At 37.1% G+C, this 72089-nt stretch overlaps 3 protein-coding genes across 4 annotated transcripts; all 3 read left to right on the plus strand.

Moving 5' to 3' along the window:
• Positions 1-5574: 5574 nt before the first annotated feature.
• On the plus strand, positions 5575-6285 carry LOC142343660 (uncharacterized). Its single transcript, XM_075395193.1, has one exon. The coding sequence runs from the start codon at positions 5575-5577 to the stop codon at positions 6283-6285; it is 711 nt and encodes a 236-aa protein (XP_075251308.1).
• A 10679-nt stretch (positions 6286-16964) lies between these two features.
• On the plus strand, positions 16965-35054 carry LOC142340452 (uncharacterized). 2 transcript variants are annotated; one of them, XM_075391037.1, is made up of 2 exons: positions 16965-17568; positions 33064-35054. In XM_075391037.1, the coding sequence occupies exons 1-2, from the start codon at positions 17401-17403 to the stop codon at positions 34366-34368; spliced, it is 1473 nt and encodes a 490-aa protein (XP_075247152.1). In that variant the 5' UTR covers positions 16965-17400; the 3' UTR covers positions 34369-35054. The 2 variants fall into 2 exon arrangements, with proteins under 2 accessions (XP_075247152.1, XP_075247144.1); XM_075391029.1 differs by having other exon boundaries at positions 16971-17568; positions 33061-35054.
• A 5839-nt stretch (positions 35055-40893) lies between these two features.
• On the plus strand, positions 40894-58192 carry LOC142340469 (uncharacterized). Its single transcript, XM_075391047.1, has 2 exons — positions 40894-43128; positions 56557-58192. Exons 1-2 carry the CDS (start codon positions 40936-40938, stop codon positions 57961-57963), a joined length of 3600 nt encoding a protein of 1199 aa, XP_075247162.1. The 5' UTR covers positions 40894-40935; the 3' UTR covers positions 57964-58192.
• Positions 58193-72089: the final 13897 nt, after the last annotated feature.

The raw sequence follows: 72089 nt of genomic DNA on the forward strand, positions 1-72089 counted from the left end.
TCTCATAAAATTGACAGTCCGAATCTAACCCAAAAAGTCTAGAGGTCTATTAAAGGACTGGTGGTCAATCTTATTTCTTTAGTTGTTTCAGTTCCATAGAATGCCACAAGCGTCCATCGCGGCTGTTTTCGTGCAATCTGCCGGCTATGTTTTTGGAGGTTGGTATTCTCTACAACTTCTCGAAAAATTTTATTCATAATGAACTAAAATTTTGAAAAAGGCTTTTATTTTTAACGAATAGTCTTGCTGTTGAGCATAATATGCACTGGGTGATTCTAAACGACTTCAAAAATCAACCAATTGTCGACCGCTCAGCATGGTAGAGGTGGTAGTCTCTAACTATACTTAGTGATCTCTAAGTATGCAATTCACCGAATCCGTTTTGAGGAGACATATGTTCATGGTCTCACCACTCCATCGTCCACCGCAATTTAGACACCATTTCTTTATCTTGGGGCAATGAAGAACTGGAACGTAGAGATCCTGGTTTTTGAAATGAACTAATAAGACATTACTCCTAGCATCGGGTTATGAAAGAGAAACCTGGTGATGTAATACAAGATTTTACGCCAGGTACACTCCATGTGTTTTTATACTCTATCTTTTTATAACGTTTAATTGCTCTCGGTCGAAGTTTGAGGCAATTATGGTAAACGTGTTGGTCTTTTTTAATGCAAAATTTTTGCTTGATCATTTTTGCGCTTTTGTTCTAGAACATTCCATAGACTTTTTGAGTGATTTCATGCTTCACTTTTTATTTTTTGAGTGATCTCAATTGCTCTCATTGAATGATGCTCAAGTGCACATTAATGAAAAATTTTGTCATTTGCTCATCGATGTTTCTGCAATATAAGACTCAATTGAGTGCATTGGGAAAAAGTTATGATGGTTATGATATTGAATGCTGTGCTATTTCACTAGAATGATCTTCGAGGTTACTCTCAATCGGCTGCAAATTGTATGACCCCAACCCAGATTTTTCATAATGTAGTGACTGGAGGCCATTTCTCACAAACCTAGCAAACAGCATTTTAAATCCAATTCTGATTTTTGGACTTTGCCATTAGTACAATTCTTTCATGCAGTTTTTACCGCTGCTCTTGTGATCTTTCGGGATTGTTGTACTCAATCACTCATTTATTAAGTAGGGGTTTATATTTCTAGATGGCATAATAAAATGTTTCTGCTGAATGAAATAGTTGTTACTGCTGCTTTTCCAGTCATGCGTAAAATTACCGGAAAGCAGTCTTGGTTGAATTGGAACTATCCAGGTTCAAACTGAATTGCCAAAATGACGTCTCGTTGGAATACAGACTAATTTTCTTGCTAGCACACAGCACAGATGTACATGATTCTTGTTAATTGCTCTCAAACGAAGCAATTATATTAGTCCTGTTGGTCTTTTTTAATGCATTTTTTGCTTGACCGAGTTTTCGTCTGACCCATTTGACTTTTCGGCCTCAAAAACGGGATAAAAAAGTAGCGCCAAGTGGGCATTAAGTTCTCTTAGAGCCTTTCAGCTCACTGGTCTCCAAGTAAGTGATTCACAGAAACTTTTGGAGACTTATACTTCTGGTGTGAAGGGCGGTTCTTAGAAATTGATCGCCTCACCCCACCCAAGCCCCCCCCCCCCATAATCAGTCCCCCGCCCCCAATCCGCAACCCTGCACATCGTTCAGTACTTAAGGCCTCCGTGTAGCCAAAGATCCCCTCCCACCGTTGCCCCCACTGTTGCCCCCGCCCCGCTGCGCTCACCTCACTCCCCCTTCAATTAAGCTAAATCGTATCTAGCTACTGCCGAAGCCAAGTGCTCGCCGGTAGTTTGAGAGCAATTCCTCCGACGGCAGTCAGTTATATTTTTTAATTGCTCTCGAACGAAGCAGTTATTTTAGTCCTGTGGTCTAATGGATTTTAGTTTTCAATTAATTTTCAAAACACGAATTGAATAAACAACGAGAAAAAATGCCAATTGCCCTCAAGTTTTGAATCTCCATCTATCTCGATTAGATTTATGCGATCTTCCATCAAGCTGTTGCTTCTCTTCTTCAAGAACTTGAAAAATGAAGATAGTTGGGTTTTCTATCACATTTATGATTACTTTATTCGTTACTCCGGAAGGGTAATACCCTAAACAGGGTATTATCCTTTGGAAAAGTCTTTATATGGTATATATATATATATATATATATATATATATATATATATATATATATATATATATATATAAATATATATATATATATATATATATATATACATATATATATTTGTTCTATATACGGCTTATATTTGTTGTAAACTTTAATGAGCATGAACTACATTTCCTGTCATAATTACTAGAGTGTATTTACTATACAATTGTATACCCGGAGTTTGTTGAAAAGAAGTATTGTAAAGCTAATATACATATGCTTTTTTATTTGAATATAAAACTTCAGCTAGAAAATATAGCATGCCTCACAGCGACAAAAGAGGGACTAATAAGCTGTGAAATCCATCATCTTTTCTCTTGAGTTGATCAAAACTAAAAGATCTTCTTATTTCCCTTGCACTTTGAAACTGTCGGCCCTTGCATCCCAAATTCCTTGACCGTTTCGTCTCATAGGCCCGACTTGTCCTGAAAGTAGGATAATATTCCTTTTACTATGAAACAGACTATTAGATGGTGACAGGAGCGGCAACAGTTATTTTTCGAAAATTATTGAAAGAATTTGATCAATGTTTGAAAAATTTCTTGAAAAGTTTCACCTTAAAACAGAACTGCAAGAAATAGAATTCTCGATAGATCTTATTGCTTTTGGCAATCCACATGAATTAGAGACGTCAGCAGAAGTTCATTATGTTTTCGTAGACGAACAACTACTTGTTGTCATTTTCCTCGGCCTAACTATTGCAGAAAGAGAAGTGATTGCAACTAGTTCGTTTGATAACCTAAAAGACCTTGTGTCAGCAAGTAATTGGATAAAGAGGGAAGCTCATTTTGATATGACAAAAACAATATTCGATTTTGCTATTCAATTGTCTCCTTTACAACTCCTTTCAAGTGTTGACTTCAATTCTAACAGCACAAATCACAAAGGCAGAAAGTGAACAAGTGATCTTCAGATGAGAGTGGAGTTCAACGGAAAGAGACAAAAGTAGATAAAAGAAGTGAGAAATCAAATTCAAAGACTAAAAAGTACTGAGGTGAACTAAATCTGATAACACCAGTAAGTTAAACCACCGGTGCTATTTACTTCAATTTTCGTCTAGTGCTATTATTGTGCTGCATAGTATTAGTTAGGGACGCCCTGTAATCGTTAGCAATGGCGCACGCGCAAATTACAGTAATGCCATACTCTGGAACAGAAGAGGAGGACTTTGACGGTCTTGAAAACCTTTTCCGAAGATTTGTAGCAGTTTCAGGGATAAACAACACACAACAGCCAAATTTTCTACAACTGCACTTTCGTGATGCAGCTCTAGATTCTTTCAAACCCTAGCACCCGCCACGCGAGCCAATTTAGATGGCTGTTTCACCGCATTAAGAGACCAATTTGCTAATAGAGATTTGCAAGAAATTAGAGTTTTAATGCTCGAAAGTCAACGCTTTGACCCAGAGACGCACGCCTGAAAACTTTCTCGTAAATCTACAAACGAAAGCCTAGAGAGCATACCGTGAGCCAAATCTACCGGCGGTAGCTCCACTGAATTTAGCAGGACTTGGTGCAGCACCTGCTGCTGCTGAACAAACAAGATTTGACAGAGAAACTGCAACAAGAGATTCACGGCTACAAGCTGCTGAAGATTTCAAGAACGAGCAAATCGAAAAGAATATTCATGAAAGCAATTCCTGGCTACGATCAAAAAATCGTGGGACAATCAGACAACACACCAGTTCATGATTTATGCACGACAATTGGCTATAAGAGAAATATGTCGTAAGGAAGACTACCCGGATGATGGCTTCAACGAAGTAAATGAAACAGTTCGTGAAAACTTGGTTAACACTCTTAGCAAAATAACGCGAACGCAACAGCCAATTGAGAAAAGACTACAAGTCTTAACTAGCAAATTGGATAGCCGCCAAACCAATGCTCCAGCCAACCATTTAACAAATTCCAGTCAACTTCTACAAAACCAATCACCTTCTGATCCGCAAAGATTCTCAAAATCCAGACCACAGTACCGGGGCTACCGAGGGTTCAATCGATCGCCATGGCAAAATAGAGGACGATTTAATAACCCGTCAACAAATTTCCGCCCTAGATTTCAACGAAAAATAAGTCGCCCATACGGACAAAACTACTGACGAAACTTAATAACAAGTTTTAGTGCTCGTACACCCAACGAGCCGTACATTCCAGTAACTCAAACTAGCAGCATATTTTGCTATAAATTTGGATACCCAAACCACAGAGCAAGACATTGCACCCGGGGTCCACCACCTCAGAGAGGTACCTCTTTTCCTTTCAATCAACAAAAAAACTACAGCCACTATTTCGCCAAAAACCCAAAGAAAATCAAAATATAATCTCATCATATGATCAACAAAATGTACTTGAACTAATTAATATAAATCCAAAACAAGCCCAAATATTACCTTATGTAAAACTAAAACTTATACCATTAATATCTCGTAGAGCCCTTATAGATACTGGAGCGTGTGCAAACGTCATTTCTGAAAATCAGTGCGCTGAGCTTAAAAAGGAGACCAACGTAAAAATACAGCAATGTGACACAACACCGAAATGGTCCGAAGCCAAACTAGCAAGAGGTCAACTAATGCAAGTAAAACATGAAATTGAGATGAATTTAAAGTGGCACATAAAACATTTAAAGAAAAATTTCTGGTACTTGAAACATCAATTTCAATACTACTTGGAAATTTTTTTTCTCGTAAAGCATGACATTAGCATTCGACCAGCAAAAACATACTGCAAGTCGATGATTTATCAATAACAATTGACGAAATAAAGCACCAAAATGAACCAAGACGAGTCGTCAGGATCAAAAGAATTCCAATCTATGCCTAAAAAAAATTGCAGCAGGTGAACAAATTACGATCGAATGTACCCTTCCAAACAATGCCAACGACCTGGAATTATTCAGTGGAGTAGTTACACCGAATGAAACGTTGGAACAAGAATTGGATATTGCCTTCACTTCTTCACTGAGTGCAGTCGGGAAAGGAAATATCATAATGATCTCAGCACTGAACATTGCCAATCATGATATAGCTATACAACAAAGAACAGAAGTCGGTAATATTTCCTAACATCAGAGCAAGCAGTCCTCACATCATAAATTAATACAAACTGATCCGCAACTAATTGTATTGGCGCGACTCAGGAACCCAGAGGCAACAATTGCAGAAATTAACCAATTAATTGAAGATGAGACAAGAAGAGGAAAAATACTATCAACTAGACCACCCCAGAATACCACAAACTATGGTTTTAAAATTTCCAAAACTTGTGAAGATCTGGTAACACTTCCACCACTGCAGACACGAATTTACGACGAAATACTAAAATTTCAACAAATGGACAGAATTGACCCTCTCAATAACCAAACCGATAAAGAAAAGTTTCCATGGTAAGACTCAGTTCTACAAGCGGAAAAACGGGAATTAGTAGCGGAGCTGTTATTGGAATTACACATTTTTACAATGTTGGCTACAATACAGAACTGAAAATAAAGTTAAATCTCGAGTATGACCTGCCTCTATACGCACGAAGCCCTGCAACTCCTATTCACTTAAGGGATGAGCTTTATGTGGAACTTGCCCTAATGGACTATTACGGAATAAATACAACATTATCTCAGTCACGTTACAGTAGTCCTTTATTCGCTCATCGAAAGGAATCTGGCAAACTTAGAAAGTTATTAGACCTTAGACGAATCAACAATCTTCCAAAAAACGACTACAGAGACTCTAATATTCCTATCTCAAATATGACAGATGCCACGAATCATTTCGCAGGAAGAACTTTGTTTACTAAAATTGGCTGCTCGCAAGCATATCACTGTGTTCAGATGGCCGATGACGTGCAGTTGCTTGCATTCAGCTTTGCGTCACGAACCTACGCTTATAATTGTCTAGTTCAAGGACTTAGCAAGTCCGTGACAGAGTTCAGCTCTTTTATTCGCCACTACCTGGACTCATGTCTAGCAGCCAACCTCTGTACGCAATTTATGGACGACATAGGCTGTGCAGTAAAAACATTTGACAAACTGATACCGACACTGCTACAGATATTCACATGCATTCGGAAATCAGGCCTCCGACGTTCACCAGCTTAATGCCCAATCACCAGACAACGCATGCTGTTTCTTGGAAGAGTAATAACACCAAAAGGAATTTCACCCGAGAAAGAGAAACTACACTAATTCCTCAAAACAAGTTAGAATGCCTCAAACATTAAAAGAAATAAGACGACTACTCGGATTTGCGCTTTTTTTCAGAAATTTCATTCTAATTCTTGGCATGACTTTACTTCCTTTTTACAAGTTATTAAAGAAGGACACCAAAATCGAACCAACAAAACAACGCTATGATAGTTTGGAAAAATTGAAGGCAGATCTGTTGTCAGCAACTGAAACAACTTTACGACTACCAAAACGCGGATTGAAGTATCTCTTACTATGTGATGCAAGTACATACGGTGCAGGATTCGTCCTTATGGTCGAAGACTCTTGATAATAGCGATAAAAGTGAAAATGTCTACGCTCCAGTTTCTTTTGATCATACTTATTCAACAAAAGCCAACTTAAATTTTCCACCTATTACAAAGGATTCTTGGGACTTAACTACGCACTAGAAAACTTTGCTCATTTTTATGGTGTTCGCATCACCCAGTGCTAATTTTAACCGATCATAAAAGTTGGAGCAGTTTTTCCAATCTAAAGTAACTCCGCCAACACTGTGGAATTATCTGGACAGAGTATTATCTTTCAACCTTGTGATTGCCCACATCCCTGGGAAGGCAAACTATGCTGCCGATTTCCTCTCCCAAATTCAAACTGACAAAAACGCTTGCCTCACACTTGAAATAATTGACAGTATACCTATTAAAGAGATATAACAACAACTAATGCTGAATTGACCCCCGGACTTGTCGAACAGCTACAAAAGATAGGCATGAACGACGAGTATTTACAATAAAAACCAATTAGAAAACCGAATAAATGAACTTTACAGCCTAACGATCCCAAAGATAAACGCAATTTCTTTTCCAAATCCGGACGACATGAAAATATTCCCACTAAACAACACCTAATTTGTCTCAAAGAGGAGCAGAACAAAGATGACGACATCCGACATTCCATACAGTGGAAAAAAGGACTAGCGCCAGCGAACATGAGATATGCTTCAAAAAACCTGAAAATGTTTTTGAAACATTTGAACCGCTTAGTTATTGAAGATGAAATTCTATATCGACTGTTCTGCAATGACGCCGGTAAAATAGAATTTAAACAATATTGCCTGAATTTCAAGACGCTTTTATTTCCCAGGTTTTATAGAACATTTAATTGATTTCATCAAAAATTGTTTGACTTGTCTCCAGCTAAGGAAACTGCCATCTAATTAAATAAAACCATCCCTACACCAGATGTCCTCACTTAAGTTTTTCCCAGGAGATATATGTTACAAATTGACCTAGTTGGAACATTAAACTCGCCTGTATATAAGTTTGTTCTTAGCGGTATTGACGTCTTCACAAAATACCTCTTTGCAAAACCCCTGACTAACGGCAGCGGAGACACCGTTGCAAAAGTTAGTGAGAATCTTCTTCAATCATAGTTATCTTCCAACAACAATTGTCACAGGTCAACCTTTGTTTCGGATTTGATGAACGATTCAGCCAAAATTTTAGAAGTGAAGCTTAAATATGCTACCTTGAAGCATCCTAGGGACAATCGAGAGATCACACGGACCTTTCAAGCGTATAATACGGCTGAATACAAACGAGCAATTGACAAATTGGCATAAATATGTGCCACTAGCCACATTTATCCACAACAAATCCTATTATACTTCTATCGGATGTTGTCCATCAACATTTTTCCATGGCCGCGACCCGACTAAAACTATCGACTTGAGATTGAAACGAGCTAATAGGGACGTAATTGGTATTAGTTCAGACTATGTAACAGAGCTACAAGACGCGATGCAATCAAAATTTGGAGAAAATAAAATCAGCTTTCTGGATTCATATAATCGCTATCCAAATTATTATGACGAAAAGGCATTAGCACAACCATTAGACGAACACTCCTACTGCTTGCTACCGAATCCGAAGCCAACTACACAAGCGAATCAATTGGGAAGGCTCTACAGACATGGTTACCACTTTACCGCGTAGAAAAGGCACTGACAAATTCTAATTTTATTGTCCGCAAAATTGAAACAAACTACACACAATGTGTCCACAGGATTTGACTACGACCAGTGAAGAAACCAGAAGCTGTTGAAGGTCTTGAGATAGTCGATCCATTGAAATTTGTTCCCGATCCATCAAGAAAACATGGCAAAAGTGAGCCCGAGTTATTTGATGACTGTGCCATATCTAATGGAAAGCGAGATAACTGAACAAGAACCGCAAGTTACGCCACCGTCACCTGCCGAAGTTGGTCCATCACTCATCTTCCGACCTCCAGCAAGCGTGCCACTGGTACCACCAGCACCAGTACCACAAGCTTCAATCGCAAGAGTTTTGCCAAACCCACCTCCAGTAATCCCTAGAATCAACCACAAGATTGGAGACTAAGGGCACCACAAATGGAAAACGTTTGCGAGGAACAGCCACAGGACACCTCACGCACCTTTGAAGACCAAAATGAGACCCCCATACCAGAAATATACGACAACGAACCACTAGAAACAAACTTTCCAGTTGGACCAGTAATAAGATCAAAAACCAGAAAAACGTATCGGTGAAAGAAAACAAATACGACAACATACCCATTGCAACGATCATGCCGTACAGTTTACGCCGTCACCTGGTAAATGTATAGCACCTTCCTTAACCAAAAATTTGCCTACTATACTTTCTACATCTGAAAAACGAAAAAAAGTCTAAAGTTTAAAGTCTTATAGAGAAAAACAAGAAAGACAAGGCCACTCAGTGGAAACAAAGAAAGACCAAGTTCGAGAAAGTATTCAAAAGTATCAGACAGGATTCACAGCAACCAAGTACATCTAACAGCACAAAAAGAAACCAGAACACAAAAATCAATTCATTCATGCCACCATCACTAGCACAATATTTCAAGTTTTCTGGCAACCCTTTCCATGCACCTTACTCATATGCATATGCTCATCTAACGACCTCATTAAAACCACATGCAGGCTAAAGGTGATGCCTATTGGTACTCTGAAGCCAGTAAAACGGCCCAATTGTGGTAAACTTTCCCGATTGCGTCAATCCTTTCCCATTTTGACCATAATAACAATCACTAGAAATTGAATCACCGATCATCCCAGTTATTACGCACTTTCCTAGGCGCTGCATGATTTGAAAAATATGCTTTGTGAGTATCAAATAACAGACATAATCATTCCAACGCTAGACAATAACGAAAATGAGTTAAACCCTAGCTCTGTTTCACGCTTAATTGCAAGTGTCTTTTCGGACCTACCCATCAACGTATCTTATCAAGACAACCACTAAATGTAGCCCAACAGTCCTGGTACTGACAAGAATCAATTTAAAATCCAAAAGAACCTCAATTTTCACAGTTTATTACGAAATTCTGAGGAAAAAGTTGTAAAACACCCAAAAAAATTCGATGTAAAAAAAATTCTTACCAAAAAAATTCGATGTAAAAACATTGATGATGGCCCTCAAACGCGGATAATGGCTTTCATTGTGCCCACCACTGCTCGGTAGGGGGTTTATTTAGCCTCCTGATACCATAATATCCGTTTAGTTTAGAGAAAACCTCAAAAAACTGTCAAATTTAGGGCCAAAATCGGTCCACCAGTACTACCCCAAAAATGACAACTTTTCGCCCCCCCCAGACAACCTTCGACCGAAGCATTTTCATGGAGCATTGCCATAAACTATTCTAGTGATCTACCAAATGATTTTTGCTAATTCGCTATAGTTTTTGAAAAATCACCATCCAAAGTTTCGGAAATTGGACTAAAAAGAAATTTTTGACGAATTTGCTCCCCCCAACAAAATCTTCAATAATAAAAGTCCACAAAGTTACTACCCTACAATCAAGTTAAATGTATAGGCAAAAATAAAGGAGCGTCTTGGGAGGTTCAGAATGCACCAGTTTGTAGAAAACAAAAAGTATTGGCCAAAAATTTAAACGCCAAAAAATCAAATTTGATAGTCAAAAATCTCGAATTCAAGGAAAAAATAGAAAATGTCTCCAAAGTAGGGCCCTGCTAATTGATCATATCTTTTGATTGGTACCACTCATTGGACCTGAAGTGCCCTAAACGAAAAGGTGGAACGCAAAGAAAATTGTGATCAAAAATTTGAAAATTGTCAAAATTGAGTTTTTACTCTTACGAGTAGTTCTACCCCTCCATATAAGTACTTATTTTATTGACTTGAATCGCCCTTAATATTACTTGAGTAGATATAGGTACTACTATAAATGATCCAAACATTACATAACGCACACAATTATCAAAAATGCATGCATATTTTTACACGTGCCAATTATGAAAAATGGACTAAATCACTTACTTTTATATTAATGAAATGGGCCCTGGCTCTTCTTCGCCCTCCTCTGCCAACGTCTTGGCTAGACTACGCTCTGTTTTCTCTAAAAGTCAACCACATTTATGCCTAACATGCATAATTGCAGGAAAACATCAGCTAATCTATAACAAAAATTGATTGATTTTGACTAATCTTATTTTCTTCTCGCCAATTTCCGCTCTTTGCTCAGCCTCACGTTGGGGAGGTTGTCAAACTTCCTTTGTTTTCTCCCCCTGCCAGCAGAATTCACAACCGCACTCACAACCTCCTTCATCGCTTCCCTTCTCAGCATATCGCCCGCATCCCCACCCACCTTTTCTACAGCCTTCGATTGTCTTCGTGGAGACAAGTCCCCTACTAGAGCCACCACCTCCCAAAATCAAAGTACGTTTTGACCACCCGCAATGTCCCCTCGTCTCCTCCCTGCGCACCCTCCCGACCTGCTACCACTGATGGCCCTTTTAGTGTCAAAACCGAGTGCGCCCACAAACTCGGCTGAATTATTAAGTCCCCCAGTCAAAATACAGCCAAAGAAACTCTCCTCCAACCCCTTCGGCGGGCCCCCTCGCACCATGTCCCTAAGTTTCTTTGCTGACTTCACCGACCGAATTAAACACCGCCCGCCCTACACGATTTTGCAAAAATAAATACCTTCTTCCCAAAACCTAATGCCGCCACAGATTCGTCCCCCGCTGTTTTAACATCCCTGTTTTAACACCCCTGTTTTAACACCCCTCCGTAAACCAACGTCCCAACCCGTAAATCCCTGCAACCGCCGATACCTCCAAATCCCCCGGCCCACTAATATCTACCAAAAGCCGACACCCAAAGTTCCAAGCAACCTGCCCCTAAAAATTCACCGTCCGAATACTCCAACCGATTTAGATGACCCATCTCCAACCCATTCCTTGTATACCTCAATTACGCCTCCATCCCCTCCAAATACCTACATTGCTTTAACCTCGCTATAAACCCTTCATTAAACCTAAACACATCCTGCCCCTCCACCAAAACCGGCACCCTGAAATAATCCCCATCTAAAAATTCCCCCTGACCTCCTTCCCTTAGCCCCTCCAACAAACTCGCCCACGTACTTTTCCCAATCCCTGACACCTGCACCATCCTCTTGCCCTCCAAGCCTCTTCCGCATCGAACTCCTTCACAAACTCGTTCATAATTCATTCTGAAATTGAAGGCACAACTCACTACTCATATCAGAAAACATTAATATCAATCTCCCATGCAAATTTTTATGCTAACATCCCGAAAATTAGATTAAAACAAACATGTTAGTAAAGTATTAACTCAAACAAGTTCTGCGCTAAACAAACAGGTCATCAATAAAACAAACCACATGTAACTAAAACTAAACTAAAACAACTAAAACTAACAACAACAACATCTACAAGTAACAAAAACAAAGCTCAAAATTCATTCATCTCAATCAGTACAACGCTTCCATCTTCTTATTCTCTATCTTCTTCTCTCATTTCCTTCCTTGACCAACGACAAAACAAGTAGTAACTCACAAAGGCACGCAGTACACAAATACAAATCAAAACAATGCTCCTATAAACAAAGTTGTCAATCAGAAAACCATCATCTCCGTCATCTCTTCCCACATCAGCATTACAATCTACTTCTCTCCACATAACTCACATTCTCACCATACCAGGTCACAATCTTCAGGAAAACTCGTGCAACACAGTTCATTTCTGAAAACAAATAAACACATTGAAAACACGTTTAGACTTAGATGACACCAATGCAGCTCTTTCATTCTGCAAATATCATCGGGAACAACTACTGAACAAGGTTCAATAAAACTATAAAGGCTTGCCAAAAACGGTATTAAAGTTAAATTTGCAAAACCAATAAGAAAAGTACAAAACGCAATTTGAATATTAAACGTCCGGCCAACAAGCGAGCACAAATAACAACAAACACCAGACAATCACTTGCACCATTAACTGAATTACTAGAGAGTCCACCAAACATTCTTTTATGTTCAATTTCAAAATGCTAACAGTAAACGTTCTTATACTTTTCATATTAATTTCGGATACATCTTGTTAGTTCGAACAAAATTTTAAAGAATATTTATCAAAGAGATCACTCTTCCACGAAAATGCAAAAATACTGTTAGCAGAAAAATTCGTGAATGTCGAGTTTTTGATTCCATTCCCTCCTACAACTTCACTGCGAAAGAAGCAATCGAAAAAATTTGCAACTTTCGAACATGTGGAAAACACCATCAGTTTTCTGTCCACTTGATTTCTCCTCACATTTCAATAAATCAACGGAACAATTCAATGTAAACTGGCTAATTGACCTAATTGACAAAATTCAAAGTGAAACACATGAAGCAGAACACAATGTCAAAAAATTTTGAGCGACATCGCAGCTTTTGTCAGAAAATTAAGATAATTCAAACCGGGACCGTCGGGGAGCACCGGTTGTAGCAGCAGCTGCACTTGCCGGAATAGGCTTCTTCGGCAGCGGAATAGCAATGGGTGGATCAGAATGCGTTCTATCTGGTATATTTGGCCTCTGCCAGGAAAACGGTCGAAAAAACGCCGAGAATATTGACCGCCAAGGCGAAAACGCTTCACTCCTAACAGACTGCATTCCAGACGTCGAGAACGATTCGAACGAAAAGTTCTTCATGATTTCAACGAACTCGTTGAATTCTCAAAAATCCAGAAGACAATGCAAGAAACACTAAAGAAGAATTGGGAAACCATTGAAGAACAGTTTGAAGTCTTCCAGCATAATTTCCATGTTCTTCGTGACTGTAATCAAGTGCTTTTCTCCAACCAGCAATTAAATTTTAACTTTGACACGATCGCTTCCTTTTTATCTGTGCTCTATGCAGATATAAAAAGTTATCGATCCGCACTTTATGCTTACAAAATAAATATCTTAAATTCAATTTTAATTCTGTTTGACCAAAGACTTCTCATGTCCTTAGTGCCTCGAGAAGCGGTTGTTGCTATTCTAAACTCTGTATACGTTAGACAGAAGATGGCATCAAACCGCCTGACTTTGGCAATACCGATGCAAGATCGCCTTTCCTATTATGACTCCAAACTGATTCGAGAAGTGTCAACAATTGATCAAGGAGTCTTACTAACTTTAGCAATCCCGTTAGCGTCAAGTCAGGCAGCCTTCAACGTCACATTTAATACCAATGCAACAAAAAGTTCAAGAAGAAGCACTCCAATGGCTCCAGGAGGCAAATACCGTGTATCGGAAGACTCGATGGAGACAACAGTCATGACAACAGCAATTCGAAAACTCTTTGGTATCCTCCCGGTATCGTATTTGCCACCAGACAATGGAATAGAATTTTGCACAGTCTTCTTGTGCGGCACTCTATTTTTCATTCTGCTATAACGGCTTTAACAGTCTGTGAAACACAGAAAGTACTTCTACCATCACCAGAGAAAGCAACAAATCTTGGTTACGGTATATGGCTCCCCACCTCAGCGTCACCGGTATTTACACTACGCGAACAGTGTTGACAATGCTAATGTGCCGCATATTAAGGAGTGCCCTGGATGCACAGTATGCCTGATCACTCTAGAATGTGGAGCCCAATTGATATCAAAGTTTATCAAAATTCGACTTGATCTCCAAAGTTGTAATAAAATTCCAGCAAAACGAATTGGAGGTGGGTTATCTGACTCTCTTGAGCATTGGTGCTGTGTACGAACTAAACGACCTCCCATACTTTGAAACAAAACCGGAGGCCAACATTCAAATGATCAGAGAAGTCAAGCAGAAACCACAACACGGAGTAACCGTTATTGACAACAGTAAACTACAAGCCATAGCAAAGCCGATAGCACACAAAATGACATTGCTAAAACCCAACCTAGTCTCCAAACTTGAGACCTATGTACCTATTAAACTGTCATTAATTCTAACAGTAATAGTTTTCATTGGAAACCTACTTCTACATGCATCGGCTACTTTCCTCTACCATCGATTTGCGATACTCCGCAAATTCACCTGAATTTTACAACTTCAACGCGCCATTGATGAAAAACTCAGCCAACCAGTCCAAGGTCACGATCGGCGTCCAAAATGAACCTCAGCAACCTGGTAACAGCTTTAGTAGCACTCGGAGCACAAATGCTTGGATCAAGCAGCTCAGTATCCCTGAAAAGTGTGCCAGGACCAACTGAAAACTTTGAAATGCCAACGAAATGCACCTCTTACACGACGTTACCGCTAAAGCAGACGAATCGCCGGGTTAACTAACTATTGTACTGTAAATAATATATTTAAACATATTGGTCTATTTTATCATCCATTGTTTTATCTCAAAAAAACTTTTGGCGAACATTCTGTGGCTAACTTTGTTTTCATATTTGTTGCTCATTCTGTGTAGAATTTCTTAAACAGAATTTTCAAAAAAGTAGCGTAGTGTAATATCCTAAACAGGGTATTGTCCTGTGGAAAAGGGTTTATGGTGTTTATATATATGTTCTTCTATATATTGCTTATATTTGTTGTAAACTTTACTAATTATAAGCTACATTTCCTGTCCTAACTACTAGTGTATTTACTATACAAATGTATACCCGGAGTTTGTTGAAAAGAAGTATTGTATAGCTAATATACATATGCTTTGTTTATTTGAATATAAAACATCAGCTAGAAAATATAATATGCCTCAGAGGGACAAAAGACGGACTAATAACAAGCTGTGAAAACCATCATCTTTTCTCTTGAGTTGAGTAAAACTAAAAGATCTTCTTTTTTGCCTTGCACTTTGAATCTGTCGGCCCTAGCATCCCGAATTACTTGACCGCTCCCGTCTCATAAGCCTCACTTGTCCTGAAAGTAGGATAATATTCCTTTTACTATGAAACAGGCTATTAGCGGAAGTTCGCACGCTTCGAATAAATTAATTTCTACCGGCTACGTTTTTTTTCTTCGTCTGACTGACTACTTGTATGCTAGAGCACGCAAGTCTCGCTGCTGTTTCGGCAATCTGCCGTCTAAATTTGTTCATCTGGCTCATGTTTTCGAGGTTTTCAGTCAGATATAACGGCTGGTAAAAGTTCTAAAGAAAGCTATAGAAGAACTTTTCACTGGAGGTTTTACGTGGTAATAAATTATTGCTAAATTAATGCTAGTTACCAATTTTCCAAATTTCAATTTTCCGATATAATTTTGTTGTGAGCAGCAAAATTGAAATCTCTTGACACTGATCTCAGACTTTCTCTCTTGCCTGTGGTTTGACGATGAAATTTTTAGGCTTGCCAGAATACAATAGGATCTACCTTATTTTTGACGATGGTAATGTTTTGCGCGCGTTATTGCGGGCGTAAGATTTTGGAAGCCATTGCCACTATTGTTTGTACTGCTTGCTGGTTTATGTGTATCAAATTCTTCTGTTAGTCGAAATGGCTTCAGTTGCTCTCCATTGTTTTGAGTGCGATGTTTCATTACTAGAGCAACTATTCAGAGTTCAGTTGGAACATTAGTTGTGATGATTAGTTATCAATAACTGTTATTACTATTATTATTGTCTGTAACTTACGTTGTACGTAGATGAATATGATGATGATATGATGACGAGCCTATCCTCCAAATGAGATAAACTGCGCTTCTGTTTATACTTAACTTTATTCCGAAACAATACAAACTTTTCTATGAAAAGCACTCTTTTAGTCTCAGGCTTTCTTTTCACAAACACGAAGTGAAAATACACCCCCCTCCCCGTTATTGTTTTTGACGCCCTTAAACCTTGAGAAAGTAGTACTATATAATCTTCGGGTCTTCCCATTAACGCCCCCCCCCCCAAGCTATTGGTCATATAACGTATAGCCAACCCCCCGTCATCGTAAGCATACCATAATTGGGGGCTGTAATGGGAATAACCGTAATCGCAATCGCTTCCTGGTCGTATCAGTTTTATATCTTTTGGCACAATCAGTATTTTTAAAAAAATACGTTTCTCATTATACTAAGTTGGGGAGGGAGGAGGGGGGGGGGGGGGGGCAATAATGGGAAGAGCCCTGTTATGAGTCCCCCATTTGGCCTGCCTGCCTCTGTTTAAGTTTCTATTCTGCCCCCCCCCCCCCCACCAACCACGCCGCAAACTTAATAAGCCATATAATCCCCCGTGTAAAAGGGAAATGGTTAAATTGTCTGACACCTCCCCCGTTGCCTAAATAGCCATATGGTAACAGCGAACGTTTTGGGCTTAAATCTTGAGTTTGAACTAATTAGTTTTCTTGGGGAATTGTTTACATTTTTGGACCTCTGCAATTTGATAAATTATGCATGCTTCTCTGAGTCGGAAATGAGCTTATAATGGCGGCATAATTCCAATGTGACATTTGTGATTCGTCATTTTTGAGGCAAGTCACTTCACTTCCTATAACTACCTGTCTCCTCCTTAATCAGTTCCTCCAACAGATATTTTAAAAAATAAATTGCTTTTAATATCCTTCTGTTAACATTTTTGTACCCCCTTTTGGCCCTTCATTCAATTACCTTTAAGTGACATAAGAACAACTTTTAATTGCCAAATAAAAAATAAGTTTGAACTCGAACAGTTTTTGTTGCTTTAACCATTAACCAAAATCACGCTATATTGGAAACCAAACCAAAGTAGAAGACGTGTCAAACTGAAGAGTGAGGGTGACTTGAATTGAAGCGAGCTGCAGCTGAAGAGATGAAGCCGGAAGAGATGACAGCAGTGCAGGAGAGGAGGTTCCGCAAGAGTGTGGACTACTTCCGGAAGAACAGAGAGATCTACGTGAGGAGGATCAAGAAGATACTGGAGGAGTACAAGAATGCATTGGCAGCCGAGAAGGCGGCAGACGAGGACAGCGATGTATTGGTTAGAGTTCACTTACCTACGTTTTCACAACTCAGCCTGGGTCTTAAATGCGCAAATGCTTAATTAGCACAATAACGTCAGGCCTTTCCCATTATATACTCACCATCAAGTTTATTGGGCTGAGAACGTATCCCCTTGTCATTCCGACCCCTCTTTTGGGGGGGGGGGGGGGAGGGGAGGAACTATATACTCAAATGGGGTTTTGAATCTATTCTGTTCCCTCCAGTGTTTATGACCCCCAGTTACAAATTATATGTTGTTATATAGCACGTTACTATGTAAGAAAATAGCACGTGCGCCTGGGGGTCATAAAAAATTTATGCTTACTAAGCGGGAGGGGGGGGGGCAACAGAATAGATCCGGGGTGTTTTTTGTTCAGTCAATTTTGACCGATCGATATATTCATCGGAGAGAGTTGTGAGTGGTATTATTAAAAAGCCCGTCCAGTGTAGAATATGGAATTGAACAGATTTTTTTTGAGTTTTCTAGAGCGACTTATCGTGGTTTAAATTTGTGTGAATTTGCGTTATTTTTATTCACATTTTTTCACCGGAATTTTTGCCTAAAACTTTGTCAATTTTGCAAAAAATATGTAAAAAATGTTAACAATAGTGTAATATACATAATGTTGATTTATTTTTTCAAGACAATAAGTATTGTTGGCTATTTGATTGCATTTTTTGGCTAAATATTTCAAAATTCAGCCTTTCATCAAAAATTGCCAGAAATAGGCTTCTTTAGTCCACTTTGATTAAATTTGCCGGAAGTGCACACCTAAAAACAAATAACACAATCTTTGTAAACTGCAAAAGGAGCTAGTCCTACTTCCACTTCCATTGAGATCAGTCTGGAATTAAAATTTGCTGTTTTTGCTAACTTTTCCCTATGATTATCAAAAAGGCAGCTTTTACTTTTGAACTTTTAACTAACAAATTATCTATATCTATAACATTCGAAACAATTGAGTGTTCGTAATGGACGAACAGCATTAGCCAGGCTTGTATTGGTCCAATCTTGCACTGTTACAATCCAAAAATAATTCGGATTGTAATCAGTCGGTCTTTTTTAAAAAAAAATTCTATCTTAATGTTTAATTAAAGAACAGAACGGAACAATCAAATCAAAGCTCATTGCTTTTTTGGTTTCTTTACTCGAAAGAGTCTGGTCATTTTGACTTTTAAAAATGTTTAAAAATGAACAATGGCTTATTGAACTTTGTGCCACTATTTTTCTCTTAAATTGGTTAACTTGTAGCTTAGTGTCAGCAAAGAAAGAATGCTTTTTCTTCCTCTTATTCCCAATGAATTCAAATCTAATCTGTTTTGCGGTTTTACGCATTAAGTTATGGTTTTCTGGCTTTGATACTACTAGATTTCATCTTTATTTTTAGGCATTGACCCATTTTTCGTGGTTTTCTCGGTTTGTCACATCACATTTTTGACAGCTCACATATTTCATTAATGGCTTTCAAAATAAGGCACATTTGAACATAGAAGTCTGTAAAGGCATAGATTATGGTTTTATTGGCTTCGACACTCCCTTCTCGAAGAATTTAATTATTTTTCATTTGTCTTAAACTGTCTTCTTTACTTTCTTTTTAGTCGTATGAAATTTACTCGATAATGACAGGTCTCGTTGGCGTTTTCTGGAGGAATAAAAGAGCCTAGATTCTGATTTTAGTAGATAGCTGATGACTTTCATGACTTTGAAAACAATTGTTTTCAAAAAATAAAACGATTTTGAACTTCGCATTTTTGTTCTTTTTCGTCTATTTGTTACATAGTCTCGTTAATTACCGGTCACATATGTTAATATTCTTTTTGAGGGAAGGTTTAAGTGTACAAAGTTTTCTGTTTTTATTGAATTTGTTAGGAATTTACTGGCTTCGACATGGGTTTTTCGCAAAAAAAGTATGCTTATTTTTGATTTTGTCCTAATTTGACGGTCTTTTTGTTGACAAGACATATTCTGAAGAATTACAGGTCTCAAGTGCTTCCATCGGTGAAATAAACGATCCTATTTAACTATTTAATTTTGTAGCTAATGGCTTTCATGACTTCGAAAATATTTGTTTTCGAAAATACAAAAGTATTACCTAATTTAGCCCATTTTCTTTTTTTGTCTTGTTACCTATTCTCATTAATGAGAGGTCGCTTACCACATTATTGACGTTTGAGGAAGGCTCAGTGGAACATATTTTGAGGGGCAAAATATGGCTTTAGGGCTTCGACAGCGTCTTCTTGCAAGTTTTAACTGAATTTTTGGTTTGTTGCCTCTATTGGTTGTTCTTTTCGTAACCGCATAAAGAAATTGAATAACCACAAGCCTTAATGCCTTTCTATAGATGCGTATGTGACGGTAAACATGTGGAATGTTTTCAATTGCTATTTAATGGGTTTCCTTACTTGGAAATCATTGTCTTTTAAAATATAAGCCAATTTTTTTTGCTTTGCTGTTTTTTTTTGTTCTTTTTTGTCTAATTGTTACCGAGCTTTATTATGGAGTGGTCCCATAACTTTTCTAATGAATTACCAGTTGTTTTGTTCAGTTTAAGTTTTATCTGACGCTATTTTGGATGTAATTAATGTTTGTTGTTTTTGTTGTTTGATTTTGTTGTTCGTCTTGACTTGCTTTCCTAATAATGGCTGATCTCATCAATCTAATACGGCATTTTTTGCTACAATGAGTTATTTGCGTTGGAGGCGATCTTTTTGTTCATACGCATTTTTTTTTAAAAAATGGTTGATTTTTTGGGGTTTTCTATCTGTTCTTCATTTGGTAGACATTTATGCCAAAAATGTGAATTAGCGGGGTCGGAACTTTATGTGCGAACGCACATAACCGATCCTCCTCCTTGTTACCCTAAATATACACCACCATAGTGGGGGATTGAATATCGGGGGTGGGGGCATTTACGTATGTGTATCACAATAGACAGCAATATTTTGTCGGCTCTAGAGTAGGAAACAGACGGCACATTACCATAAAGGAGGTATAATTAAGGTTTAATGGAAAAGAACAGATTTTTGCCGCTAGCCAAATTTGCAAAAATCTCAAATTTTTAACTGATTTTTATCGCTGATGCATTATTCGTCATAATTACAGAGCATTTTGTGTAAGATATTCCGGATCTTTTCCGTGTGTGACCACTACGGTATCAATAATATAAGAGAGAGTAGATTAATGTTTTGGGGGTCTGAAATGGAAAAGAGACCGTTTTTTAACGTTTTTGAGAAAAATCGCCAGTTTTCGACGAACATAATTTCCCAACTTCAATGATCAAAGGACTTGTGATTACAATGGAGGAAACCTAATTATTTCCTAGACAGGGATGCCTCAAAACTGCCTCAAAATGTATTCAAATTCTCTTTTTAAGCCTTTTCTATTATAGTCCCCCCACCAGAATTGTGGTCATATAACGTAAATCCCCCCAATATAACATAACAGGGCTGTAATGAAAAAGCCTCCTATATTGAATCAATTGAGATCAGATCTTTACACTTATAGCCCCCAAATGTCTTTCCACTTATTACAAAGGTGGCGAGGCTATAACGGGAAAGACTCGTAAGTTCAAATATGTTATCAGTTAAAAAACAAAGTTGCAACATAATTAAAAAAACGGATTTTTTCCGTTTGTGCCCCCCCAGTACGTTATGCTCCCCCAGTTACAGAGCACGTGTCATTACATAGTAAATCATTATTAATAGCCGCCCTCATCTTCTCAGCCGGCTATTATTGCGCTCGTATTTTTTTTTCCTTCGTCAAACTTTTTTCGCTTTACCATTTTGCCGCTTTTTCGACATTTTGCGTGAAATCTTTTTGACTTCTCTAGGCTAGTTTCTCTCTTCTCTCATTCTGCTAAAAGTGAATTTGAACATCAGATGCTAAGCAAAGCAATTCAAAATGAACAGAGTCGGTATAAAAAATTCAAGTCAGAAATAGAAACGGGATAAACCCATAAAGCCCAATTTTAGATGCCCGTTATTTGAACGTCGTTCCTATAGGTCTTAGTTACCACCTCTAATGCTTATTGGTGTTGATAGTAGCCCCTGTAGCCTCTCTCTAAGAAACAGAAGTATGTTCAACTACGAAATGCCATCAAAATAAAGCGGACTTAAAAAATATTTTTGTACAAAAATCTTTTTTTTTCAATATATTCTATTCGTTCAATCCCAATCATGCTTATTGGAATCAACGGCGGCTATTTTCCGGCAATCTGCCGGGTATGTTGTAAAAATATTGCACGTGCATCTGGGGGTTGCAAATAATATGCACCTACTAAGCTGGGGGGCACAAACAGAAAAGATCCAAAAAAACTATTTTTAAAAGTCTAGAAAGTCATAAATTTGATTGTACACTATATCGACCCATATCCGTCTCTCCAGTGTTGGCAAAAGTTTTGGAGTGAATTCTCTTGACTGAAACGATTGAATTAATTCATAAGTATCAAATGATTAATAGCCGCGTCAGCAATTCCAGGCGGCTATTATTGCGCTCCTAATTTTTGTTCTACAATTCAAAGAGTTTGAATTGTATTGGGGCGCTGTCTTTTTACGACTCGAAGAGGAGTATTAGAGAAGTCCTTTTTCTTAATGAATTTTATTGGAGTGAATTTTGAAGCAGGAAATGAAATACGTGAAAATATTTGGAGTGATTTTGTTGCTGAACAAAATGAAAGAGTGGAGCGAAAAGAAAGTGTTTTTTTGTTCATATCACTCTTTTCTAGAGTGAGAAATTGGGGAGTGAAAAAAATTCTGAAAGCGAGCAAATTTTTTTAATTCACGTGCGACATTTTAAAGCAGTTTTTGGGCAAGAGGTTTGGTTATTCTTTTGTTTTAATTTTGGGCTGGTTTTGGCAGTGGTTTGAAGGCTTCTGGAAATTCATATGAAGTTTATGCTAATTCCGAGGTTTTTCATGTATTTTGCTGATTTTTAGGCTAATTTTTGCGATTTTTGACTATTGATTTTTTAACTGCCTCAAATGGGTTTTGAAAAGACCCCTATTAATTGAGCAATTTTTAGATAACTAGTGATTACAGTTTTGTGGACATAAAGCATTTTTCCACTTATTACAAAGGTGGCGAGGCTATAACGGGAAAGACTCGTAAGTTCAAATATGTTATCAGTTAAAAAACAAAATTGCAACATAATTAAAAAACGGATTTTTTCCGTTTGTGCCCCCCCCAGTACGTTATGCTCCCCCCAGTTACAGAGCACGTGTCATTACATAGTAAATCATTATTAATAGCCGCCCTCATCTTCTCAGCCGGCTATTATTGCGCTCGTATTTTTTTTTACTTCGTCAAACTTTTTTCGCTTTACCATTTTGCCGCTTTTTCGACATTTTGCGTGAAATCTTTTTGACTTCTCTAGGCTAGTTTCTCTCTTCTCTCATTCTGCTAAAAGTGAATTTGAACATCAGATGCTAAGCAAAGCAATTCAAAATGAACAGAATCGGTATAAAAAATTCAAGTCAGAAATAGAAACGGGATAAACCCATAAAGCCCAATTTTAGATGCCCGTTATTTGAACGTCGTTCCTATAGGTCTTAGTTACCACCTCTAATGCTTATTGGTGTTGATAGTAGCCCCTGTAGCCTCTCTCTAAGAAACAGAAGTATGTTCAACTACGAAATGCCATCAAAATAAAGCGGACTTAAAAAATTTTTTTGTACAAAAATCTTTTTTTTTCAATATATTCTATTCGTTCAATCCCAATCATGCTTATTGGAATCAACGGCGGCTATTTTCCGGCAATCTGCCGGGTATGTTGTAAAAATATTGCACGTGCATCTGGGCGTTGCAAATAATATGCACCTACTAAGCTGGGGGGCACAAACAGAAAAGATCCAAAAAAACTGTATTTTTAAAAGTCTAGAAAGTCATAAATTTGATTGTACACTATATCGACCCATATCCGTCTCTCCAGTGTTGGCAAAAGTTTTGGAGTGAATTCTCTTGACTGAAACGATTGAATTAATTCATAAGTATCAAATGATTAATAGCCGCGTCAGCAATTCCAGGCGGCTATTATTGCGCTCCTAATTTTTGTTCTACAATTCAAAGAGTTTGAATTGTATTGGGGCGCTGTCTTTTTACGACTCGAAGAGGAGTATTAGAGAAGTCCTTTTTCTTAATGAATTTTATTGGAGTGAATTTTGAAGCAGGAAATGAAATACGTGAAAATATTTGGAGTGATTTTGTTGCTGAACAAAATGAAAGAGTGGAGCGAAAAGAAAGTGTTTTTTTGTTCATATCACTCTTTTCTAGAGTGAGAAATTGGGGAGTGAAAAAAATTCTGAAAGCGAGCAAATTTTTTTTGTTCACGTGCGACATTTTAAAGCAGTTTTTGGGCAAGAGGTTTGGTTATTCTTTTGTTTTAATTTTGGGCTGGTTTTGGCAGTGGTTTGAAGGCTTCTGGAAATTCATATGAAGTTTATGCTAATTCCGAGGTTTTTCATGTATTTTGCTGATTTTTGGGCTAATTTTTGCGATTTTTGACTATTGATTTTTTAACTGCCTCAAATGGGTTTTGAAAAGACCCCTATTAATTGAGCAATTTTTAGATAACTAGTGATTACAGCTTTGTGGACATAAAGCATTTTTTTTTGTAGAGAAATATGACAAAAAATGGCGAAAATTGATACTATTTTATTTTTTTTTGCAGTTTTTCGTTTTTTCTGTTTATTAGACAAATTTCTTAGCCTATTATGATTTGTCTATTGTTTTGTGAGCTTCTGGATACCCTAATGGCTGAAAGAAATGTTTTTTTCATGATTTATGTGCTTTTGTAATATTAAAAAAAATTGTTAACTTTTTCCAGTTTTTTATTCCAAGTTGTTTGTAAGCTTATTTTTTCATGATTTGGCTTCAGGTATTTTTAAATTCTCTTGAGTGGTTTTAGTAGGTACTATTTGTTTTGATGAAGTAATTTCGGCAGAGGTACTTATTTCGGGATCTCAATTTATGACAAAATTTGAACATATTTTAAGAATTGATTTTCTTGTTTACTTTTTTGTCTTTAATTCAAGATAATCAAAAATTAGTGGAGGTACGTTTTGTCTGATGAGTACTTTGATGGCGTTTAAGTGGTTTTCCACTTCGAGTCGTTTCCGGAATTCTTCCCGCTATGTTTTTTTAAGATCTGTTCACACTTTCATGATTTTTGAAGTCAAATTGGAGTAGTGATGTTGGTCACGCCGAAACATAAAGTGAAGCGAAAAAGCGGGGGTTTTCGCGGCGTGAAATTTTTTTGCTCTAACTTTAAAGTAGAGTGACAAAACGCTGTTTGAAACAAAATTCGCTCTCCCGCTAGTTTGTCCTGCTATGTTTTTTTTACTTCGCCTAACAGATTTTTGTTTTGTCTTACCCTGACTTTTTCAATGACTTCAGTGACTCCTACTGCTTTGCATTTAAAATATGTGTTCGTGACGTCATTTCTGCTTTTAGGTCAATTGCTTGACTTACCTCTATGAAAAAATTGACTTCTGAACTCACTTATGTAACTTTAATTTTTATGAACATTTACTAGTTAAAGATCAATAGTGTGCATCTAAGTAGTGCCAAACTTATTTGCCCTGATTCTTGAGCATTAGTCTTTGATTCTTGAGTATTAGTCTTTTTCAAAAATCATTTTTGAAAGAGCTCTTTTAGGGTTTTTTCCTTATAGACCGTATGTGTATCATAAAAATGACAGTACGTATCTAACCCAAAAAAATCTAGTGGTCTACTGAATGACTTTTGGTCAATTTGCCTATCTTGTTTCTTTAGTTTTATTTCAATTCATGGAAGGCCACAAGCGTCTATCGCGGCTATTTTCCATTTATCTGTCGGCCTTATTCAATAAAGAAAAGTTTAGTAGCAGAGTTTTCAACTGCAGAAATAGTACTACTTTGTCGAGACAGTTTACTCAAACCCAAAATGGAACAAAGATAGGACCCCCAGTACGTTATCACCCCAAGATACAGAGCACGTGTCAGTACATAGTAAATCATCATGTAAAAATATAAAAATTATGGCACGTTCGTCGTCGGGGGAGGGTGCAAATAATACGCACCCACTAAGCTTGTAGAGGATCCCAAAGATACTACTTGGTCCCGTTTGTGCCCCCCCCCCCCCAGTACGTTATACCCCCCCCCCCCAGTACGTTATACATCCCCCCCCCCAGGGCACGTGTCATTACATGGTAAATTATTATGTTAAATATGGCACGTGCGTCTGGGGGGTTGCAAATAATATGCACCCACTAAGCTGGGGGGGTGGGCACAAACGGAAAAGATCCAAAAATTAAAACATCTAAGGAGGAGCAGAAAAATACGTTAAGATTAAAAAATAAATACAAAACAGATTGAATATTTTGGATCTACTCTAGCCTGCCACCGCTTTGTGAGCATATAACTTTTACGCTGCCAGGTGCACGTGTTATTTTTGTATAGTAACGTGCTATATAACAACACATTGCAACGGGGGGGGGGCATTAAAAATATGGGGGGGGGGTGGTGAAACAGTAGATCCAAAATTTGGATCTTATCCGTTTGTGCCCGCCCTCAGTTTAGTGGGCGCAATTTATTTGCAACACCCAGACGCGCGTGCCATATGTTTACATAATGAATAACTATGTAATGACACGTGCTCTGTAACTGGGGCTGCATAACGTACTGGGGGGGGGGGGGGGGGTCAGAAACGGGAGATACCATTTTTTTGTTCAAACATTGAAATTTTGTTCTTTTGCTTTGTAGGAAGTAGGTACCATGGAATTCAAATTGACAAAAGTTCTATTTTGGCATTCGACTGCACAAAAGTATGAGGAAAATGGCTCACCCAATACGCTCAAATGTTTTAAGACGTCAAAATCCCCGGGGAACAAATCGTTGATGCTGCCGCACTTGCCGCGATTAATGGTCAGATTAAATGGGCATTAATGTATAGTCAGTCATCTTTCTGCTAAATTGGCCCTACAATCTACAACTTAATACAATTTTTTTTAGAAATATACATTTAAATTTTGGGGTCTTTCCCATTATAGCATTATAAGTTTGCTATTTATTTTGGATAGCCGTAAAGCGACAGCTGGGACTATTATTGACCCTTTGTTTTTTACAATTCAAAGAGTTTGAATTGTAATAGGGTGCTGTTTTTTACGACTGGAAGAGGAGTATTGGTGGGGTGTCTTTTTCTTCGATAATTTTTGGAGTATTTAAAACAGGATGTAACAGACAGCAATTTTTTCATCACGCGTGGCTTTTTCGAAACAGTTTTTTAGCTTTCAGTCAAAATTATCAGCCAAAAGTTTCAATTACTTCTACTAATAATAGTGTTTGGAAGCGTTTTTGGCCACCTGAGTTAAAATAACATTTATAAGATTCAATTTTCAACTATTTTTAAAACCATTTTGCCTTGTTTTCAGATTTTCTAGCAGTTTCTGTATCCTTCTTCAATTTATCACAGCTTTTGGGGAGTTATAGTTATGTGGTTAAAATAAGTTGTTATATCAGTTTTGGTGGTCTCTCAATTTGATTAATAAATAATTTGTTTCTGTTGAAGAAAATTTATTAAATGTGAGCAAATTGTTGCCGATTTTTTGTCTTTTTTAAATATTTGCCTATTTCTTTCGATTTTACACTTCTCTAAAAAAGTAAAAATTGATCAATTTGTCCTAAGATGTTTTGTCTAATTTGAACTATTTGATTCGAGAGTTTTGCTAAAGGTTTATAGAAATTGTTTTATAGTTGCCTTGCTGAAACGGTTATGACCTTTTACGCAATGACGCAACACTCAATTTGTTAAAGCGCACAATCCTTTAATACGGGGATAATTCCGTGTATACATTATATGTGGCTATAATGTGTATAAAGAACCGTGTGTTTTGGCATACCTCAGCGGCTAATTTGATCTCATGATCGGTTATGATAGTTGCAAATTTTGTGGAATCTTTTTGAACTATATCTAACAAACTGAAATCCTGATTTTTAAAGATGACAGACAGTTTTTCTGATCATTTTTATCAGATTAATTTGTTGAGTATTTAGGAGGCCCCGAGTACGTTATGCACACCCCACCCCCAGTTACAGCATATGTGCCATTACATAGTAAATCATTCCAAAATTTTGACTTGCGCTCTAAGGTAGCATTTAATATGCACCATCTAAGCACAAAGGGGGAGCAAATGGAACAGATCCCAAAATTTTATCAGTTTTTTTTAAAATCATGAAAAGACTAATTTTTCATATTATCCCTCCAATTTTAGTTGTCAAATAACCTATCCCACCAATTACCTTAAATATACCATAGGTGGCTAAATTTTTTTTTTGGAGTGCTCTAATGTGGAAAATCTGGAAGGCTGAGTTTGTACGTTTTCTCTATTGCCACCCTGTACTTCTCTCAATCGAATTTAGAATAGTCAATCTCGAAGAATCTTTCAATATTGGCTGATCTAAATTCGATTGAGAGAAATACATGGTGGCAGTAGAGAAAAAGTACTACCGACTCAGCTTTTCGGATTTTCCACAGTATTGCACTCCAATAAAAAATTTAGCCACCTATGGTATATTTAAGGTAATTTGTGGGATAGGTTTTTTGACAACTAAAATTGGACGACTAGAGCGAAAATTAAAGCTTTTCATCATTATAAAAACACTGATAAAATTTTGGGATCTGTTCCATTTGCTCACCATTCGTGCTTAGATATTGCATATTAAATGCAACCTTAAGGCACAAGTGAAAATTTTGGAATGATTTACTATGTAATGGCACATATGCTGTAACGGGGGGGGGGGGGGGGGGGGGTGCATAACGTACTTGAGGCCTGATAAAAAAATTTGGGATGTGCTCAGTTTGCTCCCCCTTCCTGCTAAGATGATTTTGCGAGCCTATGAACTGCGCTGGAAATACCAGAAAGACATGAATTGATAGCGCAAAGAGCATTTTGGGATCAGTTTAGGCATTTTTGGAGTGTTTCGGATTTGCCTTGCTTAGGCTAGCATCTCGAACTGTTGCTTTCAACCACCTGTCCGTTGTTTGACAGCGATTCGTTGATGTTGTTTTAATTAGCAACTGTCAGTTACTTAAGTTGCTATTGCTTTGGCGCTGTTTTAATTCAAAGAATTTGAATTGGGGTTGTCTTTTGGGATATATTCACATGTTTTGATAATACGTGTTAAATTTGAGTGATGATTTTAACCAGGCTCAAGCTGTAGAAAGTTTGAAAAAGCGAGTATAGAGAATGCAGATCTTCTAGTCTTTGTTGATGAGTTGCAAGTTGACTTATGTCTTCAATTTACTCTGAAATTATTTGATCGTTACATTTGATTTCCTGCAAGTCAAGATTATTTTCTGGGCCCCGTTATTACCCCAGAATAGTGAATCATTATGTAAAAATATGGCACATGCGCTTTTGGTTGGCAAAAATTATGCAACTACCAAGCTTTACCTTTTTCAATTCATGCTTGGCTTCTCACTTACCTCCCTCACTGTTTCAGCTGAATGTAGCGAATACGATCGAGGTCAAAAGGGTAAAATCAAAGGAAACGGGGTTATCCGATGTGGTCTATTTGCATCTGTATTGAGCTCGGTTATTTTCAATTTAGAAGAGATCATATTTATATATGTGTAATCTAATATAACTTCACATCAAGTGCAAACATTTTTTGTCTCTGAAAGACGGGCGGTTTTTCCTTACCTGTTTCAATCTCAATGTAAATGCGCCGCATTCTGTAAATATAATGGGGACTATAATGGGAAAGATCCCAATGGTGCATTTTTCCTGCATGCTGGCGGCTATGTTTGTTAGAACATTTAATTTAAATCGCTAACCAGTTGACTAGAAATCAAACAAGGAGGCTCGGTAATGTGCGTACGCACATAATGTTCCGACCCCGCTCATCCACATTCTTGACTTAATTGGCTACCAAATAATGAACCGATAGAAAAGTTTCAAAAATATACATATCGCTCAATGAACCTTAATGGAATACAATAGGGCCACGCCAGAGGGCCGATAAAACTTGTTGTTAATAGGACTACTGGAAAAGACTACAATAAAAATTGAATAACAAACATTAATTACGATCAAAACTCGATGTCTATATTTTTAATAAATTATAACAAAATCAACCTTGCATCAGATGAAACCTAAACAAAACAAAATAACCTTTACTTCAATAGAACAGATATAGGACCTGTTCTCAATGCGACTGGTTAACAGGGCGACAAACAGAGCAAAAAGGTGCGAAGTTCAGAAATACGTTTCTATTTTTGAAAACTATTGATTTCAAAAATGATTATTATCATTAGGTTATAAGTGAAATCACTAAAAATTTCATATTTGCATATGAAGATATTGAGACCTGTCATTATCCTGTGTACGTCATACGACTACAAAAAGAAGGACAAATACCGGCAAAACTAAGCTTTGCACGAAATGGCAGTGAAACCGTTAAAACAGTTGAAACCATAAACTTGTTACTAAGAGCAATGAAAATGTTCAATTTCGCAAAATTTCAAAAGCCAATGGGACCTACCATTAGCGTAATAATTTTAAAAGAAAACAAAAGTCCTTTAAAATGTACAAATATATAAAATTATCAATTATGATAGAATTTTGTAGTAACAAAGCCGAGGAACAATTGGTTGGAACTAAAACCATTATTATTTTAATTATAGCTAACTAGAAACAGGTTGTGACCTGTCTTTACAGAGGCTAAGCTACAAATCGACCAAAAAACGCTTTAAAAAAATGGCGAAGCTCAAAAATGCAAATATTTTTCAAATATTTGAAAAACGATTTTTTTTCAAATGTCATAACAGACATAATATTTCAACAAAAAGAGGTCGATTAAGATGCAACACCTCAGAAAGTCAAGTGGGCCTGTCAATGATGAGCCTAAGTCACGAGACGACAAAATAACAAAAATAGGCAGACGCCAAAACTTTAAACAATTTTAAACCACAGTGTTCAAGGTACTACATTTATAAGCTGTTATCTGCAAGAGCAGTAAAACATCACTTGGTTCTCATCTAAAAATCATTGGGGTTTTCCCTATAAAAGGACTACATAGAGATGACAACAAAAAAACTCAAAAAGTGAACAGTAGAGAAATCTCGAAAATTTCTTGTGAAACTAAATGGCCCAAGCAATCAGTCAAAGCATATAACCAACCGCGAAAATGTTTGAGTCGGCAAAAGTAATTCAGACTTCTTATTAGTGAGATTGCGTTACATGGTGACAAAAATCAAAGCAGAAAGGAAACAGTTGAAAGTCTTTTTTTTAAAAAAAAGTTAGCTTGAAAGTTACTCAGAGATAGCTTTATACTGAAAAGCTAAAATAGGTTGTTATATGTCCTGGGGAAGCAGTTGAGAGCTAGCATTATCAGTTATATGTTGTATAACAAGCAAACTAAAGACAAGTTTACGCAAAAAATCATCAAATTTTTGCAAGAGAACAGTGTCTCAGCCCAAAAGCGCGAACTATTCAATAAAAACAATTAACATTCGGATACGCCCTTTTTAAACCCCTTTCATTTTCCCAACTAAACTTATCTTCAACTGGATCTGTCGATAATGTGATAATTCAACAACGAAACAAAATGAACTAAAAAAAAATTTGCAACTCGTAGTGTCAAAACCAATAATCCATTAGTTAAATATAAAACCGTTACAGACATTAATTTATTGACTAACAGGAAATGGGTTTTTACTTGTTTGTATTGAGACTACGCCGAAGCTGAGAGAGATAAGAGAAAATAGTTGCAAATTTCAAAAATTCGCCTACATTTTAAAACAAATGAACTCAAAGTTATAAGCGACCTTAGGTAACAACTGAAAGCATTGTCTGCTTCACATATGCCTCCCAATAAGCCATTCCGATCATTGATTGTGGTGACTAAGTCATTGGACTACAAAGAGTATTAAAAAATGAATGCAAAGCATAAGAAATCCACAAAATTTTACGAAAGCAATTGGTCAGAGCCATAAAAAACACGAACTTTGCTCTGAGACCGTAAAATATAGTCGTTAGTATTCATATTTTGTAAATAGTATCTGTCGATAAAAGAGCTCTCATTTGAAATTCTTTTCAGCAATATGCATAGCAAACTATATGCGGAATTTTAAAAAAAAGGTCGCGCCCCATTAAACTCTAAATAATTTTACCGTTTGAATCCATGGTGAGATCAATATCAGCCCTGACATTTCTGCGCGACTAAGAAGACATTCAATTGTTCAAATGGTCGCGAAGTAGATCAATTTTTAAATAACATTTTTCAGTATATCAAAAATAAATAATGCTTTTCGTTTAATTATTTATCATGATTAATTTTGTCGATAAATGTGGCAAAATTATGATTTCTGAAGACTCTTATAGCGAACGGGAGTGCAACTAGCTACCTCTTTAAGCTTGCGATGAATATGGCTGCAGTTTTAAGGTGTCTACTTTAAGCAAATTCAGTGAAAGTGGGCAAAAAATTCATATTTGGTCCCGTTTTTGACGAAAAAAAAGTCTGATTTTTGAAAAATTTTGCATAAATTTTAGCCAAAAGCTCAGATCGAACAATTCAGCAACCCCCCTTTATCTTTTAAGATAAGATCAATAACACTACGGTTAACAATTTTAAGATATTTTAGCAAAATTAACCAAAATTTGGTCAAAAATTACAGAAAATGTGAACAAAAACAACTGAATTTTATTAATATTTATTTTGTTTATACTTAGATAACTCCCTGTAAAAAAACGAAAAATCAAAAAATCTTTTTATTTCCATATTCTATGCTGAACGGATTTTCTAATGATACCACTCACAACTCTCTACGAGTAATATATCGATCGGCCAAAATTGACTGAACAAAAAAAACCCAATTGAGTATATAGTTCCTTCCCCCACTAAAAGTGGGGTCGGAACAATTAATCCAATCAACATTTTGAACATAATTTGTTTTGACGAACTTTTCATCCTCTCTTTTGGCGAGCTCAACTGTGCCTATCTTGATTGGATCAATAGTCTAAACAATATTTCGTAGATTTGTTAATCATTATAAATGGAGCTTTGTTCATAAACGCTCAAAAATGTGCCGGTCTTTCTTTTTAGTTTTGCCGTGTTAAGCAGGCTGATATATCTGGGCCCAGCAAATGACTTTTTCTTGTCCCGCGTGACAAAATTTGTGCTTGCGCGACAAATAGTACTCGCGTGACAAAATGTAATTGAGCTACTGGATAAACTTCCCCAAAGCTTGTTTTGCTATTGTCGTCAAAGCTGTTTTGTAACTTCATTTAACTCGAAAAAATCAGATAAGTTTTGATTATAATTGTTAATCAATTTGATTTTCAGAGTGTTTTATCACTAAAATGCGTAAGGATGTCTTTCGATTGATGGCGGCTGATTTTTTTTACTGCTACAGATGTTTTGTGTGAGACACATTTACGAAGCTTCCTTTGATCAAGCTATCTAGTACCGGAATATCATGTGAAGTGTAATAATTTAGCAGCTTTAATTTGTTTTAGCAGCTTTCGGAGGCCTTCAGCTTGAAGTCGCTGATACCTGACAAAGTATACAATATGTCGGCAAGCTCTACACCATTCAGTTTCCCTCCTACGCCTTCTCTGACTGAGGCTCCTGCCCTCTTCAGCCCATGGCCCATGGTTGGAATAGAAACAACGCCATTGGCTGATCCGAATTTCAGTTTCTCCTTGCCGACCACCCCTCTTAGTCTCAGCGGGACGACACCCGAGTGCACGACGCCTGTCGGTGCTGCAACATTTGGTTATAATAATTTTGGTGGGATAAATGCAGCTTTCTACCAGAACGTTCCTGCCTTCTGCTCGTGTGCTGATTGCTTAGGCAAATCAAACATTGATGTCGTGAACAGTTCCTCTTACTGTGGACTGTATCCTTCTGATGATAGCGGCTCCACCTTTCAGAAATCGGGCGGTAGCTCAGGAAGTTCTCAGCCAAAGGACGAGACCAATCGGCCTGTCAATTCGGGATCTCAGTACCCATCAACTGATTCCAATGATTTGGATTCTGAGACTCAGTTTGATTTGCCCTATTTTTGCTCTACTGGAGGCAATAATAACAATGTTGACAACGCCCCAGTTGCGGGGTGCAATAAGGAATCGTTTAACATAACACCTCCATCCTCGGAGAAAAAAGTGAGAGAAAAATCTGGAGATGCTGGTATTGACAGCCAGGCAAAGATTGTACAAAAGAAGTCCGTGTTTCAGACAGAAACTCGAGTAGCGTTTAACAGTGGGCTGCCGAATGAAAACATTGACTATTATGCAAGCATGAACTCGTTTCCCAACAACAACTCGAACTCGGTTAGCTTGTTTTCAACGTATAGTAACCGAGCTGCTATCGGAGCTGGAGATGGTGCCAGCGCAGTGGCTTTCCGAAATGCCACAAATGAGCAGCAGTCTCAACAGTCTAGTAATTCTCCGGCGTCGTCAATGAATTTGACATCAAGCCAGCAGGATTCCACTTCGTCGATTCACCAACCGCAAGTGATGATGTACAACAACACTTCTTCATACGCCTTGCCTTACATGTCATGGTCTCAAGGCGAGCCATTGATGATACCAACTGTGTTTACCGCGCCAACCCCAAATACGAACCTGGAAACAGCCTTCCCGACAGGTATGCAACCAATCCAGGCGCCACCTCCTTCGGGAACCCAAACACTATTTCCCACCGCGGGTGCCAAAGAGAGGCCCCAAGGTCACGACGAGCATAACCCGGACTATGCTAACTGTTTCCCTTCGTCCAATCCCACTGTTGTTAGCAACAACACTACTGCTCACGAAGCTTACTGACAAATTTTCATGATTCTTGGAGTCATGATCAAGATATTTTGGGAGTTGTTTCCTTTTCCTTTTAAGAAGGAAGGGATTTTAGCTGGCCGGAGCAAGCTATAGAAGGTCTTCGACGTTTTCGCACCGAATTCACTGCAGTAGATAAAAGGTAGCTTTTGCGCAGAAAAAAAGTTGATAAACAACTACAGGAAAAGGAAACGTTTCATTTAAAAATCATTTTGGCGACTGTTTTAAGTTACGGAATCAGTATGGAACTGCCTGGCAGAAACAGGCCCTCTTTACATTAAAAATTGTGAAAAGTCAATTTGGACTTAACCATTAAGTAGATTCGTATGTGATAGAAATTTAGAGGCAGCTGGACAAGTCTTCAAATGATAATACTTGGTGATACAGCTTAAATTTATTTTTGATTTCAATTTAGCCAGAAAGAAAGGTGACTGTGTGTGAAGACGATGTTTCACACTGATTACTTTCTAATTACTTCTCGGTTTTAATTATCCGATTTCCCTCTGATCAATTGAGGGTGGCAAGAGCACTACTGTTCAAAGGAAGTATTAACCTTAAAAGAAAAATATACAACATTAATCACGGTGATGAATCACAATAAATTTGAACAAAATGGATTTGATTGTTTTGAAATAAATTGAAATTATTAATTTGAGTAATTAAAATTTTGTTTCTGCGAATTTTGCGCTTCTTGAGGTAGGCAAGCATTTAAACTGGCTAAAAGTTGAGCTCTAGAGTTTTGTTAACGAAGAGTTATTGTGAAAAAGTAATTAGCGGGTAATGGAATTAAGGCTTTTTGACTTTTTGTCCTCAAAAACGAGATAAACAGGTAAGCCCGGAAGGCACTAGGTCGCTGAGCAGTTCTCTTAGCGTTTCACTAGTCTCTAATCGTGCCGACCCCTCTTGAGGGGGGAGGAACTAAATACTCAACTGGTTTTTTTTTCAGACAATTTTGACCGATCGATATATTCATCTTAGAGGATTGTGAGTGGTATCATTAGAAAGCTCATTCAGCGTAGAATATGAAATTAAAAAGAATTTTTTGATTTTCGTTTTACAAGGAGTTATTGAGGTTTAAACTTTTGAGAAAAGTAGAGTGAATTCCGCTGTTTTTCACATTTTCTGGGATTTTTGCCACAAATTTCGTCAATTTTGCTAAAATATTTGAAAATTGTTAGCAAAAATACTGTTGATTTTATTTTGAGAGACAAAAAAGTTGTTGACTATATTGATATATTTTTTTGGCTAAAATGTTTGCTAAATATTTCAAAATTCAGCCTTTCATCAAAAATTGCCCGAAATAAGCTTCTCTAGTTCACTTTGATTAAATTTGCGGGAAGTGCATACTCAAAAACAACTAACACAATCTTTGCAAACTACAAAGGGAACCAGCTCTACGTTCACTTCCATTAAGAGTAGTCTGCCATTAAGAGTATTCTGGAATTAAATGTTTTGCCATGCCGTTTTTGCTAACTTTTCTAAATGATTATCAAAATCACAGCATTTAATAATAGCTGCGCAGCGATAGCTGGGGCTATTTTTGGCCTTCTCTTGTTTTTTTTCGTCAAGATTTTTGTTACGACCATATGACGTCACAACCACTTTAGATCTCTTTTTGTTCATTCGTCCATGCAATTTTAACTGAAGTGCTTGCGTGAGACGTCTTAGTGGATCGAGTTTTTTTGTTCATTCGCGTGATTAAATTTTTGGTCACACGACTTACATCACTCTCAAAAATGACTTCCTCAATCGAAATCGACTTTTATTTTAGTTCAAATAGATAAGGTCAAATGTGTGCGTGTCACTCTAAATGAAGGTTAATTGAGAGCAGCTAATAAGGGCAGCAACAATTTATACAGATTTTTAATCGAAATAAAACCTATCCGCCTTCAATGAAAATGCGATTTTTTGGTCTGTCGTTGCCGTTTTTTCGAGACTGCAGATCTACGAAACTGTTGCGGCTATTTTCTGGCAATCTGCCAGCTATGTTTTTTGATCTTTTAACTAACAAATTACCTAGATCTAAGACATTCGAAACAATTGAGTGTTCTTAATAGACAAACAGCAGTAGCAAGGCTGGTGTTGGTTAAATCTTGGACTGTTACAAACCAAAAATAATTCAGGTTGTATTCAGTCGGTCTTTTTTAAAAAAAAAAGTTCGATGTTTTTGTGTTAATTAAAAGATCAGAACAACTCAAATCAAAGCTGAATGTTGATTGGTCCAATTGGTTTCCTAAACAGTTCCAAATTAATATATCTAGTTTCTTTTCTCGAAAGATTATGGTCGTTTTGACTTCTAAAAATGTTTGATTTTCAAATGAAAAATGGCTCACTGAACCTTGCCACTATTTGTCTTTTGATTTGGTCAACTTTAGTTTAATGTCAGCAACGAATGAAGGCTTCTTCTTTCTCTTTTTTCTCAATTAAAACTTAATTTTTTCTGCGGTTTTATGCGGTAAGTTTTTGGTTTTCTGGCTATGATAATACAAGAATTCATTTTATTTTTTAGGCATTGGCCCATTTTTCACGTGTTTTTCTCGCTTTTTTCACTTCATCAGATTTTTGACGTTTCGCACATTTTCGTTTTCAATAGGATACAGTTGAACATTGAAGTCTTTAAAGGCCCCTTTCTCTCCTTTAATTGAAGTTCTTACTTTTCTCTTTAACTGTAGTTTTTACTTTGACTTTCTAGTCGGATGAAATTTCCTGGATAATGAAAGTTCTCATTGGGTTTTTTGGAGGATTAATTGAGCCAATATACTGCTTTGAGTAGATAGCTGATGGCTTTCTTTACTTTGAAAACAACTGTTTTTTTTAAAAAAAAATACTGAACTTCGCATTTTTTTCTTTTGTCTATTTGTTTCTTAGTCTTTTTAATTTCCGATCACATTTGACATTATCTTCGTCAAGTCAAGGTGCAAGTGTACAAAATCTAATTGTTTTGAAGAATTGGTTTTAATTGACTGGCTTCGACACCCGTTTTTCGCAAAAAAGTAAACTATTTTTCGATTTTTGTCTTCGACTTTTTTTTTGTAGACGTTAGACATATTATGAAAATGTACAGTTCTCAAGCGCATCCTTTGACTTGAAAAAAGAATGTTCCGAAAAATACAAGAGTTTTACTCTATTTTGCTTTTTCTCTTTTTTGTCTACTTTTTCTATCTTTATTAATGAGAGGTCGCTTACCACATTATTGGCGTTCGAGGAAGGCTCAATTAAACATATTTTTTTGGGCAAAATCTGGCTTTACGGCTTTGACTGCGTTTTCTCGCAAGTTTTAATTGAATTTTTGTTTGTTGTCTCTACTTGTTGCTCATTTTGTAACCAAATGAAGAAGAATAATAATAACAGGTCGTAGTATCCTCCTATAAAAGCATTATCTGATTATAAACAAGTTGGATGTTTTCAATTACTATCAAATGGTTTTCATGACTTTGAAATGAATTGTTTTTAAAACTATCAACCATTTTTTATTGCTGTTTTCTTTTTTTCTAATTGTTACCGAGCCTTAATTTGGAGTGGTCACATTTCTTTTCTAGCGAAGTACAAGTTATTTTGTAAATTTTCAGTTTTATCTGAGGCTATTTTGACTTGTCAATAAGTTTTTTTAAATGCACATAAAGTTTTGGCTGTAATTAATGTTTGTTGTTGTTGTTTGATTTTTGTTGTTCACCTTGACCTGCTTTCTTAATAATGGCTGATCTCATCAATCTAATGCGGATTTTTTTTTACTCCACTGAGTTATTTGCGTTGGGGCGATCTTTTTGCTCATACACATTCCTTTTTGAAAATTGGTGTTCCTCAAAAATCCAAAATTGTAGATGAGCGGGGTCGGAACTTTATGCGCGAACGCACATTACCGAGCCTCCTTGTTGGGAATTATCGGGAGCTGGTGAAGCTGCTGAGAAGTCATTAATTTATGGGAGGGTATTGAGGGCAGATTTTGCGTTCTTGGCATAAATTTTTGAATCATTGTTTGAAGTGACATACCTTTTTTTATTTCTGCGTAAGTGGATACTCTATAGGTAGCAAACGATTTGTCCCTCGGGAACTGTTGATTGATCTAAAGAGTATTTCGGTTTTATAAGGCTTTCATGCAAAATTAACCTCAATTGTTTTAAGGGTCTCACCTCTCGAGACAAAATTTCAAAGCCTAAAAATTTTATTGTTTTTACCTTTCCCTTATTGATATACTGGTCTATGATAATGGAGGAGGAGACACATAATGTCAGTCTCTCAGGGATTGTCTCGTTTATGACACCTCTTCTTGACCCGGCAGTGTAGGTCGTATTCCAGTAAATCTTCATCCCTAGCCTCAACATTAAGGATTATTGATTTCGGCAGACCTAGCCAGATACTATAAAATGGATCAATAACAAGAGATGACAGATTTCTTTATCGTTTTTGTCGTGAGTTTTTTCTCTGAACTTACTTTGAACTTACTGTTCATAAGAACGCACATCAAATTTGCGAGCAACTGCTCGGAAGCAGCTATTTGCTCTCGAAATTGAGTGATTCCAGGTTGCACGGGGGATCATTTCCTTTATTATTAAAATTTACAAATTTCAACTCTTCTAGATAAAATAGCTCATCAGCTGTTTCAACGAGCTCCATGAGTTGTTAACCATCTTCAGCAATGATGTTGTTCGTTCCTTCCATTACACTAACGTTTTTCACTTGCCTATTTTGTAGCGCTCCAAAAATTTTGGGGCAACACAAGGTGAAATGCAGCCTCCTAGACATGAAATTGTTTTCGCATTCTCAACAAACACCAAAAACTAAGGTTGAGCTAACAATACAGTCAATTTCAAATTATTCGTTATAACACTATTTCGGTATTTACGCAACATTTTTACACTCGATCTGAAGAAAGCGCAAATTCACAAACTCCTGGGTGTATGGCTACAAATTGATTGTTCATCCAAATACTCAACTGTTTTTAAATATGATTTGAATTCAGTCAAATTTTACTATTTACCTGTCATGGGGCAGCTGGCTCCAAATTTTAGCGGGATTTATTGAAAATGAATTTGATCCAAAGGAAGACATGGCTTTAGACACCTTGACTTTGAACATAACGAGTCTCTGTTACTTTCATTTGAGGCTGCAGCTGAACCAAATTTTGATGTAAGGCACTGCTAAGGAGTTCAGGAGCTGGTGAGGTAGGTTAAGAAGCTTAAAAGGAACTTTCTTGTATTGGTAGCCACTAGATTGAAGCGATATTTTCTGCAGGATTTCCAAACTTTTTCCAAGCCTGCTACAAATCTATGAGCTGGATTTTGCACCTTTTGAAATTTTTCTGGTTCTGCTTCATTCAATCCCAGTAGAACTGAATTGCAATAATCGAGTCGTCAAAATACTGCAGAGAATTAATTTTGTTCTCCAATTCAACCAGATAGCTTCGTACGATATTTAGCTTGCGTATTTTGAAGCAGCAACTGGTTTTGGATTTAGTTCATGGATTTAGTTCATGGATTTAGTGGATAAATTTTCAGAGAAATTTCAGAGTTCTTTTCAATTTGGTGTGACAAAAAAATTAGCAACTTTTACTTTTGAAAACGATTTTTTTGTTGATTAGGCTTCATTTGACTGGAAATGAGGTTTGTCATTAACGGAACCTCGATATGAAAAGTGACTAGTCTCTAGGTGACTTAAAAAACAAAAAAACTTGGAAGTTTTTCTTAAAAAAACAGCTCTCAAATAGAGTTCGAAGTTTTTTTGATAGTAAACTTCCTTATGAGACCAGAACTAGTCTTTTTATCTTTCTTTCGTCAATTAGAAACACAAAATTGATTCATTTTGTGGCGTGAAATGTAATTTTGAATTAATATTTTTATAGAAAAAATCATTATATATGATGAAAATTTTTTTAAAAAGTGAAGAAAATCATGCCATATATCCCGTGTTCACACAAAACTTCAATCCTCGATAACTCCTCGAAAAAAACGAAATTAAAAAAAAACTTTTTAATTTCGAATTCTACGCTGGACGAGCTTTGCAATGATAACACACATTTCTCTGCAATGAATATATCGATCGGTCAAAATTGTCTGAACAAAAAAAACCCATTTCAGTATATTGTTCCTCCCCCCCCCCCCCCCCACAAGTCGGGTTGGAACAACCATCCCTGTAGGTAAGATTCATTTATCTGTTATCTTCGTGTTCGGATCTATGCTAACTATTATAAATGCATAGGCTTACAGTAGTTTAACCTTCAAAGCGTTGAGAAGAAAAACTTAATGGTAACGGGATTATTGTTGAAAAGGAAAGGTAAATGAGGCCGAGCAGTTTGGTACATCTTAAGCGCTCTAATGGGTAATTTTTTTTCTACATGCGCCTCCGTAAATGGACATTAATCAGATGCTCAACTTACCAGATGTTATGAAGAATGAGAATGAAGGTTTGGAAATTACATTTCTGTCTCGAGCTCCACTTGGGCTGCCTTCTTGATGAACATTTTTGTCTGCATACCTTGAAGTCCAGTTGTTGTGTAACTGCCCACGGTGTCTTTTCAGGTTGTTATGAATAGTAGTGTAAATTGTAGCCGGATCATTTGTGAGCATGCCCGTTTCAAACATAGATGCTCTTGTCAGAGAGGCAGTTTGCGGAGAGTCTTCGTCGTCACCAGCTTCTTCATCGGATAAAAGCAGCAGTGCCTCTTCTATGGTCCAAGGGAACTCTCTCAAACGCAGACTTCCTTCAGCAGACAATTTCAACTCAGGAAACAACGGAATCAACTCTCTGCTCAGCAGTTCTCTTGATTTCGTCAAAGCTGACGCCGCCTTTGAAAACCCACTGTATGATGCGCTTGAACAGAACCCCAAAATCATACACGTCTCCAAGAACGCCCAAATGTTCAGATCCTTTTCATACTTCAGCAGAAATAATTCCTCGTCTTCCGGTAATTCTCACCCTCATCAGCAGCAGCACCCGGTAAACGGTGTCAAGAAAGAGCTGCATAACGGGAGATCACCCAACCATGTGCAAGACGATATTCCAGCTCCCAAGTTTAACTTGTTCCAGGGTCGTATCGACGTTGAATGGCGCTCCTCTTCTCTGCAAGCAGGCGGAGGTCTGCACAATCAAGGCAACACCTGTTTCTTAAACTCAGTTCTTCAGTGCTTAGCGTATACCGCACCATTGTACAACGTTTTAGTTGAAGAAAATCATAGTGGACAATCATGCAGAATCCAGAACCAAACTTGCATGTTATGTGAGATCCAGAAGACTCTAAAACGGATATTCGACCATCCGCAGAACGCAATCAGCCCCAACGGAATAGTGGGCCGGATTCGTGAAATAGGCAAATGTTTTCACCCTGGTAGACAAGAGGATGCTCACGAGTTTTTGATACACCTCTTCGACTCGATGCAGAAAGCGTGCCTGCACAACAAACCGAAACTAGATAACTATACACAGTCGACAAGTTTATTGCATCAAATTTTTGGAGGTTTTTGCAGGAGTCAAGTCATTTGTTCTAGATGCCATAACAGAAGTAACACCTACGATCCATTTTTGACCTTGTCAATTGATGTGCAACATTGCAACAGTATTAAAGACAGTCTGGCTAGATACACGAAGAAGGAGTTTCTTGGCAACGCCAATATGTACAAATGTGAAAAGTGCAAGCAAAAAGTTGACGCAACTAGAAGAGTTACTTTTCAAAGACTACCAAAAATCTTGGTGTTACACTTGAAAAGGTTCAACTATAACGGGCTCAATATGAAGCTGAGCAAGCATCTCAATTTTCCCGATAAACTGGAATTGAACAGTTTTCTGAGCGAGAGCGTGTGCAAATCAGGAGCTCAGTACAGTCTCTATGCAGTTTTAGTCCATTCGGGGTTTTCATCACACTCGGGTCACTACTACTGTTTTGTCAAATCTCCCAGTGGTGTGTGGTACAAGTGCAACGATTCACACGTGTCCAAGTGTAGTTTAAACCTGGCCTTGCAGTCGGAGGCTTACATGTTGTTTTATTCGCAGAAATCCCAACAGAACCTGAAAAATGGTATCCTGAACACATCAACGTCTTCAACGAACGAGTTGAATCAAAGTTCTGAGTCTATTCCTCTCATCAGTAATTCCTCTCCATCGCCCAAGGTCAAACCACATTCTGTGCCCAAACAAAAGTTGAGCTCTGAAAATATTCCCAATGGTTTAGCCGCGGCAACAGCCAGTTCGAATTCGAATGAGCCATCTGCTGTGACTTTTCCCAAAGTTGGTGCAAATTATAACTATCAAAATAATTATAAAGACCATAGTCCAGACAACCAGGGTGATAAGCCAAAACCTGTCGTAGAAGCAAAACCGGTGGCATCAGTGCGACCGACGTTAAGCTTCAAAATCCCTAAAAGGACTGAACTGAATGAAGCTAACGATGCGAAGAACTCCAAAATGCTTCAAAAAGCGAACGAGAATCTTCTGCAACGTTGCAGTAGTAGCACCGATGTGTCCTCTTCAATGAAACAATCTGAAACTCATTCATCGTCTAGTGATAGCTTCAGTTCTAGCTATGACAGATTACACCCTTTTGCCTCTTCTGTCAAAAGTGCCGTGGGTGGCAAGAAAGCTCTAACTGGTGAAAACCCGCCAAATGGTCATATTGATTCAAGTTTAGCTAACAGCTCGGGAGCTAATGGATTAGTCCCTTACTCCTTCGCTGATGATTCAGACGGCAGTGATAGCGACGACGAATCTGCGAGAGCAAAGGGTGACTCGGATGGACCTCCTCTGGCCAAAGTTCCGAAAACTGAGGTATTTTTCTTCATTTGTGTGGGAATTGTTTGATGTTTATTTGCTCCATTTAAGCGGTATCGACATCTGAAGGATGATCATTTTGATTCAGACCCTTAGGGTTTTTTCAGGACATCAACTTATTGGAATTAAGATTATAGCGACAGTTCTGACAGCAGTTTTAGATTAACATCTCATAATCTTAAGACCTCTGGCTTTCATGCCATTTGTTTTCAAATTTGTTTGAAATCCGAAGAAGTTAGAGCATGACTTCTGAATAACTTTGAGAACTTCTACCGTTTTTCTTCAAGTTCTGAATTATACAATTTTCAAATGCGGTCGCCTAATTGAGTTTTAAGATTAATATTGACAAAATCTCGCTACTGGCTTTCGCTTTTGCAGAATTTAGTACTCATTCAATGAGAACTGAGTATCTTTTCCTGCTATTCGTTTTTTAATTGCTCTCAAATGAAGTTTGCCGCGTTTTCATGCGGCGTTTTTATGCGATATTTCGCTTGACTGATTTTTTGTCTGACATGTCTAACTTTTCGTACTCAAAACGGGATGAACATGTAAAGCCCGGAAGGCACTAAGTTGCTGAACAGCTCGCTTATAGCCGTAGGCCTTACTAGTATATAAGTATGCGCTTCACCGAAAGTGTTGAGGAGATATCATTTAATAGTTTGAAGGGCGGTTCTTAATTTTATGAGTTGATTTACCTCAGCGCCCCCTCCCCGGCCCACTACCACTTTTCCGCCGTCCACCGTCCTCCACATGCGATTTATACCCCCATCTCATTGTATCCCTAACCCCAAACTGTTGACCCGCCCCACCCAGACGCCCACTTCGCTCACCCATGCAGGTCCTAAGGCTAACATCTATAGGCCCTGCTGGATACTACCAAGGACATTTATAATAATAATAATTTGTTTCTGCGTAATCGCAGCGGTGCAGCATTAGGCTTCAGTAGCCTGTTCTCAGCTGTCCTTTTTTTCTATTATTCCCCACATCTCAGACTGTTCATTTAGTGAGCATGCATGCTCTTTTTTGGTGACTATGGTCACTTTTTTTGCGTCTGCGACTTTCACGTGGTACAATCATTGCAGCCAACATTGGTCAGGCTATGGTCAACCTGAAGCTATGGTTAAGTAGGATCTCATCCTTACACAGATAGCTTCACGGAGAAAGGGGATCGAACTATCGATCAATGGTGTGTTAATCACACACCTTACCTCTCGGCTATCACGCCACTGTTCGCTGGTCGTTGAGAATTTGAGAACGATTTGCCCGACGTTAGTCGGTTATATCATAAATCCTTTTTATTACTAAATTTCAACTTTGACAAATTCAGCATTCCGGAGTTCTCATACAAAAATACATATGATTCGTCCACAAAGTTATTTGCAAAAGGCATTGTCTTCAAAAACGAAAAACAAATTAAAGACCTCGGTTTAATTTTTACGTCCAGCATGACTTGGAAATGTCACTTCGAAATAGCCATAAAGAAAGGATTTCAAAAACTGAATCCTTTAAGAAGAGTTATACCCCGCACCACAAAATAAACTGTCAAATGCACATTGGTGAAAACATATATTTTCTCTGTGGTCTTTTATGCGTCAAATGTCTGGAACCCAGGACCACAGTATCTTCAACGCTTGGAGAGACTGCAAAGATCTTGTTTAAAATGGATAACTTGCCTTTCAGTTTTGGGTGACAAAGAATACGTTGAGAGCCTAAATCAAAATCGCCTGTTGCCAGTCAGTTGTTTTCTAGTTCTTAACGATCTTATTCTGCTGAACAAGATTTTAGTGGGCTTAACTTCTATGAATGCCTCAAACCACTGGTCAATAACTTTTGGTTGTCCAAAGACCAGATCAAGTAAAAAATTTTCTATTGAAGCCAGAAAAACATTTCGGAAACGTTCTGAAGATAATTACTTTAATATAGTGGCCCGATTCAATAATTGTTTCTATCAACTTAACAGTTTTTCTAACTATTCACCCCACAAAAATCCATGTCAGTTTCGAAGAGAAGTGAAGAGGTTTTTGGAAGGGGAAGCAGCAATAAGATTCAAATATAAAAGTTACCCTTCAGGATGGAAAGTTTTCGAGAAATTTTAGTTACTGAAACTTGATTTCTCACCTAATCTGAGTACTACCAAGCTGGTTGTAACCAGGTTTTGTTGAATTCACTATTATTATTATTATTATTATTATTATTATTATTATTATTATTATTATTATTATTAATAATAATATTATTATAATATATATTGAGAGAAGTCATCTTTTTGCTCAATTGGCCTTACCGAACAATTTGTCACGTTTTTTCAAGCATACAGACTTAGACTTTGTTTCATGATTATTTCAAAAATTTAATGCTTTTTTGACTTTTCATCGATTTCATCCATTTTCAGCTCTTCAGGGTTTAATGTTCTAGCAATTCGGTTTTTTTTGAGAAAAGCTTTTCATGAAAATGCATTTTTGAAAATTTGAAGAATCGTTTTTGTCAGTAGTGAAATTAACAAATAACATTTTTGAGTTGTATGTTTTACTTTTATTCTTGTGAACGGATTTTTAAAATCAATTGTAGGATACTTGCAAAATGTGAGTTTGTATTTTTATACTTCAAGTAGTTTGATAGATAATTTTTACTGATTCTTGGGATTACTGTGAAGGTTTTAAATGCTGATCTGAAAAGCGTACGAAAAGATGTATGCGTTAATGTTGTAGAAATAGGTATCGTTTTAAAAATAGACCCTATACTAATTGTTCCGACCCACTATTGGGGGGAGGGGGGGGGAGGAACTATATACTCAACTGGGTTTTTTGTTCAGTCAGTTTTTGCTGATTGATACATTCGTCGTTCAGAACTGTGAGTAGTAAAATTGGAATCTTGTCAAGCGTAGAATTTCAAAAAGTTTTTTTTTTGAATTTTGGTTTTTGCGAGGAGTTAAGGAGGTCTAACGATTTGTGAACGTTAGCCTAACTTCCGTTGTTTTGTTCACATTTTTCACAATTTTTGCTAAAAATTTGAGCAACTTTTGAATATCATAAAATTGTTAACGATAGTCTTATTGATTTCTCTTTTAAGATAGAAGCGAGCTGGTGAATTGTCTGAACCAACTTTTTTTGGCAAACAATTTAAGCTAAATTTTTGAAAATACAGCTTTCTTTTTTTCCATAAAAATTGGGATCAAATATGCCTATTTGGCCAACTTTGTCCGGAGGTGCGGCCAGAAAAACTAAGATATGGGCTAATTGTACCTCTGGTTCCTAAGAAAGTTATCGCTCATTTTAACCTATATTTGAAAAAAATGCATCGGTTTTTTTTATACTAAGGTTTAGAACATACTCGTTTTTTAACAGCCGCGTGACTATTGCAAGGCCAGTTTTGGTCTCTTTGTTGATTTCTTCAATTAAAAGGAGTCAGATTTTATTTATGTTTTGCATTGTTTTCATCCGAATTACAAGGTGTTTTCATTTAATAGTTTATTTTAATGAAAGGTCCCTTGTTGTTCCAATAAGGTCCAAAAGGCAATTTTGTGTTTTATAAGAAAAGCTCTTGTCTTTTATGGCTCCGACAAAATTTCCTCAAAATTTTTTGCAATTAGCCAGCATTTGATGTTCTTTTTGAAGTCGTATGACCAAATCTGGATAGTTAAATGTATATTTGGGTATCTACGGAGCTAGTAAAGAAATTTTCCAAGACTTTCGGTTGATAAATAATTGTCTTTCGGTAACATAACTCGATAAGTATCCATAATTCATTATTTAGTTTTTGATACAATGTTTTCTCTTGGAGAAAATAGCTAGTTCGGTAACATTTGGAACATTTTTAAATGTAGAACCAGCGAGGCAAGAGCAGTTTTGGTCTTGTTGTGAAAAATAATAGTTTCAGCGACAAGCGTATGTTTTTGTGGCTTCAACGCCAATTGCATAAAGTCATTCGTGAATGTTTGAGTTCTGCCTGCAAGTTAGACTGTTCACTATTTTTTTTTGGAAAGCATAATATTTTTAAAAAGGTATTTGTATTCTGAGGTTTGCCGCTTTCAATCTTATTTCTGCAACTTTTGCCATAGTCTCAGTAAAGAGAGGGGTCGTTTTTTTTTCAAGTGAATTATAATTTAGTCTTCATTGCCTTTTATTTAAATTACGGGCTTTTGGCGTTGATACTACGTTGGCTTTGGAGTTTTCATGATAAATTTTTGAGGTTCTTTTTTGCTGTCTTGTCCGATCATCATCTTAATAGCACATTAATGACAAGTCGTGTATCACATGTTGATGGCGTTGGAAAAAGTAATTTGGTTTAGTTCACTTTTTATCTGATGCTATTTTTAAACATTTTTAGTCGTCAGTAATGCTTGTTGTGATTTTGTTGTTTGTGTTGTCTCTTACTCTCCTAATGGGAGGTATAATGGGCTCTCTAATGAGTTTTGTTTCATTTGTATAACGGTTAGAGCTTAAAGTGATTTTTGAACGGTTACACCAATTTTTGAACAACCAGTGATTAAAGTTTTTTTTTATCTTTTCCTTATTTGGTAGACATTTAAGTCAAAAGCGTGGTTGAACCGGTGTAACGTTTCTGACGTAACGTGAGCACCGAGACCAAGAAGTAAACTTTGAAATGAAATTGTGTAACCAAGAGGCGTAACACAACGGCAGATAACAGGGCCACCGAGTAAATAGAAAATTTTATGAGAGAAAAGTTTGAAACAATCCAATTTGGCATTTTTGCAACATTTGCAGAACATTTTTGATTTGACGCCATGTCTACTAAGTCATGTTAAAGATCATACGCAGCCACTCTTTTTATATTAAATTCCGGTTTTATGATGCCTGTGCTGCCTTAAAGCGGCTTGAATATAACTGAAATCATTAAAAACTACAAGAAATTTTTTACAAAAAGTTTGGAGAAGAGTAATTCACCCCGAATTCATTGTTGTGGACTTTTTATGTATGTATGACTTTTTAAAATTTTTTTGTGCCTCAGAACAGGTAGCAGATAGTAAAATTTAATCGTGAACTCCTATAGGGGGATGCGTTTTAACTGAGAGCTCTAAGGACAATGTTATTTAAAAAACGAGGAAGCATTAATTTTCTAAGAAAAATTCGAAAAGGTTAAATTTTTCAGAATGATTGGAAATATTCCTGCATAAGTATTGGAGCGTTCAATTTCTTTGGGTTTTAGAGAACTGTCTGCATTGATTCAAATGATGATATGTATGATAACTCTCTTCTTAGGTTGCTTATACTTTTCTATCTTTTTAGAAGCGGCTATGTAGGTGCTAGTGCCAAGTGCTATATTGTATGAAGGCAGTTATCGTTGCAATATCCTTTCTAATAAAGGCTTTTAATTGCAAGTTTTTGCTAAGTGCTATTCGGAGCGCGGGTTCGGTAAAAACGCTCTTTTTCTGCTACAAGTTTTTATTCAAGTATTTTCTGGTAAGCAATTGAACTCTACTGAGCAGAATCGTCCGTCTGAGTTGCAATATAATAAATGCGTGCTGTTTAAATTTAGAAGTCTTTTTCAACCAGTAAAAATTCGGCATCATCATATTACGGCTCTTTAGAAATAGCGGAGGCGATGGGTTTCGAACCTTTAATCTTATGATTATAAACAGGGTTGCCTAGTGTGCTGTGCCAATTGGGTCTTGATTAGTGGTGTTGTCAAAGTCAAGGGAGTTACTAAGCTAATTAAGTATAAATATAAAGCAACATCAATAGTGGTTTGTTCTAAGTTTTGATTGAGTAATCCAGATCAAAAATGCTGAAAGTTTACTTTCTGTTTGCTCTTATTTGTCCTCTTGTTTTTTCATCTGATGTATGTGGAGAAAATGAGCTGGGAAACGCGACTGCTGTATATTGTGAAAAAACCATTCAACAATAATATGATTTAAAGGAAGTTATTATTCGGTCAAATTACTCTCGAAACGTAGATAGATATTTTATGTGAAAAAATAGATAGATATTTTACTGCTGTATCTATCTATTTTTTCTATCTACTTATCTATCTACTTTTTAGAAAAAAGTAGATAGATATTTTACTGCTGTGAAAAGAATACTACATTCCGCGTTGGCCAAGTTGATGTGAGTTTCGTGCCATATCGGAGCCATATTTGTCCAGTTGGTGATGGTGGGATTGAAGATTTTTGTTCTCGATACTGTTCAAGTTTTGCAATGAAGTTGGTGTTGGTCGTGGCAGGCATAGTACGCATGTAGTAGAAAAATAAAGGGTGTAAAAATAATTTGTGCAGTATAAAAATAATTAGATGTATTGGTTCCTCTCTCGTGTCAGGTTCATCCTGAAGGCGCGTGTTCGTCCCCTGCTTACATCTTCAAGTTTTCGTCCATCTTCACTCCTCTTGAGGATGAACACACGCCGTGTAATTAGGTCCAGGTTATGGGGTTGCCTTGGCCAGATGTATTCAACAATGTAGTAGCTTGAATGAATTGGGTTTTCCGATGCTACAATTTTTTGTTAGTAGTGCCATTGTGTGGTTTAAATTGAAGGGAAGAGGGGGATCTGCTGCGTAGAGAACAGGCATGATGAAGATGATAGTGACTGAATTTTAGATTAAGTTTGTTGGGAAGTGCGTTTTGTGACTTTGACTGATGTGGATCAACAAAGAGATTTATATGAGTTATTAGGTGTAGTTGCTTGTTTCCTCTTAGGGGTTCATTTACACTTTTCCTAGATTAATGTAGTGATCTGTCATGTGTGACAGCACCATTTGCTCCACAGTGTGAGGGGAGTGAAGTAATTCCCTCGGCATGGCAGTAAATGGCAATCACTAATGGAGTTTTCGGAAGTAATTCCCCCGGCATGCCAATAAATGAGTCATTAATGGAGTTTTTGGAGGAAAGTATATTGAGAACAGTGTGATTGACTGCTCTATTGATAAAGTTATTAAGAATGCGTTTACTGCGAAGAGCGCAAACTTTAATAGCGGCGTTATTCATCGACTGTTGGATATTTGATCGAACCTTGGCAAAAACGAATAATTGCAATAACGAAGAGACGGGATATTCTATTTTATCAAAGTATGGACACTAAAAGGTTCGTTAATTACTAATAACAATTTAGGATTTGATAGGCTAGCATTAATATTTTTTTATAATTTTAAGCAGAATTATCGTGTTTCGAACGACACGAGGCAGACAAGATTTGCTAATCGAAATGAACGAGTTCAAACAGCAGTACTACGATCGGAAAAAATTAATAAGTCTCGGATGGAAAAAAGCGGAGACAGTCGATGGGCGGGGTATTAATAGTTGGAACTCTTTAAAGAATAAGTTAACTGTAGAAGGCAAAGGGGGACTGGTTGGAGAGAATGTTTGGCCGAAGGTACCATTGGCAATAAATGAAGAAATTGTGAGATTACAAGAAAGTTTAATAGAAGGGTTCCGGGGCTGTAGAGATTAGGGCGATGTGTATAATTATGTTAGTAATTTAAAGTTGGTGAATGGTGATGGCAGGTTGTGTCAAGAAGTTGGATCGTATGCTGGTTTGTGTAATTCAATAGGGTGGACGTTTTGTGTGGATTGTTTGATGAGTGGTGTTTTGCCTGATAGTTTTACTGGTGTAAGGAGAGATGCAACGGTACAATGGAATGAGTGGTGGACGGCGGCACCTGTTGAAATTGGGGGGTGGGGGGATAATAGTGTTTCAAAAACGCCGTGTGGGGAAAAATTGTTTCTGATTTGTGGAAGTTCTCAGACATCAAGGGATTTTAATAATGTTATGGGTACTCCGCAATATTTTATGGATTTAAGTGCGAGGGGTCCTTCTGCAAATGGTTTGGGAAAGGATGTTTGGTTTTTCATTCCGACGAAAGATAATGTGTTGTGCCAGCCTTCGTTTTGTGCGCATGCTTTTTTAACGTTTACAAGAGGTTTGTCGTTAGTGACTGGCTTGGAGGCGCGTGATCAGTCGAATCAAGTTGTGGTCGATCGGACTTTGGATTCGTTTGCTTATGGTGTGCGTAAGGGGTGCTGAAAATAATTGGATTATCAAATAAAAATAAAAAGGCAGTGTTAGACTGGGCGAAAGAAAGAAGCATCAACTGGTGGTGCTAGTGATGTGACTGAGCATGTGCAGAGTTTCGCTAATACTGGTATAATTTTCAAAACAAATAACAAGCGAGGTAATCGAAGAAAATGGGGTGGGACATGGGAAACGAAAACGCAGTCGAACGACAGCAAGAATATCGTGTATTCGTTTCTTCCTCCAAAGGATCCTTCAATGGTATAAGTAAGTTGCTCAACGTTTAATTATTAATTTTTTAAGGGTGGGAACTATACTGCCAGGTTTTTTTGTTTATTTTTTGAGAGTTTGTTAATTTGAGTCCGCGCCCTTTCATGTTGAAAGGACTGTTTTTGTTGGTGCTGAGCAATCGGTAAGGGTCCTGTCAGTGTTAGTTTGGTTTTCTTCTGAAGAAAAAAGATGTTTCGTGAGTTTTTGGCCGTTGTTTTGCAGAGTCGTATGTATTGTAAGCAATTTATATTTTGACTTTCAATCGCGTGCCCTTCGAAGTGATAAAAGGTTCGGATGTTAAATTTTGTTGCTAATGGTTGGAAATAGTTTGGTTAATAATAGTTTGCTATTTTAGGGGTGCTTGCTCATTTTGCTTGGATTTCTAGATACGGCGATGCGTGCTCTCAATAGTCCTTCAAATTCAGGCCAGTTTTCGTTTGGTAGTCCTGAGAATCTTTTCAGATGTACGTCAGGCGGACTTGGATCTGTCATTTTCTTTTAATCAGTTCGTTAATGAAGTATTTTTGTGGAACGAGCAATTTGTGCGCTTCTCCAATTTAGCTATGTCACAGAGTTTGCAGTTTCGGCTATTTGGTTGGTCTCTGTTGTTCTTCGCTGCAAGTTTTTGACTTACTTTTCTGTCAATTGTTTCGTCGTTGAAAAATACGAACGGGTTTCTAGGTTGATAGCCTTCCAACAGAGTCATAGAAGTATTGCTGTGGCTTACGTTGTATTTTCTCTTTGCTAGCAGAACAAATAGGTTGAGTGCTCATAAAATTTTGAATGGGTAAAGTTGGTTTGTGCTTGTGGTGTGGTTAATTTCTCGATTTCGATAATTTTGAAAGAAATTGTTAAGTTCCGAGTTTTTTGTTAAACGGATCCGTTTGATATCGGTTTGATTGTCTTCTTGTGCTATAATATGAAGACCTAATTCCAGTGTTTGTTTTTCTAATGATTCGAAGATTGTAAGTTTCTCCGTTTATGGCTAATTCCTTGAGTTGCAAATTTTTACTCTTTCTTTTTAACAGAAGTAAGCGTTCAACATCTCTGTCGCCATATGATAACTCTCTTCTTAGGTTGCTTATACTTTTCTATCTTTTTAGAAGCGGCTATGTAGGTGCTAGTGCCAAGTGCTATATTGTATGAAGGCAGTTATCGTTGCAATATCCTTTCTAATAAAGGCTTTTAATTGCAAGTTTTTGCTAAGTGCTATTCGGAGCGCGGGTTCGGTAAAAACGCTCTTTTTCTGCTACAAGTTTTTATTCAAGTATTCTGGTAAGCAATTGAACTGTACTGAGCAGAATCGTCTGTCTGAGTTGCAGTATAATAAATGCGTGCTGTATAAATTTAGAAGTCTTTTTCAACCAATCAAAATTCGGCATCATCATATTACGGCTCTTTAGAAAAAGCGGAGGCGATGGGTTTCAAACCTTTAATCTTATGATTATAAACAGGGTTGCCTATTGTGCTGTGCCAATAGGGTCTTGATTAGTGGTGTTGTCGGGGTCAAGGGATTTGCTAAGCTAATTAAGTATAAATATAAAGCAACATCAATATTTGTTTGTTCTAAGTTTTGATTGAGTATTCCAGATCAAAAATGCTGAAAGTTTACTTTCTGTTTGCTCTTATTTGTCCTCTTGTTTTTTCATCTGATGTATGTGAAGAAATTGAGCTGGGGAACGCGACTGCTGTATATTGTGAAAAGAATTCTGCATTCCGCGCTGGCCAAGTTGATGTGATTATATATATATATATATATATATATATATATATATATATATATATCCCCCAAACTCAGGAAATTGTTTGTTGTTTGGTTTTTCGTGCATCTCTTAGAATAAATACTAAAGGTTGATAACTTACATAAACAATTTTTTATGGCTGTCATATTAACTTTCACAAATCTCACAAAATAAAAACCATTCAACAATAATATGATTTAAAGGAACTTATTATTCGGTCAAATTACTCTCGAAGCGTAGATAGATATTTTAATGGGAAACCTAGTTCGCCCAGTTCATACCTAGGCGGACAAAGACCTAATCTATTTCTATCTAGTGAATAAACCAAAAGCTCTTGATTTAAATTTGACAAAGTTCAACTATCAAAAATATTTCGTTTAGTACTAAATAGCCGCTGTCTTTTTTTAGTAAAAACTCAGATTGTTTTAATCCGCCAGTAATTTGAGCTGACAACTGTATTGTGATCTTTGTTAGAATAACTCTAAATGGAAGGAAGGAACTAACTGTTGAGACACAGGTGCATTAGTCTTGTTTTTATCTGGGGCAGCTTAAGAATTCGACCAAAAACGTTGATTTCTTGATTTGGTTTTAGTTTTTATGTCTTTAATTTGAGATGAAACACGGTTACATGAGTCAGCGTAGTATATGTCATCTTAGTCACAGGAGGGACTTAGTGTTGACACGAGAGGGCTTGGTTCCGAGTTCTTGGCACAAGGAACGAGGAGACTAAGATTTATGTTCTTTTCTGTTTAATTGCTCTCGAACGAAGTTTGAAGCAATTATTGTACACCATTTCGTCGTTTTAATGCAAAATTTTTGATTGATCGTTTTTTGTTCAACATTCGTTTGATTTAACTTCTCGAGTGACATCTTCACGCTTGACTTTCTGATATTTTCGAGTGATTTAAATTGCACGCATTGGAGTTTAAGTCTGTTAATTCTCTCATCCGAAAGGTCGCGGGATCGAACCCCTCCTTTGCACCGTAAAATTTTCTCTAGGCTATTTCTCTTTCTAAATTGTCTGCCTCGCCAGTCGTTCGAGAGGAACTCGTCCAATGTTTGTCGGTTTGTGTAAAGAATCGAAATGGTGAAAAATAGTTATACATATTTTAATAATTGCGGAAGGAACTTAAACAAATGCGCGGTAAAAGCTGTTAGATTCCTTAGTTCAAAAATAATTAACGATTGAGCTAGCTACCAAATTCTTAGTGCCAAAATGGTTTTCCCTTGATCCTCTAATATCTTAGCGTTTTTAAATGCTCTTCGGGTTAATTTTTGTTTCATCTCTAGATACCACGTAAAATTTGGTTACTAATGAAGTTCCTTGAGTGTTTTTGGTCTTTTTTTAAATAAAATGAAGTTTTGTTTTATTTCGCCTTTTTAGTTGTTAATTTTTTGTATGCCGTTTTCTTTGTAATTGAATGTAAATGATGTTGTAACAAGGTGCTCTATTATTATTTTTGAGACATTGCAACAAGCTGATATTCTGAAAGGATATCAGATTTTTATTTTTTTTTGTCTTCGACTGTTCTTGGTATATCTTCAATGATCTTTGTGCTCGGTGCTACTAATTCGGAGCTCGCGGAGAATTGTCGGGCTGTAATCTATGTAAAATGTACTTCGAGTCGATTCTGAAGTTTTCAGCGCACATTTTTCAATGACTTCTACCACTCCGGAGATTAAAATTGTGCGTCATTTGTGCTCGTTGGCATTGTTTTTTGGTCATTCGTGATTGATTTTTTGGGTATTAACGTTTTAACTCTCGAAAAATGACTGGTGAGCTCTTTCATTGATTCCGAAAGGAAAATGTAAGCTCTAATTGAAGTAGAGGTCACACGAACAAGATTGATATAAATTTCTATTTCTTAAATGACCTGTTTGAAATTGGATTGGGAAATACAAATAGTGTTTGAAATCCACTTTTCATTTATCAGCTCTATTTATCTTCTGTCTAAGTGGTCGTTTTAAGCTATTTTTCTCAACAGTCGCACAGACGGTAGACTTTTGCTGCTTTTAGCTGTTTTTGCTATGTTGGTTACCTTATTGTGTTGTTAGATTATTGTTAATGGCTGTCAAACCAAGTTTGTAGTAATTATATTATTGATGTGGTCCTTTTAATGCGATTTTTTGCTTGACCAATTTTTCTTCTGACCGAATTCACTTTTCGTCCTGAAAAACGGGATAAACAGGTAGCGCTCGGAGGGTATTAAAAGGCTGAACTAGTCTCTAAGTATGCGATTCACCGAAACTGTTCTGAGGAGACAATTTAGGGTGGAAGTGGGCGATTCTTAGTCTTAAAAATTTGACCTGCTCAGTCAACCCCCGACACCCCCCCGTGTACCCTGCTCCAACATAGCGATTTGGACCCCCTTTTCATCAAGCTCTCCCACAACGCTACCCCCCGCCCCCCCATATTGCATGACACCCCCCCATTGCGAAATCCCCCACTCCGCTCACACCAACCTAATGCTAGCATCCCTAAGACGCAGTGGGCTACTACCGAAGCCAACCACTCTGTTAGTCGATTATTTTTTTCGCTTTCAATTTTTTTTACTGGTTATAATGGTATATAATTATATAATAACCCCCCCCCCCCCAACTGAAGCAGGCTGCATAGTTAGAGCTCCCACTAGTCGTTCGAGAGCAATATTTCTGACGTTAGTCGGTTATGTTGTTTTCGATGCAGTTGCTTTTCAAGAAACTAAAAAATTTGAGTAACTTTCGTGAAGTTAACATAGAATAGCTCCGTTTCTTTCATACTAATCAGTTTGGTTTATTAAAGAGCTCGGTAGTCTTTTGCTATAAAGTTTTTAATAGTATTTTTTCATTTAGGAAACTTTGATGTTTGGTGCACATTTGTGCATCTAGGTCATAAAAATTTATTTATGATTAAAATAGAAGCCTTGATAATTTTTAGATACTTTTTGGCTCAAAATAATTTGTAGCAATTGTCTTAGTCCTGTTGGTATTTTACTAACAATTAATAGTTGTTTAAGATTTTTTAAATTCCGATTTTCTGCAGTGCCAGAAGTTGACTTCTCTGAACTGTCGGCATTTTCAAACTTCCAGGGTGCGTGTCACAAGGTTATGAGACTCTGCAGAAGTCATCACTGCAAAATTCTGGCTTAAAATCTAACAGCTACGCGGTTCTGGATAAATATCAGAATTTCTCATAAGCTATACGTCAAATAACCTATACTTAAATGCCTATTGATAGTTAGTTTGTACTGCCTCGAAAATCATAATCTTTGTACTGGTTGAAGAAGTCAGGATTAAATTTATTTAGTTATGCTCAAAAATCAAGTTAATTGGCACGTAGAAAACTGCTTCCAGTTATATCTCATTGTTTTGATATAATATAGTGTAAATTTTCATGTTAAAATTGGAAAAATACAGCATATTTTGTTGATAGCAATATAGAAAAGTTTGTTCTTTGATCACTCTTATTCAGGTGCCACCAAAACTCACAAGCCAGCTGACCAATGATGAAAACTCATCGTCAATATCTTCAAATCTCAGTTTCTTCACAAGTAGTAGTGGTAGTAACTCGGAGAACAATCTCTGTGCCAAATCACAAGCTGGCAAGGAATCCGCGGAAACAACTACCGTAACTGCTATCGACGCAAATTACCAAAGTGCAGATAAGCTGCCTCAAGATGTAGTGAAACAGCGGAAGGAAGTTGTTAGTATATCTTTGCCTTGTTCTCCTCGTCTTCAAGACAACGCCCGAACTACGCGGAACAATTTCGACTTTGTTAATGGGAAAGAGCTTCTATCAACAGATAAGAAGTCGTCTCAAGACGAGGAGTGCAAAGAGGGAACGTTAACAGTTTCCACCAATTGCAGTATGTTTGAAGAGACTATGAGCGATATAAACGGGGATGCTCGAAGCCCGTCTGTGTCCTCAAATGACTCCAAAAGCTCAATGGGCTCTACAAAGAAAATTTCACATCTGCAGAAGCTCAAAGAAAAAGTTAAGAGTGTCAAACAGAAGATCAAATCAAACAAACCTGTCGCTTCAACGTTTCGGAGAAACCCTTCGACTGTTAAAAGTGCAACAAAAATTTGTTCCTCTGAAGATGAAAACGCCTCCACTGCTAGGGAAAGTCCCAGACAAGATGTGGCAACTAGTCCTCATGTCGATCACAACTACGTAACCAGGTCCTTTAACGGTGTTCCGACATCTATCAACAATAAAACAGACTCCACATTTCAGACTCCAAAGCATGAAGTCAATGGGACTCGAAAACAAAATGTAGCTAATGAGAATGCTTCCTCCGGTGGGTGGAATGAGAGATCAAAGGCGAGTCATGCGAATAACCAACAGCAACCACGGACACCTTCGCAGCCTGTGTGTGTACCCCGTAAAGGACTGGTGACCTATGGTCAGTTCAGCGCCACAAATACGAACTCTGCTGGGGTGGGTAGTCAAAGTGTAGACGTGATTGACAGACTGAACCAGCAAACAGTCACCAAGTCATGGAATGGCGACTCATCACTTGATAGCAGTAAAAGGTTCTTCACATACGCCAACAACAACAACAGTTATGACAGTTATCACAATAAGTCAAGACAGTACGATGAAATTGATTCGGAGCTTGACCGAGGACACGCTCGGAAAAGAAAAAGTCATGACCCTTATGGTCATAGCTATGGACATGATAATGGCTACTCCAATGGTGGAGGAGGACACTACAAGGGGTACAACAACAATAACTATTGGTACGGTAAACCCGAGCAAAGACACGTGAATAAATTCCAGTATTTCCATGAGAACAGAGGGAAAAGTATGGGATATTACGGGGACAGCTTCAGCAACCGGTACAGAGGACGAGGAGCAAACCAACACTACCGCTAGTTATGAAAACTTATTATTGTTTATTAATTGTTTCTTAACAAAACTGTCTGTTTCAATCGGTTTTCGCAGATCTTCAATGTTTGTGCTCAAAAGTAATATTAGGAGATATAAATTGTTGCTGATATTATGAAGTGCGTTTGATGAAAATGCCACCCTTAAAAATCTTGAAATGTATCTCGAAATTACATTTTGTCAAAGTTGGGAATGTTAATTAAATGTTCCAGAAATATTTTTGTGATTTTATTGGAGACAGGAACCCTTTTGGAAAAGGCGGTAGTAGTTGTATCTGTTCTCACTTGAAGATTTGATATGGTGATTTTTTATTGGAACATTATTGTTGAAAACAGTGAGTGCGATCAAATTATTACTCCGGCCTCCTGAAATGAGAGGAATGGTGTACGACCTGCTTTTGTTTGGTCCTTTTTATCCCTCCAAATTTTAAAAAGTTAGTATTAAGAGTTCTTCTCTGTTTTATCAACCCTTCTGAACTCCTGGGTAGGATCAGTCGTCTTTGGATCATCTGAACTCCTTGAAGCCCTAATTGGGCACTTAATTGGACGAATCTTTGACTCGTTCTGGGAATTTCATTGTCATTTCCTTCTCTTCGGCTCTAACCGGGAACTTATTAAGTGCATGTTTGACTCGAACCAGGAATATTACGTACTCTTTTTTTGTTACTCTTCAGCCCTAACCGGGCACTTGTTAATCGAGGTTTTCAGAACTGTTCGGGCAACCCCATACTGTTCAGGCAACGCATTGCATCAGTATGAATTTAAACCCAAAGAATTATGAGCCCTAACTGGGCTTTTTTTTGCAAAATACATCCCAAATTAAATATTAAACCATTTAAAGTAAGACAAATGAAAACATGACAATATAAGTTATTTTTCGTCAACTGCTGCGTAAAAATACTTCATATGAAAAAGAAGTCTAAAATCCGATGAGGGTACTTGTATGTCTGGGTGAAGACCGTACTTGCTTAAATGCTTTTTGGAATTTAACTTTTTATGTGTGATGAAGGGAAATCGCAGCTCTCTCGGTACATCTCTATAGCATTGATTCGTTTGTTTAAAAACGCTCATCCATTTTCCATTCAATCATTTCGATGAGACCCACATTGAATTAATCAAACGTTAAGAGCTTTATCATGTAGTACATTTCATCGGCTGTTTCAACAGTCCCCTTTAGTCTTCCGTTGTAGCTGTCGAATAGGTTGTTGGTACCAGCCGTAGCAACGACATATTTCACCTTTCTTTCTTTGAGCTCTTTAGAAAATTGGATCAGTGTAAAAAGTTGAAATGCAACCATCAATACAAGAGAAGGTCAGTGTATTTTGTATGAACACCCCAAGTACCAAAGGGGATCGAAGAAGACACTTTTTTTCGTTGCAAAAATTTTCACTGTCCTTTGTAATTCGTCTAAGTGGTCTTGTCTTCTCTAAGACAAGAATTCCTCTTAACATTGGATGTGATAATTTGAATTCGAGATTTCCTACAAGCTTTGAAACTCAGTATTACTGTCTGAAAAATGGAAGACTAGGCAATTTTCGGTGATTGCTCTTTGTTCTATCCGCAGGTGGCAACTCGTTCCAGAGTTTAGACCTATAGATCGAAAAGGCTCTGTTGCCATATGAGTTTTTACTTTTCAAGACAGTTTTTAAGGAACATATCGAGTGCTGACCTATTTGCTAATGAACTGATTTTTTTTCAAAGTATTCGGTTTATCGTGTACATAGATGATCTCATGTATAAAATTTTTAAATTAATTCGCCCCTGGACAGGTAGTCGATGTAAACTAAATAAGAAGTCTTGACAGGAGTCAAATTAGCAAAACCAGAAGTTAAAAAGACGGACAGAGTTTTGAACATATTGAATTTTTTTCGATTTTATTGCTTCCAGTATGCAGTGAGTTGCAGTAATCGAGACATGAAATGGTGCGATTCTGCGCGGATAATTGTTAATTAACTTTTCATTCTATACAGTTTTGTGAGCTCATGGCAACACACATTTGTTACTGCGTTGATTTGGTTACACATAGAAAGAGTATTATCCAGAACTTCCCCAATGTTGTTATCTTTGTTCAGTCAGACACAACTTTTTACATTTTCCAGGTTGGCATAACTAGATTTTTTTTAGGCAATAAAAAGAGCTTCGCTTTTTTCGGTTAATTTTTAATTTCAAAATGTTAAATGCTTCCAAAACCGTTTGGGCTTTCAACCACAGCTCCTTCGTATTAACTGACTAACTTTTGTTGTGTTAATGGTAAACAGCAGTTGACATATATTGATCCTTGAGGTACCCGTCTTTTGTTTTCTTTCTGATAAGTGAGGATTAAACCATCTCAATTTTCTAGAAAGAAACTGAAGCTTAAGTTTTTATTCTTTCCGCCGTGTTCTCGTCTGAATTCTTAATATCATTTTAAAATTTTTTGTCAGTGATTTCAATTTGTTAAACAGGTAGCAAACTACAATGCATGGGGTTGCTATAAAGCAGAAAAAAAGTTAATTTTTCTTAGCTGTGAAAACCAGTTTCTGTTTTCCATATCTGCTTTCTTTGGAAAAAAAGTACGAAAGAATATATCAATTATTCATTTCGCTTTGAGCAAAATGAAGGCAAAATTGTTTTGAAAAAAAGTAGATCTGACTGGTTTTTGGCTACCTACGTGTTCTTCCATTTCTCTTCATTGTTCTATCAAATTTGAAGATCCTGGTTTATTCGTCCTTAGACTAGGCAATAAATGAAATGATATGTTCGCCAAAAAATAATGCACTTGATTTTTTCCTTATATTATTCGGTTTTTAAATCTTTTTTTGATAGCCGCGAAGCGATAGTTGGGGCTATTTTTGGTCTTCTCTTGGTTTTTACAATTCAAAGAATTTGAATTGCATTGGGGCGCTGTCTTTTTTAAGATGTTCACACATTTTCGTGATTTTGAAGTCAAATTGGAGTAGTGATTTTAGTCACGCCGAAACAGGAAGTGGAGTGAAAAAGCGAGTGGTTTTGCGTCGTGAATTTTTTTTACTCTAATTTTAGAACGGTGTTCGAACAAAAATTTGCTTTCTCGTTAGTGGTTTTTTAATCACATGCGGCAATTTCACTTTGATTTTAACTGTTTTTCGATTTTATGGATCGGATTTTTTTCTAAATGGTTTTCCCATCCATCGATAGTTCATTCTAGGCCTAATTTTTTGTTTGAACCAAATTTCCGTTTCTCGCTCATGCTGTTTTGTTCACATGCGGGATTTTGACATTCCTTTATTTCTTATTTTTGTAAATTTTTGAAATGGTTTTCGCAATTCACCCATAGTCTGTTCTAGGTTTAATTTTTTGTTTAGTCAATGAAAATTGTTACGTCAGGATTGTTTGAATCACGTTTCTTCGTTAAGATTTCTGTTACAAACATTTGACGTCGCAATCACTTCTAGTGTGCGTTTTGTTCATTCATTCATGCAATTTTAACTGAATTGCGTGCGTGACGTCATTTTTCAATTTAGTGGGGTGAGTTTTCTGTTCATTCGCGTGATAAAGTTTTGGTCACACGTGAGTTACTCACTCTCAAAAACGACGTCCTCTAAGTTATGCCTTTCCTTAATCGAAATTTAACATCTCGGTTCTTAATGAAAATAATTAATTTCTTTGTAGTCTTTTTATTTCCGTTTTGAGACTGCAGATCTACGAAGATATTGCGGCTATTTTCTGGCAATCTCGCCAGTGATGTTTGAATTTTGATTCTGGTTTCGAACATTGGATTTTAACAGTAGCTTAGTTTGTAATTTATAGTAAATAGTACCTGATGGTAATATCCAAGGTGAAGAGGTGTTCTTGCGAATTTTTGAACCCATATAAGTCCCTCATCTAAACTACGGACTCCTCGACCTATCTACCTAACCCCCTACCTGCGCCCACCTCTCCCCTACCTACCTACTCCCTTCTTTCAAAAATTTTTGAGTTCTTGATTGTTTTTATTTTTTTTCTATATATTTAAATTAAATTTAGATTTGTTTTTATTTCTTTTTCTGAATTAGGTAAGGTTAGTTGAATTTTTTATAGCAGGACTCTTCGAGCCGTTTCTGGTACTCTGTCGGCTTTGTTTTTATGAAAATTGGTTGGATCATTTTTTTCTTTTGTAGAACTTTCTTTGACTTCTTAAGTGACCTCTTCACGCTTCTCTTCATTTTTGAGTGATCTCAGTTGATCCCACTCCGAGGTAAAGTTTGTTACTACAGTAAAAGCGATTGTAACATAGCGAATTACATGGGCTTTATAGCCGAGTGGTGAGTGCTTCTGTTGAGGACTGCGGAGGTCGCTGTTTCAAATACCACCGTGACCGGATATTTTTGCACACATAAACAAAAATTTATCTAGACTAAAAGCCCTTGAACTAAATTGCCCCGCCTGTCGTTTGTTTCGACGTTTAACTATAGGCTAGCAATCACAAAAATTTAATTCTGAAAGCCTCTCAAGTGGACGCTTTCTGATACTGGATCCAAATAACTCAAAGCTCCCCCAAAACGTTCGTTAGCTTTCGTTGAAAGCATTAACCAGTCTGATCGCAGTTACCAGTTTTATTAGTAACATTTAGCGCCTTCAAGAAGGCATTTAAAGTTTCCTAATTTTTTAAAGTAAAATTTTATGCATCTTTGTGTAAATCTTTTGTGCATCAATATGCAGCTTAAAAATTGCATAGATTTTGCTCTTTCTGTTTTTCGTTTTCACAAATGCACCGCATTTGAAAACTAAAGGTTAGTCATTTTACACCTAGGTGAATATTCTGTTTCACTTTGTGATATTTTTCTAGTTAGTTAAGTACGAAAAGCCGATTATTTAGTTTTATAGTTGCTCTCAAATGAAGTTTGTAGCAATTATTTGAGTTCTGTTGCTCTTTTTCTTGAGATTTTTCGCATGATTAATTTTGGTGTGACCATTTACATCGTGTCCTACAAAATAAACTGACACATCGCGAGGGCACTAAATATGTTCAGTGCGTTTAGAACTATGCTAGGCTCGCAGTAAAAACACTAACGTATACAAATGTTTTATTTTTTGGTAATAATTAATCAAGTTGTTTTAACTAGATGTATTGTCCTTTTTGCATGCTCAGTTTTTCTAAGTTGTTTCAGGATTTCCAAGCGGATGAAACAATCGGAGCTGGGTCGACAATCTTCAAGTTTTTTCTCTCTCGGCGCAACTTAAAGATATAAAAGTAAGTAGTTTTAATACATTCAAATTAACAACTCAACTGTAACTCAACAATCTGTTTTTGTGATGATGAGGCTTGTTTACTTAATAAACATTTAAACAATTCCAATGATAAACCAATAAGCTATCAACAAATAATGATAATAATTGTTTCAATTTCTCGGGAAATTCCATTCATATACTTGACTCTCCCCTTCTTTTGGGAAAACTTTCCGGAGTCTTTTTGTTTTCGTCCATCATTCTGTCAGGTAGTTGAAGTAGAAAATTGATTTGAGATCTGTTACTTGATTTGAAATCTGCCACATAGTTCCAATCCAATTGAGTGACGTCGAAATATAGTCCATATGAATATCGAAAAGATGATGATCCGGAATATTTTGGGTCTTATAAAACGCGTTGGATAAAGCATTAGTATTTTACAATACATCTGCACCGATGTCAGCAGTTGATATATGATGCATGGAAGGGGAAGTGGCAAGCGATTGCCTTGATTTTGTCATTGATGGATTGAGGGCATTGGGATTGATGTTATCAGCATTCAGGTTGAGATTTGATGCTCGACTTGATCGAAATGATTGGATTTGTTCAGATAAAATATGAAACTTCCGTTTCCATTTAGGATTGATGTCGTCTTTGAATTGGTCTTTCACGCAAATAACTGGTTTGACACCAATTTTGGTGTTATCATCATGCTTGAGGAATGAAGGAACAAGCTGTCGGATTATGCGAAATCTGTGATATAGCCAAAGGAAGAGGGCATGAAGTATCAAGTTTAAGATAAAGACAATGACATTCAGGCTGAGTGATAGTTTAATAGGAACATAGGAACTGAATTCTTTCATCAGAGATGGTTTGAACATAGTCATTTCATGGGCTATAGGTTTAGCAATATTAGAGAGATGTTCTGATTTTGTGACCACAGGGTTCAATAACATTTTTTCTCTGACTTTTCTCAATAGATTGACACCGGCGGTTGTTCTCGTTTCAAAGTACGGCAAGCTGTCAATTGGTGGTAGTTCGCTTAGTAGAAATTCTAATGGATCAGCTAGTTTCACTTGGACTCTTTTTGCTGGTATTCGGTCGCAGCTTGAGAGATCGGCTCGGATTTTTATCATATGACCTAAAAGTTGGTAACCGCATTCGATGGTCATAATGCAAATCTTGCATCCTGGGACAATTTGGCTTTGTGATGGAACGACTGTATCTATAGAAGTTTTTCAAAGACTATAGTCTTCTGTTGCTGAAGTTATCAGCCATATACCATACCCTAAGTGTCGTGCTTGAACTTGGTTTGGTAGAAAGATCACTTCAGTCTCACATTCTCGGATAGCTTCAATTGTTGTCTTGAAGAACAATGTGGCAAGACAAGATCCATGGCTTGGCTGCGTAGCTACTGCTTGATGGCAAATTCGGTATCTTGACGATCCCAAACATTGCTCAAACTGGTCCGCAGATAGTGGTATCGACTCCATCTGATCCTCAGATATCGCAGGATATGGTGCCTCGATGCTCCATTTAATTGCCATCTGAGGTTCAGGTTGTGGCATTGGAACTGTTTCTGCACTGTATACTGAAAAAACGGTTTGACGCGATGCTAAAGGTATAGCCAAGGTCACAATAAGTCCTTCTTCAACCGTGATCACGTCCCGGAGCAACTTTGCGTCATAATATGACATCAAGTCGCTGGTAGGTATTGCCAAAGAAAGTCTATCAGCAGCTTTGTATTGTTCACGTCCTACATGATCCAAGATTGCCATCAGTGATTCTCTTGGGACTAGCGACATCGGTAGGTGTTTCTGTAGAAGAGTCGGGATAGAATTCAGCAAATTGAGTCTGTAGCTGTAGAGTGCTGCTCTATAGCTTTTGACATCTGAATAGAGTAGGGTAAGAAGAGCTGCCGCGCTATCGAAATTAAAATTGATTTGCTGGTTCGAGTAGAGCATTTGGTCACAGTCTCGTAATATTATATTCCAGAATGTCAAATTGTTCCTCGACGACTGCCCAATTTTTATTTTGGGTTTCGCTCATTTGTCTCTGTATTTCTCTAATTTCTGCAAGCTCGTTGCTGACCATAAAAAATTTGTCGTTGGTTTCTTCCTTAATTTGGGTAACATATTGAGTAATTGCTTCTGTATACATTGTCAGCTGTTCAATGTTATGTGCGTTCGCTTTGGCTTGATCTTGACAGCTTCCAAAAATTCCTGTCACTCCACATCCTCCTGCATTTCCCATCATTATTCCGCTGCCGAATAATCCAATTCCGGCCATAGCGAGAGCACCAACATGCGCTCCTCTTCTGATCCTGTTGCCTTTTTCGCTTTCGGTATGTAGAAATGTTGCTGTCTCGTTTCGCATTTTTTCTACCTCTGCTCGTGATTTCTCTACTTCAATTTCCAGCTGGTTCATGATCCAATTGATATTATAGTGAGATGAGTTAGTATTGAAGTGAGATGTAAAATCGAGTGGACAATTTGATGACTCGAGATTCCATTTTTGGTTCAGATTGTTAAGGAGTTTTTCGATATCAGCTTTCATTGAGAAATTGAATGATGGAAAAGGTATAAGAAACTGTACCGGAACAAATTTTTCAGCGAGCAAAATTTTTGTCTCTTCGTTGAAAATAATTCCTTTTTCTAAGATATCGTCGTATTTCTGTTCTCCGTAAAAAGTTGTAAGGACCAGTGGGGGAGAGAATAGGGTTAGGAATAAAATAAGCCTCATCATCGCTTCGGTTGCTCTAAAATTAACAGTAGTATGTTGTCTGTGTTTTCAGATTTAATATTTAGCCTTGTCTTTTGTGAGTACTCAGATAAAATAAATGTTGGATTCATATAATTTGCAAACATAATGTTTTCAGTTCAAAATGTTGAAACTTGTTATCTTTGTTTCTCTGTGTGCCGTGGCTTTGTGCTGCGAGAGTTTCTCGTGGCGCGGCCATGAGCTGTTTTGTTGCCGAAATGGCACATATATTCAAATCAAAGATCAACGTGTGTGGTCTTCGTCAAGGCCATCTGTGTGTCCTGCTGTTCCGTCAGAGGACGGGTTTGACTTGCCTGCATTGATATTGATACTTGTCAGTATCTGCTGCGGTGTAAAACAGCTGCAATTCTGTACTGCTTACATTGTATACAAGTTGAGTAAATAGAACTTTGTGTGAAACTTGAACTGAAACTTGACTTGTAGGTTTTAGAAAGGTTACTTGTTGTTTTAGAACAATAGCTTTTTTTGTGACTTTCTTTAATTGAACTGTTACTGTTTGTTTTGTTTTTTTTTGTTTAACTGATGGACGCTCAATCAAAAATGGTGAAAACGGTTTTTTTTTTCAGATCAAAACATGAAAAGATCGCTTCGTAACGGTAATGTTTCTGGGAGAGATGATTTATTAAATATTTGTGCTGTTGCTGAGGAGTATGTTAGTTATGTCACAGAGTTGGAAGCAAAAACTGATATAGAACGGACTACTCCAAGCATTCTGAAAGGTGTGAAGTCTGTGCGGTACACTAATAAAAATGACAAAGTAAGTTTCACTCACTCAAATCATCATCATCCAAATACTCATTTAAAATTCCTACTAAAATTTCGGTCTCTATTTAGCATTGTGTGGATCAGTTGCTTCAAATAAGAAACTTGAAAAACCGATTCAATATCACGGAAACAAGAGTGACTAACTGTGGAGCAAACGTTTACTTGGGTGTTTTTCCAAAAGACGAATTAGTGAGGACTGATTTTGTCGAGTTTGATTCACCAAAAAATTCGGCGGTGTCTGATCTCTCAAAGGGATATCTGTTAACTGTAGATAAACCAAATTTTACTCGCTGGCACAGCGACTATATGGAGGCAATCGACTGCCTCATAACTCTCTATGGTTCGGGGGAGAAACATTGGTTTTTCTTTCCTCCTTCAAAAATGTGTGGTTTACTAGAAAGATGCTACACTCGAAAAAATGACTTTATTGGTTGTCTACAAAAATATGGCGATAAGATACTCTATTGTAGACAGTGTGTTGGGGATACAGTTTATTTGCCCTACGGATGGCTTCATTGTGTTATAACGGTAAATATACATAGCGTGTGTGCCTCTCTTCTATCGGTTGGATTCAAGATTCCGAAGAAGAGAAGAGAGGATGTTTGGAAAGTAATGACATCTGCTATTACTGTTGAAGGTAGCAGAGAAGATAAAAAAAGAAGGGACCGGTAAGTTGCTTAAACCAATAAATTACTAATTTTTTGTTGTTTTTTTTTGTTTTTTTTGTTTTTTTTTGTGAAATGTCGCGGTTATTAGGTTCGAGTAATACCTCTATAGAAAGCTATTGGCGAACTGAATTGATTGGCAATACTATTTTTCTTCTGTTGTTAATAGTATAAGAGCGGTCCCAATTTACATGTCTATACCTAATCTTAATACATGGGGTGAACACAAACTTTTGTGTATCTCAACAACTAATGAATGTCAGGTTAGCAAAAATTGATATGGGACTCAGCTGGGCCTAACATTTCACACGGCGGGTCGTTTTTTGAACTAATTTTCATAATCTCTGAGCGGTCCCCATTTTTTTATTTATTGCCTATCTTAATACATGGTGGATTTTAAAAAATTTTCATAACTTTTTTTCTAATCACTTTCAGGTTAGCAAACTTTGTCCAAAGAGATGGCATCGCATTTCGAAGCAGATGCGATGTTTTTTTTACAGATTTTTTTTTTGATTTTTTTTTTTAAACAAAAAAGCATATTTCGATATTACTATTGGAGAAAACACTGGAAATAGTTCTTTGAATTATTGGCCAAGGTAAGCAGGTTGGTGATGACCAATCAAACTTTGAGAATGCTAGCTTTTGAACAAAATTTTTAAGCACAATTGACTTCAGAGTTTCAAGACTATTCCTCAAGACAATTAAGTTCGGAGCTTTTGATGAGTTTTCATGCACAAGATTGTACATAAACAGATTCCTGTGTGCATCAAATATGGCAACCACTGCTCCCTCGCTTAAGTTTCCAATGTCAATTATTTTTCCGGACTCAGTTAGTTTTGATTTTGAGGAGATTGTTTTCACTACCGAATATGATGATTTCTCAATATCTGATTGGCTAAAGTAAATTCTCAATTTCGGTTTTTCAATTGCGTTTATTTGACTTCTTTTGTTATTGGTGTTGTCTGCTGCTGAGCACTTTGCTGCTTTACTTTTGGTTTTATCAGTTTTCTTTGATGTTTGAAGTCCTTGTGCTCGCTGCTCTTCACTTCTTTTTAAATCCAATTTTGTTGCTCGTGAAGGTCCTGCTTGTGGGTGGAATATTGCTTGCTCCATGTTTTTCCTGTATGATTCAACAATTTTTTGCTTCTTGACTTCTGGTTTTGTTGTATAGGAGGATATTGGAACTAAAACTTTGCCATCAATAGTTGTTAGAAACTGTCGTTCTTTTGCTTTCACGTTTGTTCTCGGTTTTGGAATTTGTGTACCTGGACTGAACCGAACTGTTTTGTGTGACTGCTGCTTGTTTGCAGAAACGGGTGAGCTTGTATTCATACTGCTTCTGCCTTGGACTTCTGTTTGATTGGATAAATCTGCGTTTTCCGGTGTATTTTCCTGTTTGTTGTCCGGCTGCTCATTTTGTGGTAAATCCACAATTAACTGTTCTTGGTGTGCTTGCTCTTCTATTACACCGTCATCTAGGATCGGAAACTCGTTGAAAGGGAACTCTGGTTCCTCCATTCGTTCCTGTATTACGTGTGGTAGAACTACGTCCGGTCTTTCGGGCACTGGTTGGGCTGCAAATGGTGGTGCAGCTCTCATCAACGGGTATCTGTAAGAGATATTCACTGCATCTTTATTCGTCGGTTGTGTTTTGTTGGCGGTGGCTTCATTAGCAAACGTATGACTAAGCATTTTGGGAATTTCGCTGTCGAATAATTCTGGTTCCTGCCTGTACTTGCTAAGAAAAGGATCTGGCGTGAAATTATTTGGGTGCAAATTTTCTAAATCTACTGGCGGCTCCAATGGCTCATACTTTCGCAATCTAATTCTGTGAACACATTGTGTATAGTTCGTACCAACTTTCCTTACTAAATAATTTGAGTTAGTGAGGACTTTTTCTACTTTATACAGTGGAAGCCAAACCTGCATTGATTTGAATCCAAAACTTGTTTGGTGAGTTAGTTTAGGGTTTAACAAAAGGCAAAAATTCTGAGTTTCGAGTGGGTCTGCATTTGCTTTTGCGTCATAGTATTTTCTATACTTATGGTAAGCTTCAATGATTTTCTCTTTGTTCTCTGCAAATTTTACCTGCATTGCATCTTGTAGTTCTGTTACGAAATCTGATTTTGGATCAAATTTCTGACTATTTTTTCTATTAAATCGTATATCAAGTGGCTTAATAGGTTCTCGACCGTGAAATATTGATGTTGGTGTGCATCCTATGGATGAATAGTAGCTAGTGTTATGAATGTAAGTTGCAAGAGGTACGTAAAGATGCCAGTTTGACCATTGCTCATTGGTGTTAAGTTTGAGAATTCTTTTTAATGCTGAGTGAGATCTTTCAACAACTCCTACAGTTTGTGGATGTTTAAGAGTGGCGTGCTTTAGTTTTATTTCGAGTAATGTGCATAGTTCATGCATTAGGTCTGAGACAAAATTTGAGCCTAAATCTGAAAGAATTGTGTGAGGTATGTAACTTTGTGAGAAGAAAATTGCCGCTAATTCAGTAGCAACTTTTTGTGCGTTTACACTTGTTAATGGTTTTGCAAATAAGTACTTTGAAAACACATCTATGCCGGTTAATACGTACTTAAAGACAGGTGATTTGAATGGCCCTACAAGGTCAATTTGCATCATGTCTCCTGGAAAAGACTGAAGTGATGAAATGGGTTGTAAAAGTGGTTTGAGTGAACTGTTTAGAATTGATTTTGTTTGAAGGCATGTTAGGCAGTTTTTTATAACAGATATTAAATATTCCGTGAAGTTCGGAAAATAGAAACGTTTTCGAAACTCTTCAGCTGTTTTGATAATTCCTACATGTCCTGCTAATCTAGAGTTATGGAGTCTGTAAACTACTTCCTTCCATAAATGTTTGGGTAAGCAGTATTGGTAGTACTGTACTCTACCTGTGTGATCAAAGAATTGTCTATAGAGTACGCTATCTCTCAGCTCTAGCCTGCGAAACTGTTTTCCGTATTTTTTCAACTCATTTGAGGCATAAGTTAAGTCTTCTACATTATCCTCCTTTTTCCATTTTACAACTATTTTAAGAACTTCATCTTTTTCCTGTTCTGTCTTGAGATCTAAAGGCTCATTTCGCTCTACAAGATCACTCAGGTAATCATTCGGATCAGGCATCAAAACTGCATTTATTTGTGTTCTGGCTAAGAATTTAATGTAACCTTGAACTTCATCAACATCCTGTGTTACTTTAGTTTGATGTTTTATTTGTTCTAGAAGATCATCACTAATGCCTTTTTCTCTCAGCTGATGAATCAAAATGTCATTTTTGTTTGTTGTTTGCTGATCAAACATTCTATGAATGCTGTCAATTGAACTTAGTGATGCATCCGGTGTTTTTGCAATAGTTTGAACTTCTATCTCACGCACTGGAATTCTATCTGTTAGTTTTAGCTCAATAGTTGTTGACAGATCATTTTGAACTCGTGATAGAAAATCAGCAGCATAGTTTGCTCTGCCTGGTATGTGAGCAATTACTAAATTGTACGAGAGCAATCGGTCAAGGCAATTCCATAGGGACGGAGGAATTGTCTTGGCTTGAAAAAATTGTGTCAGGCTTTTATTATCTGTTAGTACAATAACAGGTTTTTCAGTTCCCCAAATGAAGTGGGAAAAGTGATCGAGAGCAAAATACAAGCCTAAGAACTCTTTGTAATACGTTGAAAACTTCAGTTGCGACAAACTGAATAATCGTGAGCCAAAAGCAACTGGAGCGTAAGTTTTTCTATCTTTTTTGTTAGGTGTTTTGACGTAATCTTCTATCATGAGGACAAATCCTGTACCATAATAACTTGCATCGCATAAAAGAACGTACTGTAGACCTGGTTTTGCCAATCGGAGCGTCAAATTCGTTGCTTTGATCAGGTCACTTTTTAAAATTTTTAAGTTTTCTTCGTGCTTTTCAGTTATTACATGGTGAACATTTTTCTTAAGCAACCCATAGAACGGCATCAATTTTTGAGCAAGGTTTGGAATGAAATCTCTCCAGAATTGCAAAAAACCAACCAATCTTTTCACCTGTTTCACGGTTTGGGGCATCTTGAAGTTCTTCAGAAATTTTTCAATTTTCGAGTTCTCAGTTGAAACTCCTGCTGGGGTTATATATTTTCCCAAAAATTTTATTTTTTGTGTTCCAATTTCGCATTTGTTGGGGGACAATTTTAGTCCAGATTTTCTAATGCATTCAAAAATTTTTCTCAAATTGGGAATGAGTTCATCAAAATTTTTCACTGCACTACCAATATCATTCATATATTGTGTACAAATATTTGCTGCTAGGCAGGGATCTAAGTAATGTCTTATAAATGAGCTAAAATCTGTGACTGATTTACTTAGTCCTTGAGCAAGGCATTTATAGGCGTAAGTTCGTGATGCAAAATTAAATGCCAAAAGTTGTATTGACTTTTCATCCGCCATTTGTACACAATGATAGGCTTGAGAGCAATCGAATTTGTTAATCAATGTTTTACCAGCAAAATGGTTAGAGGCATCGCTCATGTTTGATATTGGAAAATTACTATTCATGTAGTCGTTTCTGAGTAGGTGGTTTATGCGCCTAAGGTCAATCAAAATTCTTAGTTTGCCTTATTCTTTGCGTTGTGCAAACACTGGACTACTGTATTTGGAATGTGGGAGTGTTGTGATCAAGTTATAGTGCATCAAGGCTAATTCAACAAGAAGCTCATCTCTCAGATGTATGGGAGTTATTGGACTTTGT

This window comes from Convolutriloba macropyga, chromosome 1 (genome assembly GCF_964194025.1).
Source record: "Convolutriloba macropyga chromosome 1, txConMacr16.3, whole genome shotgun sequence".
Lineage (NCBI taxonomy): Eukaryota > Metazoa > Xenacoelomorpha > Acoela > Convolutidae > Convolutriloba > Convolutriloba macropyga.

Bases quoted from the DNA above. Each gene is read 5' to 3' on its own strand.
- LOC142343660 (XM_075395193.1), top strand. From the start codon at position 5,575: ATGGTAAGACTCAGTTCTACAAGCGGAAAAACGGGAATTAGTAGCGGA.
- LOC142340452 (XM_075391029.1), top strand. From the start codon at position 17,401: ATGAAGCCGGAAGAGATGACAGCAGTGCAGGAGAGGAGGTTCCGCAAG. The intron at 17,569-33,060 runs GTTAGAGTTCAC...AATTTGTTTTAG, and splicing joins ACGAGGACAGCGATGTATTG to CAGCTTTCGGAGGCCTTCAG.
- LOC142340469 (XM_075391047.1), top strand. From the start codon at position 40,936: ATGCCCGTTTCAAACATAGATGCTCTTGTCAGAGAGGCAGTTTGCGGA. The intron at 43,129-56,556 runs GTATTTTTCTTC...ACTCTTATTCAG, and splicing joins CCAAAGTTCCGAAAACTGAG to GTGCCACCAAAACTCACAAG.